Raw genomic sequence first — 69242 nt, 5'->3', positions numbered from 1 at the left:
GCGTAAGTCTATCTCCGCTAGTTTGCGCTCATGTTCATACGCCAGCCTCTTTTCCTCGAGCTCCCTTTGTCTCTGTTTTTCCTCTCTTTCTTCTCGGAGACGCAGGTGCTCTAAGCTTATTTTTTGTTCGGCCAGTTTAAGTTCAACCTCCATTTTGAGCCGGGCCATTTCTAGTTCGTGTAGTCGTGTTTTCTCTCGTTCCTGGATCTCGTCTTGCGAGAGACCCGTTCTTTGCTCCTCGGGTGCCGTGGTGTTTTTTTCTACTGCTGCGATGTTTTGGTCGGTGGTTCCCACGGCCCCGGTTTCTGCCCAGGACTCTAAGGCCTGCTTAAAATCGTCTTTGGTACTTAGACCGGTGGTAGCGATACCTAGTTCGATGCAGAATTGTTTTAGTTCACGATGGCTGTACTCGTTTAATTTCTCCATTTGAAATTTCTCGGTGGATCCGCTTTCTTTGGTTGTCATCGTGATTTCGTCGTGGGGTGAGCTACTCTCTGTACGATTATGCGGTGATTCGGATCCCACCGCTGCCACCAATGTTAGACGGACCGGGAGGGTCGGCCGAGGACAAGGGGAGAGGTCTCCGGGGAGAGCCGTCTCCAGCGATCGTACAGACAAGTAACTCCCCCCCCACAGACGGACACCACACCAGGATAAGGTTCAACGATACTTTATCAGCAATTCTTTAGTTACGGTAAAATTATACAAGGAGGTCTGGACTCAGGGGTCCCCTCGATTCTGGTCTCTGGATTGGGAAAAGGGTAGCGGGACAGTCTTGTTACCAATAGATGAAAATAGCTCTCAATCCTCGAGCTCGGCGTTCTAGATGATCGGGCCGCGGCGGAGCCAGCAGGTCCCGAGATGGATGAAGGAAGCGACGGTCCGCGGCGGAGCCAGCAGGTCCCGATGAAGATGGTGGTTACAAACGGTCCGCGGCCACGCCAGCAGGTCCCGACGACGATGATGATTACGAAGGTTTCGGCAGCGCCAACAGGCAGGACGATGGTTCGCAAGGCAGGGCTACGGCAGCGCCAGTAGTCCGTCAAGGATGAGTTCTTCACTGCGTCTCTCGACTCCAGGATACAACTGCCTTCCTGCTCTGGAGCTGCCCCAGTTATAGGGCTGATCCTCTTTGATGTCCGGACCCTCGCACTTGGAGGTTGGGGGGTCCGGGATGAAGGGGTCCAGACACCCAGCAGGGGGGTGGAGCCAGCGCCCGGGGAGATGGTGGGCGAGCGGCACCTGGCGAGGGAGAACCATCGACACCTCTTTCTCCCATTGACCTGCCAAGTAGTCCGCTCACCTCCTGGGTGGATGGTGGTGCCGGGATGTCTGAGGCCTGGCCAGGCCCAGGGTTGGGGTCGATCGGGGGCCACGCGGCCTCGTGGCGGAGTGTCCAAGATGGCGCCCAGGCTGGGCGCGCGGGCCAGTGATGGATCGGGCCCACGAGGTCGATATGTTCAGAGGCAAGGGTCCCGGAGGGGACGGAAAGCGTGAAGTGGTGGTGTGTGACACTTGAGGGACCGGGCTCGGGCCTGGTCGGGCAGAGGGGGAGCGGCCCTTCACGTGGCCTGTCCAACAGTGGAGCTTAGTGGGTGCATCGGTGGAGCTGTGTGGTGGGTGCATTGGTGGACCTTAGTGGGTCCATTGGTGGAGCTGTGTGGTGGGTGCATTGTTGGAGCTTAGTTGGAGCATCGTTGGAGCTGTGTGGTGGGTGCATCGGTGGAGCTGTGTGGTGGGTCGTTTGGTGGAGCTGTGTGGTGGGTGCATCAGTGGAGCTTTGTGGTGGGTGCATCGGTGGAGCTGTGTAGGTGGAACTGTGTTGTGGGTGCTTCGGTGGAGCTGTATGGTGGGTGCACTGGTGGAGCTGTGTGGTGGGTGCATTGGTGGAGCTGTGTGGTGGGTGCCTTGGTGGAGCTCTGTGGTGGGTGCATCGGTAAAGCTGTGTGTTGGGTGCATCGGTGGAGCTTAGTGGGTCTATTGGTGGAACTGTGTGGTGGGTGCATTGGTGGAGCTTAGTTGGAGCATCGATGGAGCTGTGTGGTGGGTGCATCAGTGGAGCTGTGTGGTGGGTGCATCAGTGGAGCTGTGTGGTGGGTGTATCGGTGGAGCTGTGTGGTGGGTGCATCGGTGGAGCTGTGTAGGTGGAGCTGTGTGGTGGGTGCATTGGTGGAGCTGTGTAGGTGGAGCTGTGTGATGGGTGCATCAGTGGAGCTGGTTGGTGGGTGCATTGGTGGAGCTGTGTGGTGGGGGCATCGGTGGAGCTGTGTGGTGGGTACCTCGGTGGAGCTCTGTGGTGGGTGCATAAGTGAAGCTGTGTGGTGGGTGCATCGGTGGAGCTTAGTGGGTCCATTGGTGGAGCTGTGTGGTGGGTGCATTGATGGAGCTAAGTTGGAGCATCGGTGGAGCTTTGTGGAGGGGGCATCGAATAGAGCTGTGTGGTGGGTGCATCAGTGGAGCTGTGTGGTGGGTGCATCGATGGAGCTGTGTGTTGGGTGCCTTGGTGGAGCTGTATGGTGCGTGCCTCAGTGGAGCTGTGTGCAGGGTTCATCAGTGGAGTTGTGTGGTGGGTGCATCGGTGGAGCTGTGTAGGTGGAGCTGGGTGGTGGGTGGATTGGTGGAGCTGTCTGGTGGGTGCATAGGTGGAGCTGTGTGGTGGGTGCATCTGTTGAGCTGAGTGGTGGGCGCATCAGTGGAGCTGTGTCAGTGGAGCTGTGTGGTGGCTGCATCGGTGGAGCTGTGTGATGGCTGCATCGGTGGAGCTGTGTGGTGGGTGCATCGGTTGAGCTGTGTGGTGGGTCTTTCTGTGGAGCTGTGTGGTGGGTGCCTCGGTGGAGCTGTGTGCTGGGTGCATCAGTGGAGCTGTGTGGTGGGTGCATCGGTGAAGCTGTGTAGTTGGAGCTGTGTGGTGGGTGCATCAGTGGAGCTGTGTGATGGGTGCATTTGTGGAAATGTGTGGTGGGTAAATCGGTGGAGCTGTGTGGTGGGTGCCTCGGTGGAGCTATGTGGCGGGTGCCTCGGTGGAGCTCTGTGGTGGGTGCATCAGTGAAGCTGTGTGGTCGGTGCATCTGTGGACCTTAGTGGGTCCATTGGTGGAGCTGTGTGGTGGGTGCATTGGTGGAGCTTAGTTGGAGCATTTGTGGAGCTGTGTGGTAGGTGCATCGTTGGAGCTGTATGGTGGGTGCATCAGTGGAGCTGTGTGGTGCGTGCATCCATGGAGCTGTGTCTGTGGAGCTGTGTGCTGGGTGCATCGGTGGAGCTGGGTGGTGGGTGGATCAGTGGAGCTGTGTGGTGGGTGCATAGGTGGAGCTGTGTGGTGGGTGCATCTGTTGAGCTGTGTGGTGGGTGCATAGGTGCAGCTGTGTGGTGTGTGCATAGGTGGAGCTGTGTGGTGGGTGCCTTGGTGGAGCTGTGTGGTGGGTGCATTGGTGGAGCTGTGTGGTGGGTGCATCGGTGGAGCTGTGTGGTGGGTGCCTCGGTGGAGCTCTGTGGTGGGTGCATCCATGAAGCTGTGTGGTGGGTGCATCGGTGAAGCTTAGTGGGTCCATTGGTGGAGCTGTGTGGTGGGTGCATTGGTGGAGCTTAGTTGGATCATCGGCGGAGCTGTGTGATGGGTGCATCGGTGGAGCTGTGTGGTGGGTGCATCGGTGGAGCAGTATGGTGGGTGCATCAGTGCAGCTGTGTGGTGGGTGCATCGATGGAGCTGTGTAGTGGGTGCATCGGTGGAGCTGTGTAGGTAGAGCTGTGTGGTGGGTGCATCGGTGGAGCTCTGTGGTGGGTGCATCAGTGAAGCTGTGTGGTGGGTGTAGCAGTGGAGCTGTGTGGTGGGTGCATCAATGGAGCTGTGTGGTGGGTGCAGCGGTGGAGCTGTGTCGGTGGAGCTGTTTGGTGGGTGCCTTGGTGGTGCTGTATGGTGGGTGCCTCAGTGGAGCTGTGTGGTGGGTGCATGGGTGGAGTTGTGTGGTGGGTGCATTGGTGGAGCTGTGTCAGTGGAGCTGGGTGGTGGGTGCATCAGTCAAACTGTGTCGGTGGAGCTGTGTGGTGGCTGCATCAGTGGAGCTGTGTGGTGGGTGCATCAGTGGAGCTGTGTGGTGGGTGCATAAGTGGAGCTGTGTGGTGGGTGCCTCGGTGGAGCTGTGTGGTAGGTGCATCGGTTGAGCTGTGTGGTGGGTGCATCAGTGGAGCTGTGTAGGTGGAGCTGTGTGGTGGGTGCATCGGTGGAGCTGTGTGGTGGGTGCATTGGTGGAGCTGTGTGGTGGGTGCATCGGTGTAGCAGTGTGGTGGGTGCCTTGGTGGAGCTCTGTGGTGGGTGCATCGGTGAAGCTGTGTGGTGGGTGCATCGGTGGAGCTTAGTGGGTCCATTGGTGGAGCTGTGTTGTGGGTGCATTGGTTGAGCTCAGTTGGAGCATCAGTGGAGCTGTGTGATGGGTGCATTGGTGGAGCTGTGTGGTGGGTGCATCAGTGGAGCTGTGTGCTGGGGGCATCAGTGGCGCTGTGTCAGTGGAGCTGTGTGCTGGGTGCATCAGTGGAGCTGGGTGGTGGGTGGATCGGTGGAGCTGTGTGGTGGGTGCATCGGTGGAGCTATGTGGTGGGTGCATCTGTTGAGCTGTGTGGCGGGTGCATAGGTGGAGCTGTGTGGTGGGTGCATAGGTGGAGCTGTGTGGTGGGTGCCTCGGTGGAGCTGTGTGGTGGGTGCATCAGTGGAGCTGTGTCAGTGGAGCTGTGTGGTGGCTGCATCGGTGGAGCTGTGTGATGGCTGCATCGGTGGAGCTGTGTGGTGGGTGCATCGGTTGAGCTGTGTGGTGGGTCTTTCTGTGGAGCTGTGTGGTGGGTGCCTCTGTGGAGCTGTGTGCTGGGTGCATCAGTGGAGCTGTGTGGTGGGTGCATCGGTGAAGCTGTGTAGTTGGAGCTGTGTGGTGGGTGCATCAGTGGAGCTGTGTGATGGGTGCATTTGTGGAAATGTGTGGTGGGTAAATCGGTGGAGCTGTGTGGTGGGTGCCTCGGTGGAGCTATGTGGCGGGTGCCTCGGTGGAGCTCTGTGGTGGGTGCATCAGTGAAGCTGTGTGGTCGGTGCATCTGTGGACCTTAGTGGGTCCATTGGTGGAGCTGTGTGGTGGGTGCATTGGTGGAGCTTAGTTGGAGCATTGGTGGAGCTGTGTGGTAGGTGCATCGGTGGAGCTGTATGGTGGGTGCATCAGTGGAGCTGTGTGGTGCGTGCATCCATGGAGCTGTGTCTGTGGAGCTGTGTGCTGGGTGCATCGGTGGAGCTGGGTGATGGGTGGATCAGTGGAGCTGTGTGGTGGGTGCATAGGTGGAGCTGTGTGGTGGGTGCATCTGTTGAGCTGTGTGGTGGGTGCATAGGTGCAGCTGTGTGGTGTGTGCATAGGTGGAGCTGTGTGGTGGGTGCCTTGGTGGAGCTGTGTGGTGGGTGCATTGGTGGAGCTGTGTGGTGGGTGCATCGGTGGAGCTGTGTGGTGGGTGCCTCGGTGGAGCTCTGTGGTGGGTGCATCCGTGAAGCTGTGTGGTGGGTGCATCGGTGAAGCTTAGTGGGTCCATTGGTGGAGCTGTGTGGTGGGTGCATTGGTGGAGCTTAGTTGGATCATCGGCGGAGCTGTGTGATGGGTGCATCGGTGGAGCTGTGGAGCTGTGTGGTGGGTGCATCGGTGGAGCAGTATGGTGGGTGCATCAGTGCAGCTGTGTGGTGGGTGCATCGATGGAGCTGTGTAGTGGGTGCATCGGTGGAGCTGTGTAGGTAGAGCTGTGTGGTGGGTGCATCGGTGGAGCTCTGTGGTGGGTGCATCAGTGAAGCTGTGTGGTGGGTGTAGCAGTGGAGCTGTGTGGTGGGTGCATCAATGGAGCTGTGTGGTGGGTGCAGCGGTGGAGCTGTGTCGGTGGAGCTGTTTGGTGGGTGCCTTGGTGGTGCTGTATGGTGGGTGCCTCAGTGGAGCTGTGTGGTGGGTGCATGGGTGGAGTTGTGTGGTGGGTGCATTGGTGGAGCTGTGTCAGTGGAGCTGGGTGGTGGGTGCATCAGTCAAACTGTGTCGGTGGAGCTGTGTGGTGGCTGCATCAGTGGAGCTGTGTGGTGGGTGCATCAGTGGAGCTGTGTGGTGGGTGCATAAGTGGAGCTGTGTGGTGGGTGCCTCGGTGGAGCTGTGTGGTAGGTGCATCGGTTGAGCTGTGTGGTGGGTGCATCAGTGGAGCTGTGTAGGTGGAGCTGTGTGGTGGGTGCATCGGTGGAGCTGTGTGGTGGGTGCATTGGTGGAGCTGTGTGGTGGGTGCATCGGTGTAGCAGTGTGGTGGGTGCCTTGGTGGAGCTCTGTGGTGGGTGCATCGGTGAAGCTGTGTGGTGGGTGCATCGGTGGAGCTTAGTGGGTCCATTGGTGGAGCTGTGTTGTGGGTGCATTGGTTGAGCTCAGTTGGAGCATCAGTGGAGCTGTGTGATGGGTGCATTGGTGGAGCTGTGTGGTGGGTGCATCAGTGGAGCTGTGTGCTGGGGGCATCAGTGGCGCTGTGTCAGTGGAGCTGTGTGCTGGGTGCATCAGTGGAGCTGGGTGGTGGGTGGATCGGTGGAGCTGTGTGGTGGGTGCATCGGTGGAGCTGTGTGGTGGGTGCATCTGTTGAGCTGTGTGGCGGGTGCATAGGTGGAGCTGTGTGGTGGGTGCATAGGTGGAGCTGTGTGGTGGGTGCCTCGGTGGAGCTGTGTGGTGGGTGCATCAGTGGAGCTGTGTGGTGGGTGCCTTGGTGGAGCTGTATGGTGGGTGCCGTGGTGGAGCTGTGTGGTGGGTGCATCAGTGGAGCTGCATTTGTGGACCTGTGTGGTGGGTGCATCGGTGGAGCTGTGTGGTGGGTGCATCGGTGGAGCTGTGTGGTGGGTGCATCGGTGGAGCTGTGTAAGTGGAGCTGTGTGGTGGGTGCCTCGGTGGAGCTGTGTGGTGGGTGCATCAGTGGAGCTGTGTGGTGGGTGCCTTCGTGGAGCTGTGTGGTGGGTGCCTCGGTGGAACTGTGTGGTGGGTGCATCTGTAGAGCTGTGTGGTGGGTGCATTGGTGGAGCTGTGTAAGTGGAGCTGTGTGGTGGGTGCCTCGGTGGAGCTGTGTGGTGGGTGCATTGGTGGAGCTGTGGTGGATGTATCGGTGGAGCTGTGTGGTGGGTGCCTCGGGGGAGCTCTGTGGTGGGTGCATCGGTGAAGCTGTGTGGTGGGTGCATCGGTGGAGCTTAGTGGGTCCATTGGTGGAGCTTAGTGGGTCCATTGGTGGAGCTGTGTGGTGGGCGCATCAGTGGAGCTGTGTGCTGGGTGCATCAATGGAGCTGTGTCGGTGGAGCTGTGTGCTGGGTGCATCAGTGGAGCTAGGTGGTGGGTGGATCGGTGGAGCTGTGTGGTGGGTGCATAGGTGGAGCTGTGTGGTGGGTGCATAGGTGGAGCTGTGTGGTGGGTACCTTGGTGGAGCTGTGTGGTGGGTGCCTTGGTGGAGCTGTGTGGTGGGTGCATCGGTGGAGCTGTGTGGTGGGTGCCTTGGTGGAGCTGTGTGGTGGGTGCATCGGTGAAGCTGTGTGGTGGGTGCATTGGTGGAGCTGTGTCAGTGGAGCTGTGTGGTGGGTGCATCGGTGGAGCTCTGTAAGTGGAGCTGTGTGGTGGGTGCCTCGGTGGAGCTGTGTGGTGGGTGCATTGGTGGAGCTGTGGTGGGTGTATCGGTGGAGCTGTGTGGTGGGTGCCTCAGGGGAGCTCTGTGGTGGGTGCATCGGTGAAGCTGTGTGGTGGGTGCATCAGTGGAGCTTAGTGGGTCCATTGGTGGAGCTTAGTGGGTCCATTGGTGGAGCTGTGTGGTGGGTGCATCAGTGGAGCTGTGTGCTGGGTGCATCAATGGTGCTGTGTCGGTGGAGCTGTGTGCTGGGTGCATCAGTGGAGCTGGGTGGTGGGTCGGTCGGTGGAGCTGTGTGGTGGGTGCATAGGTGGAGCTGTGTGGTGGGTGCCTCGGTGGAGCTGTGTGGTGGGTGCATCAGTGGAGCTGTGTGGTGGGTGCCTTGGTGGAGCTGTATGGTGGGTGCCTTGGTGGAGCTGTGTGGTGGGTGCATCAGTGGAGCTGCATTTGTGGAGCTGTGTGGTGGGTGCATAGGTGGAGCTGTGTGGTGGGTACCTTGGTGGAGCTGTGTGGTGGGTGCCTTGGTGGAGCTGTGTGGTGGGTGCATCGGTGGAGCTGTGTGGTGGGTGCCTTGGTGGAGCTGTGTGGTGGGTGCATCGGTGAAGCTGTGTGGTGGGTGCATTGGTGGAGCTGTGTCAGTGGAGCTGTGTGGTGGGTGCATCGGTGGAGCTCTGTAAGTGGAGCTGTGTGGTGGGTGCCTCGGTGGAGCTGTGTGGTGGGTGCATTGGTGGAGCTGTGGTGGGTGTATCGGTGGAGCTGTGTGGTGGGTGCCTCAGGGGAGCTCTGTGGTGGGTGCATCGGTGAAGCTGTGTGGTGGGTGCATCAGTGGAGCTTAGTGGGTCCATTGGTGGAGCTTAGTGGGTCCATTGGTGGAGCTGTGTGGTGGGTGCATCAGTGGAGCTGTGTGCTGGGTGCATCAATGGTGCTGTGTCGGTGGAGCTGTGTGCTGGGTGCATCAGTGGAGCTGGGTGGTGGGTCGGTCGGTGGAGCTGTGTGGTGGGTGCATAGGTGGAGCTGTGTGGTGGGTGCCTCGGTGGAGCTGTGTGGTGGGTGCATCAGTGGAGCTGTGTGGTGGGTGCCTTGGTGGAGCTGTATGGTGGGTGCCTTGGTGGAGCTGTGTGGTGGGTGCATCAGTGGAGCTGCATTTGTGGAGCTGTGTGGTGGGTGCATCGGTGGAGCTGTGTGGTGGGTGCATCGGTGGAGCTGTGTAAGTGGAGCTGTGTGGTGGGTGCCTCTGTGGAGCTGTGTGGTGGGTGCATCAGTGGATCTGTGTGGTGGGTGCCTTCGTGGAGCTGTGTGGTGGGTGCCTCGGTGGAACTGTGTGGTGGGTGCATCCGTAGAGCTGTGTGGTGGGTGCATTGGTGGAGTTGTGTAAGTGGAGCTGTGTGGTGGGTGCCTCAGTGGAGCTGTGTGGTGGGTGCATTGGTGGAGCTGTGGGGGATGTATCAGTGGAGCTGTGTGGTGGGTGCCTCGAGGGAGATCTGTGGTGGGTGCATCGGTGAAGCTGTGTGGTGGGTGCATCGGTGGAGCTTAGTGGGTCCATTGGTGGAGCTTAGTGGGTCCATTGGTGGAGCTGTGTGGTGGGCGCATCAGTGGAGCTGTGTGCTGGGTGCATCAATGGAGCTGTGTCGGTGGAGCTGTGTGCTGGGTGCATCAGTGGAGCTGGGTGGTGGGTGGATCGGTGGAGCTGTGTGGTGGGTGTATAGGTGGAGCTGTGTGGTGGGTGCATAGGTGGAGCTGTGTGGTGGGTGCCTTGGTAGAGCTGTGTGGTGGGTGCCTCGGTGGAGCTGTGTGGTGGGTGCATCGGTGGAGCTGTGTGGTGGGTGCCTTGGTGGAGCTGTGTGGTGGGTGCATCGGTGAAGCTGTGTGGTGGGTGCATTGGTGGAGCTGTGTCAGTGGAGCTGTGTGGTGGGTGCATCGGTGGAGCTGTGTAAGTGGAGCTGTGTGGTGGGTGCATTGGTGGAGCTGTGGTGGGTGTATCGGTGGAGCTGTGTGGTGGGTGCCTCGGGGGAGCTCTGTGGTGGGTGCATCGGTGAAGCTGTGTGGTGGGTGCATCAGTGGAGCTTAGTGGGTCCATTGGTGGAGCTTAGTGGGTCCATTGGTGGAGCTGTGTGGTGGGTGCATCGGTGGAGCTGTGTGGTGGGAGCATCAGTGGAGCTATGTGGTGGGTGCATAAGTGGAGATGTGTCGATGGAGCTGTGTGCTGCGTGCATCGGTGGAGGTGGGTGCATCGGTGGAGCTGTGTGGTGGGTGCATAGGTGGAGCTGTGTGGTGGGTGCATAGGTAGAGCTGTGTGGTGGGTGCATTGAAGGAGCTGTGTGGTGGGTGCATCGGTGGGGCTGTGTGGTGGGTGAATCAGTGGAGCTGTGTGGTGGGTAAATTAGTGGAGCTGTGTAGGCGGGGGCATCAGTGGAGCTGTGTCGGTGGAGCTGTGTGCTGGGTGCTTCGGTGGAGCTGGGTGGTGGGTGGATCGGTGGAGCTGTCTGGTGCGTTCATAGGTGGAGCTGTGTGGTGGGTGCATTTGTTGAGCTGTGTGGCGGGTGCATAGGTGGAGCTGTGTGGTGGGTGCATAGGTGGAGCTGTGTGGTGGGTGCCTCGGTGGAGCTGTGTGGTGGGTGCATCAGTGGAGCTGTGTGGTGGGTGCCTTGCTGGAGCTGTATGGTGGGTGCCTTGGTGGAGCTGTGTGGTGGGTGCATCAGTGGAGCTGCATTTGTGGAGCTGTGTGGTGGGTGCATCGGTGGAGCTGTGTGGTGGGTGCATCGGTGGAGCTGTGTAAGTGGAGCTGTGTGGTGGGTGCCTCTGTGGAGCTGTGTGGTGGGTGCATCAGTGGAGCTGTGTGGTGGGTGCCTTCGTGGAGCTGTGTGGTGGGTGCCTCGGTGGAACTGTGTGGTGGGTGCATCCGTAGAGCTGTGTGGTGGGTGCATTGGTGGAGCTGTGTAAGTGGAGCTGTGTGGTGGGTGCCTCAGTGGAGCTGTGTGGTGGGTGCATTGGTGGAGCTGTGGGGGATGTATCAGTGGAGCTGTGTGGTGGGTGCCTCGAGGGAGCTCTGTGGTGGGTGCATCGGTGAAGCTGTGTGGTGGGTGCATCGGTGGAGCTGTGTCGGTGGAGCTGTGTGCTGGGTGCATCAGTGGAGCTGGGTGGTGGGTGGATCGGTGGAGCTGTGTGGTGGGTGTATAGGTGGAGCTGTGTGGTGGGTGCATAGGTGGAGCTGTGTGGTGGGTGCCTTGGTAGAGCTGTGTGGTGGGTGCCTCGGTGGAGCTGTGTGGTGGGTGCATCGGTGGAGATGTGTGGTGGGTGCCTTGGTGGAGCTGTGTGGTGGGTGCATCGGTGAAGCTGTGTGGTGGGTGCATTGGTGGAGCTGTGTCAGTGGAGCTGTGTGGTGGGTGCATCGGTGGAGCTGTGTAAGTGGAGCTGTGTGGTGGGTGCCTCGGTGGAGCTGTGTGGTGGGTGCATTGGTGGAGCTGTGGTGGGTGTATCGGTGGAGCTGTGTGGTGGGTGCCTCGGGGGAGCTCTGTGGTGGGTGCATCGGTGAAGCTGTGTGGTGGGTGCATCAGTGGAGCTTAGTGGGTCCATTGGTGGAGCTTAGTGGGTCCATTGGTGGAGCTGTGTGGTGGGTGCATCAGTGGAGCTGTGTGCTGGGTGCATCAATGGAGCTGTGTTGGTGGAGCTGTGTGCTGGGTGCATCAGTGGAGCTGGGTGGTGGGTGGATCGGTGGAGCTGTGTGGTGGGTGCATAGGTGGAGCTGTGTGGTGGGTGCATAGGTGGAGCTGTGTGGGTGGTGCCTCGGTGGAGCTGTGTGGTGGGTGCCTCGGTGGAGCTAGGTGGTGGGTGCATCGGTGGAGCTGTGTGGTGGGTGCCTTGGTGGAGCTGTGTGGTGGGTGCATCGGTGAAGCTGTGTGGTGGGTGCATTGGTGGAGCTGTGTCAGTGGAGCTGTGTGGTGGGTGCAACGGTGGAGCTGGGTGGTGGGTGCATCGGTGGAGCGGTGTCGGTGGAGCTGTTTGGTGGCTGCATCGGTGGAGCTGCTTGGTGGGTGCCTTGGTGGAGCTGTGTGGTGGGTGCCTCGGTGGAGCTCTGTGGTGGGTGCATCGGTGAAGCTCTGTGGTGGGTGCATCGGTGGAGCTTAGTGGGTGCATTGGTGGAGCTGTGTGGTGGGTACATTGGTGGAGCTTAGTTGGAGCATCAGTGGAGCTGTATGATGGCTGCATCGGTGGAGCTGTGTGGTGGGTGCATCAGTGGAGCTGTGTGGTGGGTGCATCGGTGAAGCTGGGTGGTGGGTGCATCGGTGGAGCTGTGTGCTGGGTGCATCGGTGAAGCTGGGTGGTGGGTGCATTGGTGGAGCTGTGTGGTGGGTGCATCGGTGGAGCTGTGTAGGTGGAACTGTGTGGTGGGTTCATCTGTTGAGCTGTGTGGTGGGTGCATCTGTTGAGCTGTGTGGTGGGTGCATCTGTGGAGCTGTGTGGTGGGTGCCTCGGTGGAGCTGTGTGGTGGGTGGAGCTGTGTGGTGGGTGCATCCATGGAGCTGTATGGTGGGTGCCTCTGTGGAGCTGTGTGGTGGGTGCATCGATGGAGCTGTGTGGTGGGTGCATCGATGGAGCTGTGTGGTGGGTGCATCGGTGGAGCTGTATGGTGGGTGCCTCGTGGAGCTGTATGGTGGGTGCCTTGGTGGAGCTCTGTGGTGGGTGCATCGGTGATGCTGTGTGGTGGGTGCATCGGTGGAGCTGTGTGGTGGGTGCATCGGTGGAGCTGTGTGGTCGGTGCATCTGTTGAGCTGTGTGGTGGGTGCATAGGTGCAGCTGTGTGGTGGGTGCATAGGTGGAGCTGTGTGGTGGGTGCCTCAGTGGAGCTGTGTGGTGGGTGCATTGGTGAAGCTGTGTGGTGGGTGCATCGGTTGAGCTGTGTGGTGGGTGCCTCGGTGGAGCTCTGTGGTGGGTGCATCGGTGAAGCTGTGTGGTGGGTGCATCGGTGGAGCTAAGTATGGGTCCATTGGTGGAGCTCTGTGGTGGGTGCATTGGTGGAGCTTAGTTGGATGATCAACGGAGCTGTGTGGTGGGTGCATCGGTGGAGCTGTGTGGTGGGTGCATCGGTGGAGCTGTGTGGAGGGTGCATCAGTGGAGCTGTGTTGTGGGTGCATCAGTGGAGCTGTGTGGTGGGTGCATCGGTGGAGCTGTGTAGGTGGAGCTGTGTGGTGGGTGCATCGGTGGAGCTTTGTGGTGGGTGCATCAGTGAAGCTGTGTGGTTGGTGCAGCGGTGGAGCTGTGTGGTGGGTGCATCAGTGGAGCTGTGTCGGTGGAGCTGTGTGTTTGATGCATTGGTGGAGTTGGGTTGGTGGAGCTGAGTGGTGGGGGTGCATCAGTGGAGCTGGGTGGTGGGTGCATCGTTGGAGCTGTGTCGGTGGAGCTGTGTGGTGGCTGCATCGGTGGAGCCGTGTGGTGGGTGCCTCGGTGGAGCTGTGTGATGGGTGCATCGGTGGAGCTGTGTGGTGGGTGCATCGGTGGAGCTGTGTAGGTGGAGCTGTGTGGTAGGTGCATCGGTAGAGCTGTGTGGTGGATGCATTGGTGGAGCTTGGTGGTGGGTGCATCGGTGGAGCTGTGTGGTGGGTGCCTCGGTGGAGCTCTGTGGTGGGTGCATCGGTGAAGCTGTGTGGTGGTTGCATCGGTGGAGCTTAGTGGGTCCATTGGTGGAACTGTGTGGTGGGTGCATAAGTGGAGATGTGTCGATGGAGCTGTGTGCTGCGTGCATCGGTGGAGGTGGGTGGTGGGTGCATCGGTGGAGCTGTGTGGTGGGTGCATAGGTGGAGCTGTGTGGTGGGTGCATAGGTAGAGCTGTGTGGTGGGTGCATAGGTAGAGCTGTGTGGTGGGTGCATTGAAGGAGCTGTGTGGTGGGTGCATCGGTGGGGCTGTGTGGTGGGTGAATCAGTGGAGCTGTGTGGTGGGTGAATCAGTGGAGCTGTGTAGGTGGGGCTGTGTGGTGGGTGCATCGGTGGAGCTGTGTGGTGGGTGAATTGGTAGAGCTGTGTGGTGGGTGGAGCTGTGTGGTGGGTGCCTCTGTGGAGCTCTGTGGTGGGTGCATCGGTGAAGCTGTGTGGTGGGTGCATCGGTGGAGCTTAGTGGGTGCAGTGTTGGAGCTGTGTGGTGGGTTCATTGGTGGAGCTTAGTGGGTCCATTGGTGGAGCTGTGTGGTGGGTGCATCAGTGGAGCTGTGTGCTGGGTGCATTAGTGGAGCTGTGTCAGTGGAGCTGTGTGCTGGGTGCATCAGTAGAGCTGGGTGGTGGGTGGATCGGTGGAGCTGTCTGGTGGGTAGATTGGTGGAGCTGTCTGGTGGGTGCATTGGTGGAGCTGTGTGGTGGGTCCATCTGTTGAGCTGTGTGGTGGGTGCATAGATGGAGCTGTGTGTTGGGTGCATAGGTGGAGCTGTGTGGTGGGTACCTCGGTGGAGCTGTATGGTGGGTGCCTTGGTGGAGCTGTGTGGTGGGTGCCTTGGTGGAGCTGTGTGGTGGGTGCATCAGTGGAGCTGTGTGGTGGGTGCATTGGTGTAGCTGTGTCAGTGGAGCTGAGTGGTGGGTGCAATGGTGGAGCTGGGTAGTGGGTGCATCGGTGGAGCTGTGTTGGTGGAGCTGTTTGGTGGCTGCATCTGTGGAGCTGCTTGGTGGGTGCCTTGGTGGAGCTGTGTGGTGGGTGCCTCGGTGGAGCTCTGTGGTGGGTGCATCGGTGAAGCTCTGTGGTGGGTGCATCGGTGGAGCTTAGTGGGTGCATTGGTGGAGCTGTGTGGTGGGTACATTGGTGGAGCTTAGTTGGAGCATCAGTGGAGCTGTATGATGGCTGCATCGGTGGAGCTGTGTGGTGGGTGCATCAGTGGAGCTGTGTGGTGGGTGCATCGGTGAAGCTGGGTGGTGGGTGCATCGGTGGAGCTGTGTGCTGGGTGCATCGGTGAAGCTGGGTGGTGGGTGCATTGGTGGAGCTGTGTGGTGGGTGCATCGGTGGAGCTGTGTAGGTGGAACTGTGTGGTGGGTTCATCTGTTGAGCTGTGTGGTGGGTGCATCTGTTGAGCTGTGTGGTGGGTGCATCTGTGGAGCTGTGTGGTGGGTGCCTCGGTGGAGCTGTGTGGTGGGTGGAGCTGTGTGGTGGGTGCATCCATGGAGCTGTATGGTGGGTGCCTCTGTGGAGCTGTGTGGTGGGTGCATCGATGGAGCTGTGTGGTGGGTGCATCGATGGAGCTGTGTGGTGGGTGCATCGGTGGAGCTGTATGGTGGGTGCCTCGTGGAGCTGTATGGTGGGTGCCTTGGTGGAGCTCTGTGGTGGGTGCATCGGTGATGCTGTGTGGTGGGTGCATCGGTGGAGCTGTGTGGTGGGTGCATCGGTGGAGCTGTGTGGTCGGTGCATCTGTTGAGCTGTGTGGTGGGTGCATAGGTGCAGCTGTGTGGTGGGTGCATAGGTGGAGCTGTGTGGTGGGTGCCTCAGTGGAGCTGTGTGGTGGGTGCATTGGTGAAGCTGTGTGGTGGGTGCATCGGTTGAGCTGTGTGGTGGGTGCCTCGGTGGAGCTCTGTGGTGGGTGCATCGGTGAAGCTGTGTGGTGGGTGCATCGGTGGAGCTAAGTATGGGTCCATTGGTGGAGCTCTGTGGTGGGTGCATTGGTGGAGCTTAGTTGGATGATCAACGGAGCTGTGTGGTGGGTGCATCGGTGGAGCTGTGTGGTGGGTGCATCGGTGGAGCTGTGTGGAGGGTGCATCAGTGGAGCTGTGTTGTGGGTGCATCAGTGGAGCTGTGTGGTGGGTGCATCGGTGGAGCTGTGTAGGTGGAGCTGTGTGGTGGGTGCATCGGTGGAGCTTTGTGGTGTGAGGTTCCGTGACGGTTCCGTGACGACTTGAACCCGTGTTTTCAAGTTTGTCGGAAATACATAAAATTAGTATCAGCGAACCGCAAATGATCCATTTAGTATATCCTAGTGTTTTCGCTACGCTACGAGCAAGAGCACTCCTTCCACTGACACATTTCTGATATACACACGGCATCCATCTTAGATCGTGGCCGCCATTTTGTGTTTCCTTGCCCTCACATATGCAATAGCCTCTGATCATTTCATTCACTTCACTTTGATTAAGGACACGTAGCCTTAGCCGGAGATTCACCTCTTACATGACACGTGCACCTTAAACCAGATCACGCTGAAGCTGCATGACTCGACAAAGGCTGCCTCCTCTGCCCGAGGCCAGCCCACCTGAACTGGTTTTCCTGTCCATTGTACCTGATCATGATTAGGCGGCCGAAGCCGGTAGCCTTGCCCATTTACAACCCACAAACATCTCTTATCCCGCTTTTCTATCTTCTGCACCTGGCTCTGCTCCTTTCCTTCTGGGCCTTTATTAGGGGGAGGTAACGAACTTTACGATGAGGCGGTCCGGGTCTTGAATGCAATATTGACAAGGGATTGTGATGGACTGGTGGGAACCCCTCTTCGTGATGTTTTGGTATCAGATATTATCGACAGTTCCTGTGTAACGCCAAATATTTATTGTTTAGAGACACAAAGGTTTGGGAATGTACCGACATGTGAAATATTTGCCTAGAGCACAATTTTTAGTATATAAGGAGCAACCCACTTTGTACAAATCGAACAGTCTCCTAGATTCTGCCCGTGTGTAGATTCTGTGACTTCTGTGTCCCTGCAGTAATAAACCTTTGGTCTTTGACGCCACCATCGAGAAGCCCGTGTTTCTGTTCATTTGTGCACCAAGGCAGGTGGGACTCCGGGGTCTTTGGGTGTTGTACCCTGACACCTCTGGACGGAACCAAAAAGTCCAGAACTCCAATTGGCGCCCAACGTGGGGCGACGTCATTCGGTACCGGTCCAAAAGCCTGAAGAGTTCGAGAAGCTTCGTGTGAAGATTCCTGAGGGAGGCGCCCCACTTCATCGATCCCGGCATATCGCAAAAGTGGCCCTGAAGTTCTCTTCCACGAGGGTTCCCGTTCAGGACGGCTGCAGTGGGCCGTTGCCTTGACCGTCGCCCTGTCTTGGACCCGAAGTGGTGCAGTCCTTAGTACGGCGAAACGTGACGGGTTTCTCCTTGGTGACGTCTTCAGTGCCTCAGTTAAGTATTTAGTGATAGCTAGCTGGTTACTTTTGTGAGGATTGTTAAAAATCCTTGATCGGTTCTTGGTTTGGTTTGGTTTTGTAAGATTATCACTAGTTGTTCTGGTTACGATAATCTATTTGGTTCAGTTTTGGGTATCGATACATCAGTTCGTTTTGGTAGGCCTAAGTTCTTGGTTCAAGTGCACAATTTGTTTCGTGTTTTGTTTGTTTTGTGTTCCGGACTGAAAATGGTAAGTCGGAAAATGTTGTCTTGTTTTAGTTGCAACAGTGACTCACAATTAGAGGATTCCTGTCTGGTTCCTCCGATTGGGACTCCCCTATATGACCTATATTGTAAGTATGGTGTGGGTCCTATAACTTATAATGAGATATGGGTCCGTTATTGTAAGAAGGATGGTGTCCTTAGTTGGCCACTGCATGGTAGTTTTGAACAAGAGATTCTCGACAATTTAGAAGAGAAATTGTTTAGGAAGAAAGCCCGGCCGGCAATGTTTGACTCTTTTCGTTATTGGCGGAAAGAATCCAAACAGAGAGAAATGAAAAGGTTGAAAAAAGAGCAAAAAGAACCAGAAGAGTTAACTCTAGAGCAAGCGACTAAGCAGTTGCAGGCTAACGAGTGTGAGAAAGCCATAGATGTAGCCATTAGAGAGCGTAACTTAGCGATTGACAAGTGCTATCCTGCCTTGCCATCGAAAATGGCTAAGATACTGGAGGATTCCGAAAACGATCCTCTGCTATCTTATCTGTTACGGTCGCCTCCACCGTATGCACAAGGTGCTGCGGCTCCACTGATCCCGAATGTTCAATTGCCGGTTGCTGGACAACCTGGTGTTCTTGTTCCTCAGAATCAAGTTCCTATACCTCCTGTGGTGAATGTAAATGTTCCTACAGCTCCTCCTCTTCCTGCACTGCCCGCTCCTATACCTACCACTGTACCTATTGGTCCTCAAACTATTTTCCTCGATACTCCTACTGTTTCGTCATCTATTCCTACCTCTACTGCGTTCTCTATGTCTGCGAGTGTACTAACTCCACTTTCTGTTCGTCGAAGAATTACTGATTCTGTTACTAATATGCTGTCTCCTATATATAAAACCTTGATTAAGACTCCTACTCCTGACTCTGTTCAGAGACGGAGTCAGCTTCCAAGTACTGAGGAACGGGGAGTTTTAGACTCCATGGCTCTCAGATGGATTACAAAAGTTAGAAGATATAGTACGAAAGATGTGTTAGAGACATTTATGCAATGGGGAGAGCCAACACAGCGATACGTCTTCGACGAGATGTGCTCGTTGTTGCGTGAGGAAATAGAAGAAGACGATGTCGAATCAGATTTGGAAGATTTAATTAAGATTCAAAAAGAGTTTGCTGCTGGAATGATAGTGGGCGATAATATAAAGGAAGCGATGGAACTCATTTTGAGTTTTAGGATTGATCCATCTCTTCGTTCGCCGAGAGATTTAGAGAAAGGTAGAATGAAGCTAAGTCGCCAATATCCTATGAGGGAAGTTCCTCCAATTTGGCGCGAAGCAGTACAACGTGATGATAATGCGGGTATTGCAGCTGCTCCAGCACAGTTCCAAAGAGTATGGATACATATTCCGTGGAAGCGAGCAGAAGTGTTAGCAGTGAAACAGGCCTTGCCAGATCCACGTAAGAATCCAGCCGGATATTACAAGGAATTGACACAGACAGTTGAGGCTTGTATAATGAACTTAGCCGACATTGATATGTTGTTTGGTAATGTAGTTCCACAACCAGTGTGGGCTAAAATTCGTAGAGAGGATCATCAGGCTGCTTTAGGTGGTGATTGGGCAGCCATCACTGCAGCAGATGCTCAACAAATAGGTGGTGCGAAACCCGAACCCCTAATTGCTAATCTTCCTGGTAGAATAATAGATTTAATGAAGACTCTGATGCCAGCATTGCGTGTTAATTGGGATAAATTATCCGCATGCAAGCAGAAGAAAGACGAAAGTGTCTCCGACTTCTTCACGAGGTTCGAAGAGACTTTTGTAGACCATAGTGGTCAGGATATGAGCACTGAAGGAGGACAGAGATTGTTTGTCGATAAATTTGTGCATAATTTGTTACCTGAATTATGCAATAAATTGAAAGACTCAGAAAGTGCGTGGGCTGTATCTACGACAGCGCAAATACTTGCGACTGCACAGTACTATGAAAATAGGGATAAAGAGGAAAAGGAGAAATCAGAGAAGAAAACGAAAGATTTAAAGACTAAAGTTCTTTTACAGCAGGCGTATCCGCCTCGCACGAATCAGACTAATATGCAACAGAATTCGTATCAAAAGACAGATTATAATTCGACCAGGCCTCAATACCAGTGGAATCAGTGTGCGTACTGTAAGAAAGAGGGTCACTATAAAAATGATTGTCAGATTTTAGCGCAAAATAATGCGGCAGCAGCTCAGAGAGGTCGTGGTGGTTTTGCACAGAATTCTAGAGGTCGAGGACGAGGTGCTATGCCTCCACAAACTAATGATCGTCCTTCTAATCACTTTGATCAGCGAAATGTACAGTCAGCTCAACAGAATAGATCTCAGCAATATCTTGTTGAGGATTATTGTGAAGTTGAAGAGGGATTTCAACAAAATGGGTACTAGGACAGCCATGGACAGAGAGAGGGAGTAGTATCAGTTCCAGTGGATCAGAGTGGGCCTTATGTCGCAGTAGCAACATCAGGTGTAGTCGAACCGTTTCTGTTGGATACTGGTGCCGCAAAAAGTTCTATCATGCATGCGAAACTCCCTGGCGCACCTTTGTCTGGCTCAACAAATGTTTCCGTAGGTTTTTCAGGCGCCCCTGTGTACAACCCGATATCTGGTCCTTTGTCTATTTCTGTTGGACCGTGTCAATTGAAAGCACCCTTAATTTTGACGACAGGTTGTAATGAAAATCTGCTTGGTTTAGATTTGTTAAAACGACTATATGCGACATTGTACTGTTCTCCGGAAGGAGTACAGCTTACTTTGGGTAAAAGACTCACCTCTCCGATGTACTTGTCAATGGACGCACTCCCGCCGGAGCTACGTTCACTCCCTGATTCTCTTTGGGCGACTGGTCCCAACGATGTAGGTCTACTAGAAATTCCACCGTATGTAGTAACTTTGAAAGCGAATGTGAAATTTCCAAGAATTCCTCAATATAAAATATCGAATGAAGGTGAGCGTGCACTCTTATTGATTGTGCAAGATTTGATTAAAAAAGGTGTGGTTGAAGAAACGCGAGGAAATGTTTGTAATAGTCCTGTATTGCCGATTTTGAAACGAACAGATCCTACAAAGCCTCCAGTCTATAGGTTTGTCATAGACCTTAGAGAAGTTAATAAGATTGTAATTCCGCAGTTTCCTGTAGTGCCAGACATTACTGCTTTGTTAACATTGATTCCTGCTACAGCTACATGGTTCTCAGTCATCGACTTGAAGAATGCCTTTTTCAGCATTCCGATAGCCGAGGAAAGCAGAGATATTTTTGGCTTCTGTTTAGGAGGTCGCAGTTTCAGATTTAAACGCGCTCCACAAGGCTACTGTGAAAGTCCATCTATTTACAGTCAAGCTTTAAAAAGCCAGTTAGATTCTTTTGTCCTTCCTCCAGGTTCTGCCCTAGTACAGTACGTAGATGATCTTTTGGTGGCTGCCGATGACAAGGAAACTTGCAAGGCAGCTACAATTTCACTATTGCATCATTTGTCTAATTTGAATCATAAGGTGTCACCTTCCAAAATGCAATATTGCTGCCAAGAAGTAACCTACTTAGGTCATCTCTTGTCAAAGGAGGGAAGGAAGTTGACCCCAGAAAGAATAAAAGCAATTATGCAAATGAGTGTTCCACGCACACAGAGGGAAGTACGTGCCTTTCTAGGTATTACCTCTTACTGTAGGCAATGGATCCCAAATTTTTCACTTTTAGCAAAGCCGTTGGTAGCTTTGACTGGGAAAAATGTTCCGAGTCCGGTGCCATGGTCTGATGAATGTCAAGAGAGTTTTGCTGAATTACGAAAAGCTTTATGTTCAGCTCCTGTATTGGGTACACCTGATTACAGCAAGCCATTCACGCTCTACGTTCACGAAAGAGAAGGTTGCGCGTTGAGTGTCTTGACACAGAAGTTTGGTGATAAACAACGCCCTTGTGCGTATTTCTCATCAACATTAGATCCGGTAGCTAGAGCATTGCCTAGTTGTTTGAGGGCTACAGCGGCAGCTGCAGCTTCCATTCGACAATCTGCTGGTTTGGTGATGAACAATATGCTAGTGGTCATGGTTCCTCATGCAGTGGACACACTCATGAACCGAACGAAGACACAACACCTTACTAGTGCGAGATTATCTGGTTACGAGCTGACGTTATTAGCGAGTCATATTCAGATCAAAAGATGCAATGTATTGAACCCAGCAACATTGTTGCCGACTGATCAAGAGTCGAGTGATTCTGAGCCACATGACTGTTATTTCAAAACGGAAGAAGAGACAAAAGGTCGTATCGACTTGAGAGATACTCCTCTATCCGACCCAGATGGTACGCTGTATGTGGACGGGTCATGTTTTAAATTGGAAAATGGTGATGTGACTGCTGCCTACGCGGTAACGACTTTGAAGACGATTGTGGAGACTGCAAGAGTGAGTCAGAATTCTGCCCAAGCTGCAGAGTTAATAGCTCTTACGAGAGCGTGTGTTTTAGCTGAGGGAAAGAGAGTGAATGTGTTTACAGATAGTCAGTACGCATTTGGCGTGGCCCATAGTTTTGGCCGGTTGTGGAGAGAAAGGGGTTTCATTACGTCCCATGGGACTAAGATTCAACATGGTCAGCTAGTTAACGACTTGTTAGAATCTCTAACCTTACCGACTGAAGTTGCGATTGTGAAGTGCAGTGCTCATAAAGCAATCACGGATGATGTTGGTCGGGGAAATGCCTTTGCTGATGAAACCGCTAAACAGACAGCTAGAGACATGATGAGTAGAATGTATGTTGCTACGTCTGCAAGATGGATTGCTGAGTCTGGAATGTGTGAGGACACAATGGAAAGTGTGAAAGAGATTCAGAAAGAAGCGACTGAGGAAGAGAAACGCGTATGGAGAGAAAGTACGGGCAAATTGGACTCGAATGGATGTTGGATCGATTTGACAGAACAGCAGCGTTGGATGTTGCCTGATGCGTATGTGCTTGCAGTAGTGACGATGGCGCATGGAGTGGCGCACATAAGTTCTAAAGGGATATGTAAGATGTTAGCTCCGGTTTGGAAGAATGAGGGAATCAGTAAGTGTGCAGAGAGAGTGGTGAAAAATTGTATGGTGTGCTTGATGCATAATCCTGGCAAGGGAACTCCAACTCCAGCTGGTCATTTTGCTCCTCCTTCCTGTCCCTTTGAAGTAATACAGTTAGACTTCATTCACATGGAACGCTGCAACAATTTAAAATACGTCCTGGTGGTGGTTTGTGCTTTTTCCAGGTGGATAGAAGCATACCCACTAAAGGACAACACTGCTTTATCAACTGCCAAAATTCTTCTCAAAGAATTTTTCCCTAGGTTTGGAATGCCACGGATTGTATGGTCAGATAACGGAAGTGAGTTTATAGGGAAAGTTATGCAGAGTGTGTGTGCTGGTCTAGGATTGAAACAAAAATTTCATAGTGCGAACCATCCCCAGTCTGCTGGTTTAGTTGAGGGTTACAATGGCACCCTCAAGCTTAAAATAGCCAAAATTCAAGCATCCACAGGTTTGGCTTGGCCAGACGCACTTCCTTTGGCCTTGTTATCAACGAGAGCAACAGTGCATTCTAGAATAGGGCTTTCTCCATATGAGATTGTATTTGGCCGCCCGGCAAATGTCTGGGGTGTGCCAAGGCCTAAACAATTCTGCTCCATTGAATATCCTATGTTGATAGACTATCTTTACGACTTGACTGCTAAATTAAGTCTTATTCATCAACAGGTCTTTGATGCTTTGCCAAAACCTCCGGAGAGTCCAGGGCATCAGCTGAAACCCGGCGACCACGTGGTGGTCAGAAATTTTGCGAGGACAAAGAATCTTCAGCCTCGCTACACCGGCCCCTTCCAAATCCTGCTGGCGACGAGGACAGCTGTACGTGTTGCTGGTCGCAAGCACTGGATCCACGCTTCTCACGTAAAGCGTGTTCCACTGCCGCTGCCCTACGACGACTGGGTGAAGAAGGGAATTGGTGCCTCCGAATCTGAAACAACTCCGAAATTTGTCCCTTTCAGCGATGCCGATTTGATTTCTGACACTTTGAAACGTGACTCTCCTCTTGAAAAGACTGCTTTGAACATTGAACATTTGTCTCCAGCATCAGAAGAAACTTTGCCATCTGCGAACGTAAACTCTGCAACAGCTGCTAGTGATACACTATTCTCCGATCAAACAGTACCAGCGAAGCAGAAATACAACCTTAGAAGCCATAAAAAGGACAAATAAAGCAGGCAACTGCATATTGTGATTTTGATATTTATATACATTGGACTTTTTTGCTTTTCAGCCAGGAAGTTTGCTATTGTTTATTGTTTTTAATAAATTGCCTTGCCGTCTGGGTAGCCGTAGGGTCGTGGCTGTGTGCCTAGTTTGAATTTGCAGGGGTCTGACACAAGGTCGATCTTTCTGTTAGTACTGGGAACTCCCAGGGCTGACAGAGGCATTTTCATCTACGTACACATCATCAGTGGTCGCGAGCGGATTGTAGAAGATGGAACTTCCTGCGCTGCAACGAGAAAATGTGATTTACGTTCGCAGAAACAGACTAAATAGAATTCTTCATAGCAAATGTTTCTTGATGCAATGTGCCATTACATTTTTGATTGTTTTAGCAACATTGGTGGGTGGAATTGTCTTTAGCATAAATTTGATTTTTGTGCCAGTATCTACAGTACCTCCCCTTGATCCTGCTATTTCTACTGTTTCTTCTATACACTCTTTTCACTCGTTTCCGGAACATGAGCAAGCTCGACGCTCAGAATTCATTAATAATACTTTTGTACAGCTCTTGCACCAACACCAACTGGTAGTTAACACGACAGACTGTTGGGTGTGTGGCTTGATACCCCACACTATGGATAAAGGTATTCCCTATCTGGTTTTGCCTTTCAGCTACAATGGATCATTTCAGGCCCTTCAAACCATCTTTGCTTATGCTCTTGAGACCTACCCTCCACGTCCACCACGTTCCACTAAATATAACTCTGCCAACAAAGCTTTAGTCCAGGGAATTATTGACATGGTCAAAGACGTCAATAATACTCCATCATACCCTAGAGACGAATTGCGAGTATATTTAAGTTGGAATACTTCAGAGTATCGCCTTAGTTTAGGAGAAAGCAAGCGTAAAAGCTCAACTCCAATCTGGGTCGTACCTCACCGAGGTCAGGTCTGTTTGCAAGGTAATGGGAGAAATCCGAGAGCTCAGCTAGGGAGGAGTGAGTGCGTAGAGACTTATGTGTTTCCGGCTAACTCTTCCCCTGCCTTTCTTACTGCTAGGGGTACCTATTTCATTTGTCGAGACAGAGCTTATACATGGTTGCCTGCCGACTTCTCAGGATCATGTTATATTGCTCGATTATTGCCTCCGACATACACTGCTTACCTGATTACCACAGAACAAGAGTAGCGAGAGGTGTCTTCAGCAAGGAAGATACAGCTGGTCAGGAAGCTGGAGACTTCTTCAAAGGCTTCCTTCCGTTCTGGGGGCCTATGGCCAATAGTAGAAACATACGTCAGCTAACACGGGTAGTTGAATCTACTATTACCGAAACTGCTGGTGCCCTTAGCAATCTGACAGCTGAGCTTCAGGCGGATAGGCTCATGACATTGCAGAACCGTATGGTTCTAGATGTTATACTTGCAGATCGAGGTGGGGTATGCAGAATGATCCAATCGAGCTGCTGTGTCTTTATTCCTAATAATGCTCCAACAGTTTACGAGGCGATCTCTAAGTTGCACAAGATTTCGGACTCCATACATGTAGATGAGGGAAACTGGTCCTTTATGGAGTGGGTTTGGACTCTGATCTCAGCGTGGGGATGGAAGGTTCTAATGGTCATTGGTGTCATCCTAGTATTCCTATTCTCATGTTGTCTGATTATCCAGTGTGGTCCTGCTCTGTGTAGTCTTTGTGCTACAACCTGTTTTAGGAAACCACCTGCATTTGGAGAAAAGACACGAGAAAGGATGATGATACAACAGCATGTCACTGACCTGATGAGCATAGAACTAGATTCAGACATAGACTGAGTAATTGCCTATGTAAGGGCAAAAGGAGGGTCTGAGGTTCCGTGACGGTTCCGTGACGACTTGAACCCGTGTTTTCAAGTTTGTCGGAAATACATAAAATTAGTATCAGCGAACCGCAAATGATCCATTTAGTATATCCTAGTGTTTTCGCTACGCTACGAGCAAGAGCACTCCTTCCACTGACACATTTCTGATATACACACGGCATCCATCTTAGATCGTGGCCGCCATTTTGTGTTTCCTTGCCCTCACATATGCAATAGCCTCTGATCATTTCATTCACTTCACTTTGATTAAGGACACGTAGCCTTAGCCGGAGATTCACCTCTTACATGACACGTGCACCTTAAACCAGATCACGCTGAAGCTGCATGACTCGACAAAGGCTGCCTCCTCTGCCCGAGGCCAGCCCACCTGAACTGGTTTTCCTGTCCATTGTACCTGATCATGATTAGGCGGCCGAAGCCGGTAGCCTTGCCCATTTACAACCCACAAACATCTCTTATCCCGCTTTTCTATCTTCTGCACCTGGCTCTGCTCCTTTCCTTCTGGGCCTTTATTAGGGGGAGGTAACGAACTTTACGATGAGGCGGTCCGGGTCTTGAATGCAATATTGACAAGGGATTGTGATGGACTGGTGGGAACCCCTCTTCGTGATGTTTTGGTATCAGATATTATCGACAGTTCCTGTGTAACGCCAAATATTTATTGTTTAGAGACACAAAGGTTTGGGAATGTACCGACATGTGAAATATTTGCCTAGAGCACAATTTTTAGTATATAAGGAGCAACCCACTTTGTACAAATCGAACAGTCTCCTAGATTCTGCCCGTGTGTAGATTCTGTGACTTCTGTGTCCCTGCAGTAATAAACCTTTGGTCTTTGACGCCACCATCGAGAAGCCCGTGTTTCTGTTCATTTGTGCACCAAGGCAGGTGGGACTCCGGGGTCTTTGGGTGTTGTACCCTGACACCTCTGGACGGAACCAAAAAGTCCAGAACTCCAGGTGGGTGCATCAGTGAAGCTGTGTGGTTGGTGCAGCGGTGGAGCTGTGTGGTGGGTGCATCAGTGGAGCTGTGTCGGTGGAGCTGTGTGTTTGATGCATTGGTGGAGTTGGGTTGGTGGAGCTGAGTGGTGGGGGTGCATCAGTGGAGCTGGGTGGTGGGTGCATCGTTGGAGCTGTGTCGGTGGAGCTGTGTGGTGGCTGCATCGGTGGAGCCGTGTGGTGGGTGCCTCGGTGGAGCTGTGTGATGGGTGCATCGGTGGAGCTGTGTGGTGGGTGCATCGGTGGAGCTGTGTAGGTGGAGCTGTGTGGTAGGTGCATCGGTGGAGCTGTGTGGTGGATGCATTGGTGGAGCTTGGTGGTGGGTGCATCGGTGGAGCTGTGTGGTGGGTGCCTCGGTGGAGCTCTGTGGTGGGTGCATCGGTGAAGCTGTGTGGTGGTTGCATCGGTGGAGCTTAGTGGGTCCATTGGTGGAACTGTGTGGTGGGTGTATTGGTGGAGCTTAGTTGGAGCATCGGTGGAGCTGTGTGGTGGGTACATCGGTGGAGCTGTGTGGTGGGTGCATCAGTGGAGCTGTGTGGTGGGTGCATAAGTGGAGATGTGTCGATGGAGCTGTGTGCTGCGTGCATCGGTGGAGGTGGGTGGTGGGTGCATCGGTGGAGCTGTGTGGTGGGTGCATAGGTGGAGCTGTGTGGTGGGTGCATAGGTAGAGCTGTGTGGTGGGTGCATAGGTAGAGCTGTGTGGTGGGTGCATTGAAGGAGCTGTGTGGTGGGTGCATCGGTGGGGCTGTGTGGTGGGTGAATCAGTGGAGCTGTGCGGTGGGTGAATCAGTGGAGCTGTGTAGGTGGGGCTGTGTGGTGGGTGCATCGGTGGAGCTGTGTGGTGGGTGAATTGGTAGAGCTGTGTGGTGGGTGGAGCTGTGTGGTGGGTGCCTCTGTGGAGCTCTGTGGTGGGTGCATCGGTGAAGCTGTGTGGTGGGTGCATCGGTGGAGCTTAGTGGGTGCAGTGTTGGAGCTGTGTGGTGGGTTCATTGGTGGAGCTTAGTGGGTCCATTGGTGGAGCTGTGTGGTGGGTGCATCAGTGGAGCTGTGTGCTGGGTGCATTAGTGGAGCTGTGTCAGTGGAGCTGTGTGCTGGGTGCATCAGTAGAGCTGGGTGGTGGGTGGATCGGTGGAGCTGTCTGGTGGGTAGATTGGTGGAGCTGTCTGGTGGGTGCATCGGTGGAGCTGTGTGGTGGGTCCATCTGTTGAGCTGTGTGGTGGGTGCATAGATGGAGCTGTGTGTTGGGTGCATAGGTGGAGCTGTGTGGTGGGTACCTCGGTGGAGCTGTATGGTGGGTGCCTTGGTGGAGCTGTGTGGTGGGTGCCTTGGTGGAGCTGTGTGGTGGGTGCATCAGTGGAGCTGTGTGGTGGGTGCATTGGTGTAGCTGTGTCAGTGGAGCTGAGTGGTGGGTGCAACGGTGGAGCTGGGTAGTGGGTGCATCGGTGGAGCTGTGTTGGTGGAGCTGTGTGGTGGCTGCATCGGTGGAGCTGTGTGGTGTTTGCATCAGTGGAGCTGTGTGGTGGGTGCATCGGTGGAGCTTAGTGGGTCAATTGGTGGAGCTGTGTGGTGGGTAAATCGGTGGAGCTGTGTGGTGGATACCTCGGTGGAGCTCTGTGGTTTGTGCATCGGTGAAGCTGTGTGGTGGGTGCATCGGTGGACCTTAGTGGATCCATTGGTGGAGCTGTGTGGTGGGTGCATTGGTGGAGCTTATTTGGAGCATTGGTGGAGCTGTGTGGTGGGTGCATCAGTGGAGCTGTATGGTGGGTGTATCAGTGGAGCTGTGTGGTGGGTGCATCAGTGGAGCTGTATGGTGGGTGCATCGGTGGAGCTTAGTGGGTCAATTGGTGGAGCTGTGTGGTGGGTAAATCAGTGGAGCTGTGTGGTGGATACCTCGGTGGAGCTCTGTGGTTTGTGCATCGGTGAAGCTGTGTGGTGGGTGCATCGGTGGACCTTAGTGGATCCATTGGTGGAGCTGTATGGTGGGTGCATTGGTGGAGCTTATTTGGAGCATCGGTGGAGCTGTGTGGTGGGTGCATCGGTGGAGCTGTATGGTGGGTGTATCAGTGGAGCTGTGTGGTGGGTGCATCAGTGGAGCTGTGTCGTCGGAGCTGTGTGCTGGGTGCATCGGTGGAGCTGGGTGGTGGGTGGATCGGTGGAGCTGTGTGGTGGGTGCATAGGTGCAGCTGTGTGGTGGGTGCATGGGTGGAGCTGTGTTGTGGGTGCCTCGGTGGAGCTGTGTGGTGGGTGCATAGGTGGAGCTGTGTGGTGGGTGCATCGGTGGAGCTGTGTGGTGGGTGCCTCGGTGGAGCTCTGTGGTGGGTGCATCGGTGAAGCTGTGTGGTGGGTGCATTGGTGGAGCTAAGTGTGGGTCCATTGGTGGAGCTGTGTGGTGGGTGCATTGGTGGAGCTTAGTTGGATCATTGGCAGAGCTGTGTGGTGGGTGCATCGGTGGAGCTGTGTGGTGGGTGCATCGGTGGAGCTGTGTGGTGGGTGCATCAGTGGAGCTGTGTGGTGGGTGCATCAGTGGAGCTGTGTGGTGGGTGCATCAATGGACCTGTGTAGGTGGAGCTGTGTGGTGGGTGCATTGGTGGAGCTCTGTGCTGGGTGCATCAGTGAAGCTGTGTGGTTGGTGCAGCGATGGAGCTGAATGGTGGGTGCATCAGTGGAGCTGTGTGGTGGGTGTAGCGGTGGAGCTGTGTCGGTGGAGCTGTGTGGTGGGTGCATCAGTGGAGCTGTGTCAGTGGAGATGTGTGGTGAGTGCATCGGTGGAGCTGTGTGGTGAGTGCCTTGGTGGAGCTGAATGGTGGGTGCCTCAGTGGAGCTGTGTGGTGGATGCATCGGTGGAGCTGTGTGGTGGGTGCATCGGTGAAGCTGTGTCGGTGGAGCTATGTGGTGGGTGCATTGGTGGAGCTGGGTGGTGGGTGCATCGGTGGAGCTGTGTGTTGGGTGCATCGGTGAAGCTGTGTGGTGAGTGCATCGGTGGAGCTAAGTGTGGGTCCATTGGTGGAGCTGTGTGGTGCGTGCATTGGTGGAGCTTAGTTGGATCATCGGCGGAGCTGTGTGGTGGGTGCATTGGTGGAGCTGTGTGGTGGGTGCATCGGTGGAGCTGTGTGGTGGGTGCATTAGTGGAGCTGTGTGGTGGGTGCATCAGTGGAGCTGTGTGGTGGGTGCATTGGTGGAGCTGTGTAGGTGAAGCTGTGTGGTGGGTGCATCGGTGGAGCTCTGTGGTGGGTGCATCAGTGAAGCTGTGTGGTGGGTGCAGCGGTGGAGCTGTGTGGTGGGTGCATCAGTGAAGCTGTGTGGTGGGTACAGCGGTGGAGCTGTGTCGGTGGAGCTGTGTGGTGGGTGCATCAGTGGAGCTGTGTCAGTGGAGCTGTGTGGTGGGTGCATCGGTGGAGCTGTGTGGTGGGTGCCTTGGTGGAGCTGTATGGTGGGTGCCTCAGTGGAGCTGTGTGGTAGATGCATCGGTTGAGCTGTGTAGTGGGTGCATCAGTTGAGCTGTGTCAGTGGAGCTGTGTGGTGGGTGCATTGGTGGAGCTGGGTGGTGGGTGCATCAGTCGAGCTGTGTCGGTGGAGCTGTCTGGTGGCTGCATCACTGGAGCTGTGTGGTGGGCGCATCGGTGGAGCTGTGTGGTGGGTGCATCAGTGGAGTTGTGTGGTGGCTGCATCAGTGGAGCTGTGTGGTGGGTGCATCGGTGGAGCTGTGTGGTGGGTCGTTTGGTGGAGCTGTGTGGTGGGTGCCTCGGTGGAGCTGTGTGGTGGCTGCATCAGTGGAGCTGTGTGCTGGGTGCATCAGTGGAGCTGTGTCGGAGGAGCTGTGTGCTGGGTGCATCGGTGGAGCTGGGTGGTGGGTGGATCGGTGGAGCTGTCTGGTGGGTGCATAGGTGGAGCTGTGTGGTTGGTGCATCTGCTGAGCTGTGTGATGGGTGCATAGGTGGAGCTGTGTGGTGAGTGCATAGGTGGAGCTGTGTGGTGGGTGCCTCGGTGGAGCTCTGTGGTGGGTGCATCGGTGGAGCTGTGTGGTGGACGCATCAGTGGAGCTGTGTGGTGGGTGCCTTGGTGGAGCTGTATGGTGGGTACCTTGGTGGAGCTGTGTGGTGGGTGCATCAGTGGAGTTGCATCGGTGGAGCTGTGTGGTGGGTTGTTTGGTGGAGCTGTGTGGTGGGTGCCTCAGTGGAGCTGTGTGGTGGGTGCATCGGTGGAGCTGTGTGGTGGGTGCAGCGTTGGAGCTGTGTAGGTGGAGCTGTGTGGTGGGTGCATTGGTGGAGCTGTGGTGGGTGCATCGATGGAGCTGTGTGGTGGGTGCCTCGGTGCAGCTCTGTGGTGGGTGCATCAGTGAAGCTGTGTGGTGGGTGCATCGGTGAAGCTAAGTGGGTCCATTGGTGGAGCTGTGTGGTGGGTGCATCAGTGGAGCTGTGTGCTGGGTGCATCAGTGGAGCTGTGTCAGTGGAGCTGTGTGCTGGGTGCATCAGTGGAGCTGGGTGGTGGGTGGATCGGTGGAGCTGTCTGGTGGGTGCATCGGTGGAGCTGTGTGGTGGGTCCATCTGTTGAGCTGTGTGGTGGGTGCATAGGTGGAGCCATGTGGTGGGTGCATAGGTGGAGCTGTGTGGTGGGTACCATGGTGGAGCTGTGTGGTGGGTGCATCGGTGGAGCTGTGTTGTGGGTGCATTAGTGGAGCTGTGTCAGTGGAGCTGGGTGGTGGGTGCAACAGTGGAGCTGGGTGGTGGGTGCACCGGTTGAGCTTTATCGGTGGAGCTGTGTGGTAGGTATATTGGTGGAGCTTAGTTGGAGCATCAGTGGAGCTGTGTGGTGGGTGCATCGGTGGAGCTGTGTGGTGGGTGCATCAGTGGAGCTGTGTGGTGGGTGCATCGGTGAAGCTGTGTGGTGGGAGCATCGGTGGAGCTGTATGGTGGGTGCATCGTGGAGCTGTATGGTGGGTGCCTCGTGGAACTGTGAGGTGGGTGCATCGGTGGAACTGTGTGGTGGGTGCATCGGTGGAGCTGTGTCGGTGGAGTTGTGTGGTGGGTGCATCAGTGGAGCTGTGTGGTGGGTGCCTTGGTGGAGCTGTATGGTGGGTGCCTCAGTGGAGCTGTGTGGTGGGTGCATCGGTGGAGCTGTGTGGTGGGTGCATAGGTGGAGCTTTGTCGGTGGAGCTGTGTGGTGGGTGCATCGGTGGAGCTGTGGTGGGTGCATCAGTGAAGCTGTGTGGTGGGTGCATCGGTGGAGCTGGGTGCATCGGTGGAGCTTTGTCGGTGGAGCTGTGTGGTGGGTGCATCGGTGGAGCTGTGTAGGTGGAGCTGTGTGGTGGGTGCCTTGGTGGAGCTGTGTGGTGGGTGTATCGGTGGAGCTGTGTGGTGGGTGCATCGGTGGAGCTGTGTGGTGCGTGCATCAGTGGAGCTGAGTGGTGGGTGCATCAGTGGAGCTGTGTGGTGGGTGCATCTGTGGAGCTGTGTCAGTGGAGCTGAGTGGTGGGTGCATCAGTGGAGCTGTGTGGTGGTACATCGGTGGAGCTGTGTCGGTGGAACTGTGTGTTGGCTGCATCTGTGGAGCTGTGTGGTAGGTGCCTCGGTGGAGCTGTGTGATGGGTGCATCGGAGGAGCTGTGTGGTGGGTGCATCGGTGGAGCTGTGTAGGTGGAGCTGTGTGGTGGGTGCATCGGTGGAGCTGTGTGGTGGGTGCATCGGTGGAGCTTAGTGGGTCAAGTGGTGGAGCTGTGTGGTGGGTGGATTGGTGGAGCTTAGTTGAATTATCAGCGGAGCTCTGTGGTGGGTGCATCGGTGGAGCTGTGTGGTGGGTGCATCAGTGGAGCTGTGTGGGTAGAGCTGTTTGGTGGGTGCATTGGTGGAGCTGTGTGGTGGGTGCATTGGTGGAGCTGTGTGGTGGGTGCATCGGTGAAGCTGTGTGGTGGGTGCCTCGGTGGAGCTCTGTGGTGGGTGCATCGGTGAAGCTGTGTGGTGGGTGCATCAGTGGAGCTTAGTGGGTCCATTGGTGGAGCTGTGTGGTGGGTGGATTGGTGGAGCTTAGTTGAAGCATCGGTGGAGCTGTGTGATGGGTGCATCGGTGGAGCTGTGTGGTGTGTGCATCAGTGGAGCTGGGCGGTGGGTGGATCGGTGGAGCTGTCTGGTGAGTGCATAGGTGGAGCTGTGTGGTGGTTGCATCTGTTGAGCTGTGTGGTGGGTGCATAGGTGGAGCTGTGTGGTGGGTGCTTCGGTGGAGCTGTGTGGTGGGTGCATCAGTGGAGCTGTGTGGTGGGTGCATCGGTGGAGCTGTGTGGTCGGTGCCTTGGTGGAGCTGTATGGTGGGTGCCTTGGTGGAGCTGTGTGGTGGGTGCATCGGTGGAGCTGCATCGGTGGAGCTGTGTGGTGGGTTGTTTGGTGGAACTGTGTTGTGGGTGCCTCGGTGGAGCTGTGTGGTGGGTGCATCGGTGGAGCTGTGTGGTGGGTGCATCTGTGGAGCTGTGTAGGTAGAGCTGTGTGGTAGGTGCATTGGTGGAGCTGTGGTGGGTGCATCGGTGAAGCTGTGTGGTGAGTGCCTCGGTGGAGCTCTGTGGTGGGTACATCAGTGAAGCTGTGTGGTGGGTGCATCGTTGGAGCTTAGTGGGTCCATTGGTGGAGCTGTGTGGTGGGTGCATCAGTGGAGCTGTCGGTGGAGCTGTGTGCTGGGTGCATCAGTGGAGCTGGGTGGTGGGTGGATCGGTGGAGCTGTGTGGTGGGTCCATCTGTTGAGCTGTGTGGTGGGTGCATAGGTGGAGCTGTGTGGTGGGTGCATAGGTGGAGCTGTGTGGTGGGTGCCTCGGTGGAGCTGTGTGGTGGGTGCATCGGTGGAGCTGTGTGGTGGGTGCCTTGGTGGAGCTGTATGGTGGGTGCCTTGGTGGAGCTGTATGGTGGGTGACTTGGTGGAGCTGTGTGGTGGGTGAATTGGGGGAGCTGTGTCAGTGGAGCTGGGTGGTGGGTGCAACAGTGGAGCTAGGTGGTGGGTGCATCGGTAGAACTGTGTCGGTGGAGCTGTGTGGTGGCTGCATCGGTGGAGCTGTGTGGTGGGTGCCTCGGTGGAGCTGTGTGGTGGGTCGTTTGGTGGAGCTGTGTGGTGGGTCTTTTGGTGGAGCTGTGTGGTGTGAGGAAATATGAATTTTTATGGTCAATTGTGTCCCCTATCGTAGACCCCAACGGCTCCATGTACGTGCTTCAAGTACATGTATGTTCCCTCCACTTCCAGCTATGAAGACGCAAATACATTTGCGTCCAACGTTAACATGTCCTCTTTCAGATCCACCATGAATGGGTCAAATATTCTGTTCCTAAGTATGCCTTGCCACCGTCTTTATGTGGTGTACCTTTCACGTTTTTCAGCTCTGGCGAGTTAGGCCCTGATTTCTGCCATCGAGCATTTTCTGCCTTCTGCCTCTGAATGCTACAGCCTGGACCTGCATCTGTATCCCTGACCTTTGTCTTACTCCCTACGCAGCTAGCGGTGCCTGGCTCGGCCTGCTTGCCTGCCAAGACTGTATTTTTGCCTTCAAGTTATCTGTTCCGCTCCTCGAAAATACATTCCTGTCTAGTAGTTTAGGTAAACATCCTTCCAGCTGCAGAGCAAAGGGCCCGGCCTTTCTGTCTCCATGCAAGTAATTCATTGCTCCTGTTACCATGGTAGGCCCATGCCCCCCTTTCACCTCACATCTCACATAGACACGTAGACGCATATGCACGCACTAGCAGTCAGTATAGAATAGCCTCTGCCCGAGAGACCTTTCCTTTCAGATAATAAGGGTTCCTCAGACACAAGATATTAGATATGATTTGGGATTAGGTTGTTCTGACATCCCAGACTTCTGTCTCCTCATGTAAGGCTAAATGTCAAGTTCCCTTCACCCTCCAGTTTCACGTCAATCACACGTCATGCTGCTGCACGCGCATCTCTGCCATGTATTTCTGCTGACACTGCAGGATTCTTCTATGGATCCACCCACTTGTGACACCTCTATGTGACGTTTCCAGTATACGCCCTTGTGCACGCCTTTTGTAACGCCTTTTTCATTACGTATGTGTATTCTTATCTCTTCTCCCAGCTGTTACGCCTTCTGAATCCATCACCACTGTAATGCATTGACTATATATATGATAACCTGTCAATGAAGTATTGTGATTCCCTTCCTGAACCTTCGTGGTGATGGAAAATAATCCCTGGTTCGAACCAATTCCTTTTTAAGGAATAAAACCCCTTTTAAAACCTCAGATATCACGGACTCTGCCTCTTATTTCTTTCTGAGTTATTCTTATTGAACTTTACCGCATAAATTAAGTATAAGTAATTTAAATTTACCACAGGTGGGTGCCTCGGTGGAGCTGTGTGGTGGGTGCCTCGGTGGAGCTGTGTGGTGGGTGCATCGGTGAAGCTGTGTGGTGGGTGCATCGGTGGAGCTGTGTGGTGGGTCCATCTGTTGAGCTGTGTGGTGGGTGCATAGGTGGAGCTGTGTGGTGGGTGCATAGGTGGAGCTGTGTGGTGGGTGCATAGGTGGAGCAGTGTGGTGAGTGCCTCGGTGGAGCTGTGTGGTGGGTGCATCGGTGGAGCTGTGTGGTGGGTGCCTTGGTGGAGCTGTATGGTGGGTGCCTTGGTGGAGCTGTGTGGTGGGTGAATTGGTGGAGCTATGTCAGTGGAGTTGGGTGGTGGGTGCAACAGTGGAGCTAGGTGGTGGGTGCATCGGTAGAGCTGTGTCGGTGGAGCTGTGTGGTGGCTGTGTGGTGGGTGCCTCGGTGGAGCTGTGTGGTGGGTCGTTTGGTGGAGCTGTGTGGTGGGTCGTTTGGTGGAGCTGTGTGGTGGGTGCCTCTGTGGAGCTGTGTGGGGGGTGCCTCGGTGGAGCTGTGTGGTGGGTGCATCGGTGAAGCTGTGTGGTGGGTGCATCGGTGGAGCTTAGTGGGTGCATTGGTGGAGCTGTGTGGTGGGTACATTGGTGGAGCTTAGTTGGAGCATCAGTGGAGCTGTGGTGGGTGCATCGGTGGAGCTGTGTGGTGGGTGCATCAGTGGAGCTGTGTGGTGGGTGCATCAGTGAAGCTGGGTGGTGGGTGCATCGGTGGAGCTGTGTGCTGGGTGCATCGGTGAAGCTGGGTGGTGGGTGCATCGGTGGAGCTGTGTGGTGGGTGCATCGGTGGAGCTGTGTAGGTGGAACTGTGTGGTGGGTGCATCTGTTGAGCTGTGAGGTGGGTGCATCGGTGGAGCTTAGTGGGTGCATTGGTGGAGCTGTGTGGTGGGTGCATCGGTGAAGCTGTGTGGTGGGTGCATCGGTGGAGCTTAGTGGGTGCATTGGTGGAGCTGTGTGGTGGGTACATTGGTGGAGCTTAGTTGGAGCATCAGTGGAGCTGTGGTGGGTGCCTCGGTGGAGCTGTGTGGTGGGTGCATTGGTGGAGCTGTAATGGGTGTATCGGTGGAGCTGTGTGGTGGGTGCCTCGGGGGAGCTCTGTGGTGGGTGCATCGGTGAAGCTGTGTGGTGGGTGCATCAGTGGAGCTTAGTGGGTCCATTGGTGGAGCTTAGTGGGTCCATTGGTGGAGCTGTGTGGTGGGTGCATCAGTGGAGCTGTGTGCTGGGTGCATCAATGGAGCTGTGTCGGTGGAGCTGTGTGCTGGGTGCATCAGTGGAGCTGGGTGGTGGGTGGATCGGTGGAGCTGTGTGGTGGGTGCATAGGTGGAGCTGTGTGGGTGGTGCCTCGGTGGAGCTGTGTGGTGGGTGCCTCGGTGGAGCTGTGTGGTGGGTGCATCGGTGGAGCTGTGTGGTGGGTGCCTTGGTGGAGATGTGTGGTGGGTGCATCGGTGAAGCTGTGTGGTGGGTGCATTGGTGGAGCTGTGTCAGTGGAGCTGTGTGGTGGGTGCAACGGTGGAGCTGGGTGGTGGGTGCATCGGTGGAGCTGTGTCGGTGGAGCTGTTTGGTGGCTGCATCAGTGGAGCTGCTTGGTGGGTGCCTCGGTGGAGCTGTGTGGTGGGTGCCTCAGTGGAGCTCTGTGGTGGGTGCATCGGTGAAGCTCTGTGGTGGGTGCATCGGTGGAGCTTAGTGGGTGCATTGGTGGAGCTGTGTGGTGGGTACATTGGTGGAGCTTAGTTGGAGCATCAGTGGAGCTGTATGATGGCTGCATCGGTGGAGCTGTGTGGTGGGTGCATCAGTGGAGCTGTGTGGTGGGTGCATCGGTGAAGCTGGGTGGTGGGTGCATCGGTGGAGCTGTGTGCTGGGTGCATCGGTGAAGCTGGGTGGTGGGTGCATTGGTGGAGCTGTGTGGTGGGTGCATCGGTGGAGCTGTGTAGGTGGAACTGTGTGGTGGGTTCATCTGTTGAGCTGTGTGGTGGGTGCATCTGTGGAGCTGTGTGGTGGGTGCCTCGGTGGAGCTGTGTGGTGGGTGGAGCTGTGTGGTGGGTGCATCCATGGAGCTGTATGGTGGGTGCCTCTGTGGAGCTGTGTGGTGGGTGCATCGATGGAGCTGTGTGGTGGGTGCATCGATGGAGCTGTGTGGTGGGTGCATCGGTGGAGCTGTATGGTGGGTGCCTCGTGGAGCTGTATGGTGGGTGCCTTGGTGGAGCTCTGTGGTGGGTGCATCGGTGAAGCTGTGTGGTGGGTGCATCGGTGGACCTTAGTGGGTCCATTGGTGGAGCTGTGTGGTGGGTGCATTGGTGGAGCTTATTTGGAGCATCGGTGGAGCTGTATGGTGGGTGTATCAGTGGAGCTGTGTGGTGGGTGCATCAGTGGAGCTGCGTCGGCAGAGCTGTGTGCTGAGTGCATCAGTGGAGCTGGGTGGTGGGTGGATCGGTGGAGCTGTGTGGTGGGTGCATCGGTGGAGCTGTGTGGTCGGTGCATCTGTTGAGCTGTGTGGTGGGTGCATAGGCGCAGCTGTGTGGTGGGTGCATAGGTGGAGCTGTGTGGTGGGTGCCTCAGTGGAGCTGTGTGGTGGGTGCATTGGTGAAGCTGTGTGGTGGGTGCATCGGTTGAGCTGTGTGGTGGGTGCCTCGGTGGAGCTCTGTGGTGGGTGCATCGGTGAAGCTGTGTGGTCGGTGCATCGGTGGAGCTAAGTATGGGTCCATTGGTGGAGCTGTGTGGTGGGTGCATCGGTGGAGCTGTGTGGTGGGTGCATCGGTGGAGCTGTGTGGAGGGTGCATCAGTGGAGCTGTGTTGTGGGTGCATCAGTGGAGCTGTGTGGTGGGTGCATCGGTGGAGCTGTGTAGGTGGAGCTGTGTGGTGGGTGCATCGGTGGAGCTTCGTGGTGGGTGCATCAGTGAAGCTGTGTGGTTGGTGCAGCGGTGGAGCTGTGTGGTGGGTGCATCAGTGGAGCTGTGTCGGTGGAGCTGTGTGTTTGATGCATTGGTGGAGCTGGGTTGGTGGAGCTGAGTGGTGGGGGTGCATCAGTGGAGCTGGGTGGTGGGTGCATCGTTGGAGCTGTGTCGGTGGAGCTGTGTGGTGGCTGCATCGGTGGAGCCGTGTGGTGGGTGCCTTGGTGGAGCTGTGTGATGGGTGCATCGGTGGAGCTGTGTGGTGGGTGCATCGGTGGAGCTGTGTAGGTGGAGCTGTGTGGTAGGTGCATCGGTGGAGCTGTGTGGTGGATGCATTGGTGGAGCTTGGTGGTGGGTGCATCGGTGGAGCTGTGTGGTGGGTGCCTCGGTGGAGCTCTGTGGTGGGTGCATCGGTGAAGCTGTGTGGTGGTTGCATCGGTGGAGCTTAGTGGGTCCATTGGTGGAACTGTTTTGTGGGTGTATTGGTGGAGCTTAGTTGGAGCATCGGTGGAGCTGTGTGGTGGGTGCATCGGTGGAGCTGTGTGGTGGGTGCATCAGTGGAGCTGTGTGGTGGGTGCATAAGTGGAGATGTGTCGATGGAGCTGTGTGCTGCGTGCATCGGTGGAGGTGGGTGGTGGGTGCATCGGTGGAGCTGTGTGGTGGGTGCATAGGTGGAGCTGTGTGGTGGGTGCATAGGTAGAGCTGTGTGGTGGGTACATTGAAGGAGCTGTGCGGTGGGTGCATCGGTGGGGCTGTGTGGTGGGTGAATCAGTGGAGCTGTGTGGTGGGTGAATCAGTGGAGCTGTGTAGGTGGGGCTGTGTGGTGGGTGCATCGGTGGAGCTGTGTGGTGGGTGAATTGGTAGAGCTGTGTGGTGGGTGGAGCTGTGTGGTGGGTGCCTCTGTGGAGCTCTGTGGTGGGTGCATCGGTGAAGCTGTGTGGTGGGTGCATCGGTGGAGCTTAGTGGGTGCAGTGTTGGAGCTGTGTGGTGTGTTCATTGGTGGAGCTTAGTGGGTCCATTGGTGGAGCTGTGTGGTGGGTGCATCAGTGGAGCTGTGTGCTGGGTGCATTAGTGGAGCTGTGTCAGTGGAGCTGTGTGCTGGGTGCATCAGTAGAGCTGGGTCGTGGGTGGATCGGTGGAGCTGTCTGGTGGGTAGATTGGTGGAGCTGTCTGGTGGGTGCATCGGTGGAGCTGTGTGGTGGGTCCATCTGTTGAGCTGTGTGGTGGGTGCATATATGGAGCTGTGTGTTGGGTGCATAGGTGGAGCCGTGTGGTGGGTACCTCGGTGGAGCTGTATGGTGGGTGCCTTGGTGGAGCTGTGTGGTGGGTGCCCTGGTGGAGCTGTGTGGTGGGTGCATCAGTGGAGCTGTGTGGTGGGTGCATTGGTGTAGCTGTGTCAGTGGAGCTGGGTGGTGGGTGCAACGGTGGAGCTGGGTAGTGGGTGCATCGGTGGAGCTGTGTTGGTGGAGCTGTGTGGTGGCTGCATCGGTGGAGCTGTGTGGTGTTTGCATCAGTGGAGCTGTGTGGTGGTTGCATCGGTGGAGCTTAGTGGGTCAATTGGTGGAGCTGTGTGGTGGGTAAATCGGTGGAGCTGTGTGGTGGATACCTCGGTGGAGCTCTGTGGTTTGTGCATCGGTGAAGCTGTGTGGTGGGTGCATCGGTGGACCTTAGTGGATCCATTGGTGGAGCTGTGTGGTGGGTGCATTGGTGGAGCTTATTTGGAGCATCGGTGGAGCTGTGTGGTGGGTGCATCGGTGGAGCTGTATGGTGGGTGTATCAGTGGAGCTGTGTGGTGGGTGCATCAGTGGAGCTGTGTCGTCGGAGCTGTGTGCTGGGTGCATCGGTGGAGCTGGGTGGTGGGTGGATCGGTGGAGCTGTGTGGTGGGTGCATAGGTGCAGCTGTGTGGTGGGTGCATAGGTGGAGCTGTGTGGTGGGTGCCTCGGTGGAGCTGTGTGGTGGGTGCATAGGTGGAGCTGTGTGGTGGGTGCATCGGTGGAGCTGTGTGGTGGGTGCCTCGGTGGAGCTCTGTGGTGGGTGCATCGGTGAAGCTGTGTGGTGGGTGCATCGGTGGAGCTAAGTGTGGGTCCATTGGTGGAGCTGTGTGGTGGGTGCATTGGTGGAGCTTAGTTGGATCATTGGCAGAGCTGTGTGGTGGGTGCATCGGTGGAGCTGTGTGGTGGGTGCATCAGTGGAGCTGTGTGGTGGGTGCATCAGTGGAGCTGTGTGGTGGGTGCATCGATGGAGCTGTGTAGGTGGAGCTGTGTGGTGGGTGCATTGGTGGAGCTCTGTGCTGGGTGCATCAGTGAAGCTGTGTGGTTGGTGCAGCGATGGAGCTGAATGGTGGGTGCATCAGTGGAGCTGTGTGGTGGGTGTAGCGGTGGAGCTGTGTCGGTGGAGCTGTGTGGTGGGTGCATCAGTGGAGCTGTGTCGGTGGAGCTGTGTGGTGAGTGCATCGGTGGAGCTGTGTGGTGAGTGCCTTGGTGGAGCTGAATGGTGGGTGCCTCAGTGGAGCTGTGTGGTGGATGCATCGGTGGAGCTGTGTGGTGGGTGCATCGGTGAAGCTGTGTCGGTGGAGCTGTGTGGTGGGTGCATTGGTGGAGCTGGGTGGTGGGTGCATCGGTCGAGCTGTGTCGGTGGAGCTGTGTGGTGGCTGCATCAGTGGAGCTGTATGGTGGGTGCATCGGTGGAGCTGTGTGGTGGGTGCATCGGTGAAGCTGTGTGGTGAGTGCATCGGTGGAGCTAAGTGTGGGTCCATTGGTGGAGCTGTGTGGTGCGTGCATTGGTGGAGCTTAGTTGGATCATCGGCGGAGCTGTGTGGTGGGTGCATCGGTGGAGCTGTGTGGTGGGTGCATCGGTGGAGCTGTGTGGTGGGTGCATTAGTGGAGCTGTGTGGTGGGTGCATCAGTGGAGCTGTGTGGTGGGTGCATTGGTGGAGCTGTGTAGGTAGAGCTGTGTGGTGGGTGCATCGGTGGAGCTCTGTTGTTGGACAGGCCACATGAAGGGCCGCTCTCCCCCGGCCCGACCAGGCCCGAGCCCGGTCACACAAGTACCACCCACCACCATTGCACACCCTCCGTCCCCTCAGGGACCTCTGCCTTCGAACATATCGACCTCGTGGGCCCGATCCACTGCCCCTCCCGGTCCGTCTAACATCTGTGGTGGGTGCATCAGTGAAGCTGTGTGGTGGGTGCAGCGGTGGAGCTGTGTGGTGGGTGCATCAGTGGAGCTGTGTGGTGGGTGCAGCGGTGGAGCTGTGTCGGTGGAGCTGTGTGGTGGGAGCATCAGTGGAGCTGTGTCAGTGGAGCTGTGTGGTGGGTGCATCGGTGGAGCTGTGTGGTGGGTGCCTTGGTGGAGCTGTATGGTGGGTGCCTGTAATGGCTGGATTTTCTGTTTAGATGGGATCAGCCCCCAGGGGCCCCTGTGACCCAGCCAAAACGTACTCACCTTCCCTCCTCAGATCGTATTCACAATGAGTAGATATACAGATAAATATACAGGTCACACCTAAGGATGGGGAATGACAATATATGTATGTACGGATTTTCTACAATATCTTATTCACATCAGTTGGTCTCGCTGCCACCCCGACCCAGACCGTTCTACCCTAGGGCAGATCTGACACACAATCCGGTGTGTCTACACATGGGCCTGCAGAACCCAATGCTCCCTTTTCCAAACTGTTCGCAATCTGGCGAAACTAAGCGCCAGTATCCTCCCTGGCGTTCTCACTTATTCAAGCCACAATCCAGTGGGTATCTACGTTGGTCTCCCCCCCAACGCTCTCACTAACGCCGCATATCAACGACGACCACATTCCTATGAACAATTATTGGGATGATATCTCAGCGATCTACTCGGGACAAAACTACAATACTAACTTTGAATATAGTTCCAGATTGTATAGTGTACTCCCTGCTCTTGGCATCAAAGGTCCACTCACTCCCTCTTTATTCAATCACCATTTACCTGATCGGGATTTCTCATCCGTTCACTTAAACAGCTTTCGACTAGGAATGCAGTTTACCAAGATTGAACATAAGCACCAGGTACACAATAATTCTATATGAATTAGGGTATTTATTAACAATAGACACAAATCACATTACTATGCAGCATAACTTTTGCAAGAAAAAGGTAAAGATTAGAGAGCACATCCTAGTTAAGTTAGACAGATATCACCTTGTTAGTGGGAAGTCTGGACTCGGCAGTCATCTAGGTTCCCTTCTCGTCTCTGTATCCTGGCTCGCCTTGCAGTCACCCTCAGCCGTCACAAGTACATGTCTGCACCGCTAGGCTCAACCTCGTCTGCTTCCCCTCAGGACACCGGAACCTTGCTGATTATTAGCTACCGTCTCTCTCTCTCTCTGTATCAGTGCGCTCCGCGCTACTTCTCGTTCAGTCTTTCTCAGAGAGTTTCGGTCTTAAATCTTTCTCCGACTTCAAAGATGGCGACTTGTCCACCATGAAAATGAATAATGGCAGAGATGCTAACGGCTAGATGCCGCCTACGGACTAACTGACAAACTGACTAACACCTTCGCTAATATCAAAGCCCGTTCCTTCATGGAAATTCACGGCCAGTAACCTACCGCCCACCAAATTCTTGTACCTCCCCGTACCAAGGACACTTTCCCAGCCGGCCGGCCTGAAGTTGTGTCTTCGGAGTGGAGAAAAATACATTCCTTCGATAAGGGTCAGCCTGAACCGGTTCTCTCCAAGCGAACAACAGCTTAAAACTAAAACATTACACTTCACCTAGAAAGCCTTCTCGGGCTACCGGGCAGAAAGAAAGCAAAATGGAGTCTGTCTCGTTTAAGGCCTACGGAGCCCACAATATGCATAGCTCCATGGAAAATAGCCCAGCATGTTAGCAAATGAGCGAATCATGACTAATACTTATATATCTATCCCCTAACTTAAATTCATAAGCCTTACTCTAAGGAAAATAGTACGAAAATGCCCTAATATATGTAAGACAGGGTCCCTGTCTATCGGCCTAATCCCTATGCTATGGGGGTGATAGGCTGGAGTCACTCTCCATCATTCTCCTTCTCCAAAGAGCTAGCAAAAAGGCAGCCATAACAGTGCCTCAGTGGAGCTGTGTGGTAGATGCATCGGTTGAGCTGTGTAGTGGGTGCATCAGTTGAGCTGTGTCAGTGGAGCTGTGTGGTGGGTGCATTGGTGGAGCTGGGTGGTGGGTGCATCAGTCGAGCTGTGTCGGTGGAGCTGTCTGGTGGCTGCATCAGTGGAGCTGTGTGGTGGGTGCATCGGTGGAGCTGTGTGGTGGGCGCATCGGTGGAGCTGTGTGGTGGGTGCATCAGTGGAGTTGTGTGGTGGCTGCATCAGTGGAGCTGTGTGGTGGGTGCATCGGTGGAGCTGTGTGGTGGGTCGTTTGGTGGAGCTGCGTGGTGGGTGCCTCGGTGGAGCTGTGTGGTGGCTGCATCAGTGGAGCTGTGTGCTGGGTTCATCAGTGGAGCTGTGTCGGAGGAGCTGTGTGCTGGGTGCATCGGTGGAGCTGGGTGGTGGGTGGATCGGTGGAGCTGTCTGGTGGGTGCATAGGTGGAGCTGTGTGGTTGGTGCATCTGCTGAGCTGTGTGGTGGGTGCATAGGTGGAGCTGTGTGGTGAGTGCATAGGTGGAGCTGTGTGGTGGGTGCCTCGGTGGAGCTGTGTGGTGGGTGCATCGGTGGAGCTGTGTGGTGGACGCATCAGTGGAGCTGTGTGGTGGGTGCCTTGGTGGAGCTGTATGGTGGGTACCTTGGTGGAGCTGTGTGGTGGGTGCATCGGTGGAGTTGCATCGGTGGAGCTGTGTGGTGGGTTGTTTGGTGGAGCTGTGTGGTGGGTGCCTCAGTGGAGCTGTGTGGTGGGTGCATCGGTGGAGCTGTGTGGTGGGTGCAGCGTTGGAGCTGTGTAGGTGGAGCTGTGTGGTGGGTGCATTGGTGGAGCTGTGGTGGGTGCATCGATGGAGCTGTGTGGTGGGTGCCTCGGTGCAGCTCTGTTGTGGGTGCATCAGTGAAGCTGTGTGGTGGGTGCATCGGTGAAGCTAAGTGGGTCCATTGGTGGAGCTGTGTGGTGGGTGCATCAGTGGAGCTGTGTGCTGGGTGCATCAGTGGAGCTGTGTCAGTGGAGCTGTGTGCTGGGTGCATCAGTGGAGCTGGGTGGTGGGTGGATCGGTGGAGCTGTCTGGTGGGTGCATCGGTGGAGCTGTGTGGTGGGTCCATCTGTTGAGCTGTGTGGTGGGTGCATAGGTGGAGCCATGTGGTGGGTGCATAGGTGGAGCTGTGTGGTGGGTACCTTGGTGGAGCTGTGTGGTGGGTGCATCGGTGGAGCTGTGTTGTGGGTGCATTAGTGGAGCTGTGTCAGTGGAGCTGGGTGGTGGGTGCAACAGTGGAGCTGGGTGGTGGGTGCACCGGTTGAGCTTTATCGGTGGAGCTGTGTGGTAGGTATATTGGTGGAGCTTAGTTGGAGCATCAGTGGAGCTGTGTGGTGGGTGCATCGGTGGAGCTGTGTGGTGGGTGCATCAGTGGAGCTGTGTGGTGGGTGCATCGGTGAAGCTGTGTGGTGGGAGCATCGGTGAAGCTGTGTGGTGGGAGCATCGGTGGAGCTGTATGGTGGGTGCATCGTGGAGCTGTATGGTGGGTGCCTCGTGGAACTGTGAGGTGGGTGCATCGGTGGAACTGTGTGGTGGGTGCATCGGTGGAGCTGTGTCGGTGGAGTTGTGTGGTGGGTGCATCAGTGGAGCTGTGTGGTGGGTGCCTTGGTGGAGCTGTATGGTGGGTGCCTCAGTGGAGCTGTGTGGTGGGTGCATCGGTGGAGCTGTGTGGTGGGTGCATCGGTGGAGCTTTGTCGGTGGAGCTGTGTGGTGGGTGCATCGGTGGAGCTGTGGTGGGTGCATCAGTGAAGCTGTGTGGTGGGTGCATCGGTGGAGCTGGGTGCATCGGTGGAGCTTTGTCGGTGGAGCTGTGTGGTGGGTGCATCGGTGGAGCTGTGTAGGTGGAGCTGTGTTGTGGGTGCCTTGGTGGAGCTGTGTGGTGGGTGTATCAGTGGAGCTGTGTGGTGGGTGCATCGGTGGAGCTGTGTGGTGCGTGCATCAGTGGAGCTGTGTGGTGGGTGCATCAGTGGAGCTGTGTGGTGGGTGCATCGGTGGAGCTGTGTCAGTGGAGCTGAGTGGTGGGTGCATCTGTGGAGCTGTGTAGTGGGTGCCTCGGTGGAGCTGTGTGATGGGTGCATCGGAGGAGCTGTGTGGTGGGTGCATCGGTGGAGCTGTGTAGGTGGAGCTGTGTGGTGGGTGCATCGGTGGAGCTGTGTGGTGGGTGCATCAGTGGAGCTGTGTGGGTAGAGCTGTGTGGTGGGTGCATTGGTGGAGCTGTGTGGTGGGTGCATTGGTGGAGTTGTGTGGTGGGTGCATCGGTGAAGCTGTGTGGTGGGTGCCTCGGTGGAGCTCTGTGGTGGGTGCATCGGTGAAGCTGTGTGGTGGGTGCATCAGTGGAGCTTAGTGGGTCCATTGGTGGAGCTGTGTGGTGGGTGGATTGGTGGAGCTTAGTTGAAGCATCGGTGGAGCTGTGTGATGGGTGCATCGGTGGAGCTGTGTGGTGGGTGCATCAGTGGAGCTGGGCGGTGGGTGGATCGGTGGAGCTGTCTGGTGGGTGCATAGGTGGAGCTGTGTGGTAGTTGCATCTGTTGATCTGTGTGGTGGGTGCATAGGTGGAGCTGTGTGGTGGGTGCCTCGGTGGAGCTGTGTGGTGGGTGCCTTGGTGGAGCTGTGTGGTGGGTGCATCGGTGGAGCTGCATCGGTGGAGCTGTGTGGTGGGTTGTTTGGTGGAGCTGTGTTGTGGGTGCCTCGGTGGAGCTGTGTGGTGGGTGCATCGGTGGAGCTGTGTGGTGGGTGCATCTGTGGAGCTGTGTAGGTAGAGCTGTGTGGTAGGTGCATTGGTGGAGCTGTGGTGGGTGCATCGGTGAAGCTGTGTGGTGGGTGCCTCGGTGGAGCTCTGTGGTGGGTACATCAGTGAAGCTGTGTGGTGGGTGCATCGTTGGAGCTTAGTGGGTCCATTGGTGGAGCTGTGTGGTGGGTGCATCAGTGGAGCTGTGTGCTGGGTGCATCAGTGGAGCTGTCGGTGGAGCTGTGTGCTGGGTGCATCAGTGGAGCTGGGTGGTGGGTGGATCGGTGGAGCTGTGTGGTGGGTCCATCTGTTGAGCTGTGTGGTGGGTGCATAGGTGGAGGTGTGTGGTGGGTGCATAGGTGGAGCTGTGTGGTGGGTGCCTCGGTGGAGCTGTGTGGTGGGTGCATCGGTGGAGCTGTGTGGTGGGTGCCTTGATGGAGCTGTATGGTGGGTGCCTTGGTGGAGCTGTATGGTGGGTGACTTGGTGGAGCTGTGTGGTGGGTGAATTGGGGGAGCTGTGTCAGTGGAGCTGGGTGTTGGGTGCAACAGTGGAGCTAGGTGGTGGGTGCATCGGTAGAACTGTGTCGGTGGAGCTGTGTGGTGGCTGCATCGGTGGAGCTGTGTGGTGGGTGCCTCGGTGGAGCTGTGTGGTGGGTCGTTTGGTGGAGCTGTGTGGTGGGTCTTTTGGTGGAGCTGTGTGGTGTGAGGAAATATGAATTTTTATGGTCAATTGTGTCCCCTATCGTAGACCCCAACGGCTCCATGTACGTGATTGATACACTAGGAGGGTTTGAAGTATTCCAGAATTAGGACAGGCGCACTCCCTAGTAACCGCACAGTATCGTGCCACAAAGTGTCAGACTCCAGGCAAAGGGGCGGGCGGTAATCCCTCGTAACCGCTCAAACGTGGATTACAAATCCACACAAATTTGTACAAAAACAACAATTGCCCCTGCTCTAGGAACATATCATAAAGGCTTTGTAAGTCATGGTAGTGATACAGTAGTAAACCGTGCACATCAAATGTGTATCAGAATCAAAAGCAAGAAAGTTCAAAGAGGTGGAATCCTTGTTATGGAATATAAATTTAGAGAAGAGTTAAAGGCTGTTGCGCCAGAAAGACAGGTCTGCAGGCGGGTACACCTGGACAAGTTCGTTCTCCCTCCTGTGGTTCCCGGTGCCGTCGTTCGAAAACGGTCCTTTAACTCTTCTCCTCCCGGGAAAGGTTTTTCCATTAAAATTATTCAAGGAATCTCCTGACTACGCTTTTTAGCGCATTACCAATACTCGTGGCCTTTTCACTACTTCCGGCTTCTCTCTCGAAAGGCCCTGAAGATTCGCAGTCTGTTTCCCTGCGATGAAACACGTGTTGGCCAGAACAAGAGGAACAATAAATTTATATTCCATAACAAGGATTCCACCTCTTTGAACTTTCTTGCTTTTGATTCTGATACACATTTGATGTGCACGGTTTACTACTGTATCACTACCATGACTTACAAAGCCTTTATGATATGTTCCTAGAGCAGGGGCAATTGTTGTTTTTGGCTCCATGTACGTGCTTCAAGTACATGTATGTTCCCTCCACTTCCAGCTATGAAGACGCAAATACATTTGCGTCCAACGTTAACATGTCCTCTTTCAGATCCACCATGAATGGGTCGAATATTCCATTCCTAAGTATGCCTTGCCACCGTCTTTATGTGGTGTACCTTTCACGTTTTTCAGCTCTGGCGAGTTAGGCCCTGATTTCTGCCATCAAGCCTTTTCTGCCTTCTGCCTCTGAATGCTACAGCCTGGACCTGCATCCGTATCCCTGACCTTTGTCTTACTCCCTACGCGGCTAGCGGTGCCTGGCTCGGCCTGCTTGCCTGCCAAGACTGTATTTTTGCCTTCAAGTTATCTGTTCCGCTCCTCGAAAATACATTCCTGTCTAGTAGTTTAGGTAAACATCCTTCCAGCTGCAGAGCAAAGGGCCCGGCCTTTCTGTCTCCATGCAAGTAATTCATTGCTCCTGTTACCATGGTAGGCCCATGCCCCCCTTTCACCTCACATCTCACATAGACACGTAGACGCATATGCACGCACTAGCAGTCAGTATAGAATAGCCTCTGCCCGAGAGACCTTTCCTTTCAGATAATACAGTTCCTCAGACACAAGATATTAGATATGATTTGGGATTAGGTTGTTCTGACATTCCAGACTTCTGTCTCCTCATGTAAGGCTAAATGTCAAGTTCCCTTCACCCTCCAGTTTCACGTCAATCACACGTCATGCTGCTGCGCGCGCATCTCTGCCATGTATTTCTGCTGACACTGCAGGATTCTTCTATGGATCCACCCCCTTGTGACACCTCTATGTGACGTTTCCAGTATACGCCCTTGTGCACGCCTTTTGTAACGCCTTTTTCATTACGTATGTGTATTCTTATCTCTTCTCTCAGCTGTTACGCCTTCTGAATCCATCACCACTGTAATGCATTGACTATATATATGATAACCTGTCAATAAAGTATTGTGATTCCCTTCCTGAACCTTCGTGGTGATGGAATATAATCCCTGGTTCGAACCAATTCCTTTTTAAGGAATAAAACCCCTTTTAAAACCTCAGATATCACGGACTCTGCCTCTTATTTCTTTCTGAGTTATTCTTATTGAAATTTACCGCATAAATTAAGTATAAGTAATTTAAATTTACCACAGGTGGGTGCCTCGGTGGAGCTGTGTGGTGGGTGCCTCGGTGGAGCTGTGTGGTGGGTGCATCGGTGAAGCTGTGTGGTGGGTGCATCGGTGGAGCTGTGTGGTGGGTCCATCTGTTGAGCTGTGTGGTGGGTGCATAGGTGGAGCTGTGTGGTGGGTGCATAGGTGGAGCTGTGTGGTGGGTGCATAGGTGGAGCTGTGTGGTGAGTGCCTCGGTGGAGCTGTGTGGTGGGTGCATCGGTGGAGCTGTGTGGTGGGTGCCTTGGTGGAGCTGTATGGTGGGTGCCTTGGTGGAGCTGTGTGGTGGGTGAATTGGTGGAGCTATGTCAGTGGAGTTGGGTGGTGGGTGCAACAGTGGAGCTAGGTGGTGGGTGCATCGGTAGAGCTGTGTCGGTGGAGCTGTGTGGTGGCTGTGTGGTGGGTGCCTCGGTGGATCTGTGTGGTGGGTCGTTTGGTGGAGCTGTGTGGTGGGTCGTTTGGTGGAGCTGTGTGGTGGGTGCCTCTGTGGAGCTGTGTGGTGGGTGCCTCGGTGGAGCTGTGTGGTGGGTGCATCGGTGGAGCTTAGTGGGTGCATTGGTGGAGCTGTGTGGTGGGTACATTGGTGGAGCTTAGTTGGAGCATCAGTGGAGCTGTGGTGGGTGCATCGGTGGAGCTGTGTGGTGGGTGCATCAGTGGAGCTGTGTGGTGGGTGCATCGGTGAAGCTGGGTGGTGGGTGCATCGGTGGAGCTGTGTGCTGGGTGCATCGGTGAAGCTGGGTGGTGGGTGCATCGGTGGAGCTGTGTGGTGGGTGCATCGGTGGAGCTGTGTAGGTGGAACTGTGTGGTGGGTGCATCTGTTGAGCTGTGAGGTGGGTGCATCGGTGGAGCTTAGTGGGTGCATTGGTGGAGCTGTGTGGTGGGTGCATCCATGGAGCTGTATGGTGGGTGTTGGACTTGGACCTTAGGGCAGGTTCACCCCTAGACTTTTTGCTTGTTTGTGACCCGGTGATGGTGATTTTTGGGTTCTGCACACTTTCACTGTGTCCCAGTGGAAAGTGCGTGCGCACTCTGAGTGCATGTAATGAGATAGGCCTGCCCTCCCATAGGAATGCATAGGGAATGTATGTGTCCCTGGTAGTTTCTGATGCGTGGGGTGTACAGGTTCGAATTTGATATGTGCGCACTCGTGAGAGTGAATGCTTCGCAATGGTGTGTGTTGCATGAGTGTGTCATATGTAGAAGTGCCACTTCTGGGAGTTGGCATATTAGAGTAAAATATGCCTGCCGTGTGATTGGCTGGAGCTGGCTGGTGAGCCTGGCTCCAGGAAGGCTGTATGGGTCTGCCCGGTGGTGAGTGTGAGATTAGCATGAGTGATGTGTGGGAGGAGTGTACCTGTGTCCTGGATGGGCTGGGTTTTCCCCACACAATGCTGGCTCCGCCCCCCTGTGGTGTGTCTAATGTCCCTAGCCCTGCCAGTGAATGAAATGGGTGGTTGAGCAATCAAGAGTGCTCCAAAACCAGCTGCGACTGGTTTCTCCCCCACCCTGCATCCTTAGACAAAGGAATGAGGTGTATAAAAATGGGGCTGTGTCCCCACAGAAATTGTTCTCTGCCAGGATCCTACTTGAGGGGGCTGTTGCTGCTGCTGGGCCAGAGGACCGCCACTTGGACTGTCTCCCTGCCTGGAGACCCAGTGTGCTGGCTATGGGCCCAGCCTTGCCCCCCTACATTCCACAAGGAACTTCCTGGGACCCTGCCCTGCTGAGGGCACCTGGAAGCGCTGGGATTATTGCTAGCGCTAGGAGCACTGTGGATTTCCCTCCGAGCGCCTGGGAGCGCTTCCCTTGATTTGCGACGCTAGATTAGCCCCCTAGCGCTTGAGAGCGCTTTTATTTGTGGTCCTAGTGCTGGGAAGCGCTTGTGTGCAGAGCCGGTGTCCACCCGGCATTTGCCTGCTTTAAAGTGCCGATTTTTGGTTGAGCGAGTGCCCACCTCACTTTATATTTTAATCGGAAGCCGGTGCCCACCCGGCATTGCCCCGGTTTATGTAATCATCGCAAACGAGCCGGTGCCCACCCGGCATTTGTTTTCTTTGTCCCCCCGCCGGGCCGCCGCGCTGCCTGCGACGACCCAGAAGTGATTGTCAGGCCAGCCAATCGCTGCGCGGCCCAGGAGGAAGGACCGTAAGTCCCGCCCCACCGCAGCCGCGAGACGAGGAAGGAAGCTGACTGCTGGTTCCCCCGGGGCTCCCGAGTGTAGGGAGATCCCCGGAAGTTCTGCTGCTCTCCAGGGAGGCCGGGAGCCCATCCCGCCTCCCAGGACACCCCCGCCGCAGAGGAGACGACTCGAGGGAGGCACCGCAGCTCCGGAGAGCCCGAGGAGCAGGAGCTCTCCCCCTGCTGACAGCCGGTGAGTGGAGCTGACCGGGAGGATGGGGTGTGAGGCCGAAGTCCCGTGGTAGTGTGTGGCAAGAGAGGGAGGGCGTCGGGACACATTGCCGGTGACCGCCAAACACCCCCCCCCCAGTAGCCTGATCTTCGCCCCTGGGGCATTCTCGTGTGACGAGCCCCGAGAGGCTGAAAGGGGACATTGGTATTTCGAGCCCACAAGAGGCTCAGGCGGTCCATGTGGTTATTTAAAGCCCACGAGGGCAAAAGGGGCATTTCCTTGTTCTCGAGTCCGTGGAGGACTCCCCCGCCTACATTTGTGTTTAGAGCCTGAGAGGCTCGGGGAAGCGCCATAATTCTTTTAAGAGCCTTGCAAGGCTCAAGGGGGCATTCATTTACCCAGAGCCCTGAGAGAGGCTCCCAGCCCCCATTTGTGTTGGTGTGCCCCCAAGAGCCTCTCTGGCTACAATTTGTTTCACGAGCCCAGAGAGGTTCAGGAGACACTCAGATGGGCAGAGCCTAGAGAGGCTCCCACGTTGGCCCCATCAATTGCACCAGTGGCCCAGCACTTTGTGGGCAACTGCCACGTTTAGGCCCCCTGACATTGGACACAGGGCGTCCTAGCCCCAACAAGGCCAGTCACAGGTGGTGACTTACGTGAGTTTGGCGCAATTGTTCATTTTCTGCACCTCTGAATGTGTTTTTATGCGTCATGTGCTTTGTCCTTTTACACCACTGTTGGACAGGCCACATGAAGGGCCGCTCTCCCCCGGCCCGACCAGGCCCGAGCCCGGTCACGCAAGTACCACACACCACCATTGCACGTCCTCCGTCCCCTCAGGGACCCCTGCCTTCGAACATATCGACCTCGTGGGCCCGATCCACTGCTGGCCCGCGCGCCCATCCGGGACGCCATCTTGGACACTCCACCACGAGGCCGCCTGGCCCCCGATCGACCTCAACCCTGGGCCTAGCCAGGCCCCAGACATCCCGGCACCACCATCCACTCAGGAGGTGAGCGGGCTACTTGGCAAGTCAATGGGAGAAAGAGGTGTCGATGGCTCTCCCCCGCCAAGTGCCGCTCGGCCATCGCCTCCCCGGGCGCTGGCTCCACCCCCCTGCTGGGTGTCGGGACACCCTCATCCCGGACCTCCCGACCTCCAGGTGCGAGGGTCCGGACATCAAAGAACATCAGCCCTATAACTAGGGCAGCCCAGAGCAGGAGGGCAGTTGTATCTTGGAGTCGAGAGACGCAAAGAAGAACTCATCCTTGACGGACTACTGGCGCTGCCGTAGCTCTGCCTCGTGCACCTTCGTCTTGCCTGCCGGCGCTGCCGCAACCTTCGTAACCTTCCGATCCTTCATCGTCGTCGGGACCTGCTGGCGTGGCCGCGGACCGTTTGCAACCTTCATCTCATCGGGACCTGCTGGCTCCGCCGCGGACCGTCGTTTCCTTCGTCCATCTCGGGACCTGCTGGCTCCGCCGCGGCCCGATCATCTAGAACGCCGAGCTCGAGGATTGAGAGCTATTTCCACCTTTTGGTAACAAGACTGTCCCGCTACCCTTTTCCCAAACCAGAGACAAGAATCGAGGGGACCCCTGAGTCCAGACCTCCTTGTACCATTCCATCGTACTTAAAGAATTGCCTATAAAGTATCATTGAACTTTACCCTTGTGTGGTGTCCGTCTGTGGGGGGGAAGTTACTTGTCTGTACGATCGCTGGAGACGGCTCTCCCCGGAGACCTCTCCCCTTATCCTCGGCCGACCCTCCCGGTCCGTCTAACATTGGTGGCCAGCGGCGCGATCCGAATCACCGCATAATCGTACAGAGAGTAGCTCACCCCACGACGAAATCACGATGACGACTAAAGAAAGCGGAGCAACCGAGAAATTCCAGATGGAGAAATTGGACGAGTACAGCCATCGTGAACTAAAACAATTCTGCATCGAACTAGGTATCGCTACCACCGGACTAAGTACCAAAGACGATTTTAAGCATGCCCTAGAATCTTGGGCAGAAACCGGGGCTGCCGGAACCCCTGATCAAAGCATCGCAGCAAAGACCACCACGGCCCCTGAAGAGCAAAGAACGGGTCTCTCGCAAGACGAGATCCAGGAACGAGAAAAAACCCGACTACACGAGCTAGAAATGGCCCGACTCAAAATGGACATTGAACTTAAGTTGGCCGAACAAAAAATCAACTTAGAGCACCTGCGTCTCCGAGAAGAAAGAGAGGAGAAACAGAGACAAAGGGAGCTCGAGGAAAAGAGACTGGCATATGAACACGAGCGAAAACTAGCAGAGATCGACCTACGCAAGCAGAATAAAGAAGTAGGGGTGTCCGAGCAACCCTACACCCCAGGGGCAACAGAGAAAAAGGTACACATCCCCAAAGATGTCGTTCGAGAATACTTCCGAGAGGACGACATCCAGCAATGGTTTAAGGCCTATGAAATCGCTATGACTGCCCACCGGATCGATAGAAGCGATTGGGGAGCCGGTCTATGGGGGAGATTCCTCAATGAGGGCCGCGACGCCCTGCTACAGCTCCCGGACCACCAGATGACATCCTATGACCATATGAAAGCTGCACTCCTCACTCGCTATGGCCTCACACCCGAGATGTACCGTCAGAGGTTCCGAGACTGCACCCGCATCCCGGGTACAACTTGGGTGGACTATGTAAACTACTTTAGCCGAGCCTTCGAGGGCTGGATCAAAGGAAGCAAGGTCACAACCTACGAACAACTGTTCAATCTGATGGTATGGGAGCACCTATCAAACAATTGCTTTATTGAACTCCGCCAGCACCTCCTCGACAGCAAGTTAACCGATCCCCGGCAGCTCGCAGCCGAAGCTGACCGATGGGAGATCACCAGAGTGGGCCGGAATGGGTCCTACGAACAGAACCGGAACCACAACGGTCAGCACCGTCCCCGAGGAGGAGGAGGGGGCCAAGGACGAGGAAGAGACAACGCCCCGGTCGCCCCCGCTACCAGCACCACCCCCCCGGCCAACCGGGGCAGCACCCCGGCGCGACCGGGATACCGAGCCAATGTTACGTGCCATCGATGCCAACGAGTCGGCCACTATGCCAACGACCCAAATTGCCCACAATACCAGAGCCCAAGACCCCGCCAGGTGGCTGCTGCTGCCCTGGGGGAAGAACAGATCTCCGAGGAGCAAGAAGAATATGAGCAAGAGCATCAGGAATGGGAGCCAGCCGCCATGGCCCTAGCCTGCCTAGGGGGGAAGGACATGGTCCCGCGGGTCCCCCTACCCGCTAACACCCAGAAGTACAGCCAATGGGTGAGCATCAATGGACGCCGGGCCGAAGCCCTTCGTGACACTGGGGCCAGTGTAACAGCCGTCCGCTGTCACCTGGTGACCCCAGAACAGTATCTACCGAACATTCTCTGCCCTGTACGTTCAGCCGATAACTCAGAAAGCCTGTGTCGGATGGCCTGCGTCCCCTTCGAGTGGGGAGGGGTCTCCGGCATGTTGAAGGTAACGGTCCGAGACGATGCCCCCGTAGACTGCCTCCTGGGGAATGACCTCGAAAGCTCTCCGTGGGCAGCCGTAGAACGAAGAGAACACCTGGGGATGTTAGGCGTCCCGGACTGGGCGTGTGTCACCACCCGGTCCATGGCCGCCCGTGCCAACCCCCGCCCAGAGGAACCCGAATGGCCGGCGCCGCCGCCTCCGGTCGCCCCGGCCGAAACCACCGACCGTGACGTCCCCCCAGAACCAGCTCAATCTCCAGACCTCGCTAACCTCGACCAGTGGCCTCAAGAGGGGGGGCCCACGCAAGAACAATTTCGCCAAGAACAGAAGACCTGTCCCTCCCTCGAGGGACTCCGCCAGCAAGCGCTCGCCCAAAGCGCAGGGGATACCTCCGGAACACACTGGATCTACTGGGACAATGATCTGCTTTACAGTGAGCAAAGAATCGCGGAGCTGGGGGCCAGCCGAGTACTAGTGGTGCCCCTCCGTTTTAGAGACTTTCTGCTAAACCTGGCCCACGATGTCCCCCTGGCGGGACACCTGGGTCAAGATAAAACCTACAATCGTCTGGTGACCCACTTCTTCTGGCCAAAAATGAGGAACGATGTACACCAGCATTGCCGATCTTGCCCCACATGCCAAGCCAGTGGAAAGAGCGGCCGCAAACTAAAAGCCCCCCTGCAACCTTTTCCCGTGGTCACCACCCCGTTTGAGAGGGTCGGGATCGACATCGTGGGGCCCCTGGACCCGCGTACAAAACAAGGCCATCGATTCATCCTGGTGCTAGTGGACCACGCCACCCGCTACCCCGAGGCTGTTCCCCTGCGAACTGTGACAGCCCCGGTAGTCGGCCGGGCCCTAATGGGGATCTTCTCCCGTGTGGGCTTCCCCCGAGAAGTCGTCAGCGACAGAGGCACGAACTTTATTTCTAAATATATGAAGTCCCTCTGGCAACAGTGCGGGGTTACCTACCGATTCACGACCCCCTATCACCCTCAAGGAAACGGACTCGTTGAGCGGTTCAACCGCACGCTCAAAGGGATGATCGGGGGGTTGGAAGAGCCCCTCCGTCGCCAGTGGGATGTGCTGCTGCCGTGCCTCCTCTTCGCATATCGAGAGGTCCCCCAGAAGTCCCTGGGCTTCAGCCCGTTTGAACTGCTGTATGGACACCCAGTACGGGGGCCGCTCAGCCTAGTCAAGGAAGGCTGGGAGATGCCCCCTCTCAAGAACCCACCAGATGTCTTCCGGTACCTCCTAACCCTCCGCAACCAGACCCGGCGGTTCAGAGAGCTGGCAAAAGCCAACCTAGAGGCCAGTCAAGAGGACATGAAAAAGTGGTATGACCGGAATGCCTCCTCCATCGAATTTGAACCTGGGCAACAGGTATGGGTGATGTCCCCCACCGAACCCTGCGCCCTGCAAGACAAGTGGACGGGGCCCTTCAAAGTAGTCGAGCGCAAGGGTCCTGCCACCTATCTCATCGACATGGAATCTTCCCGGAACCCCCTCCGGGTCCTCCACGCTAACAGACTGAAGCCCCACTTTGTGCGTTCCGAACTCAGCCTCCTGATGGCCACAGACAATGGGGCCGAAGAAGACTCCGAGCCCCTCCCTGACCTCCTGCGGACTCGGGAGAAAGACGGCTCCGTGGACGGGGTCCGACTCTCAGAGGCCCTCACCCAAGAGCAACGCCAGGAGTGTCGGGCCCTCCTATCACAGTTCGCCAGCCTGTTCTCCCTCACCCCAGGTGTCACTTCCTGGTGTGTGCACGATGTGGACACGGGGGACAGCCCCCCTATCCGCCACCGGGCCTACCGTGTGCCAGATCGGGTACGAGCCTGCGTCCAGGAAGAGGTAGCAAAAATGCTCACGCTCGGGGTCATCGAGCCCTCAGACAGCCCCTGGGCCAGCCCTGTAGTACTGGTCCCCAAAGCGGCTGCCCCAGGCACCACACCGGAACTCCGGTTCTGCGTTGACTACCGGGGCTTGAATGCGGTCACCCGAACAGACGCACATCCCATCCCCCGGGCAGATGAACTAATTGACCGCATGGGAGCTGCCCGCTACCTCAGTATTTTCGACCTGACGGCGGGCTACTGGCAAATCGGCCTCACACCCCGGGCCCAAGAACGTTCTGCCTTTTCCACCCCCGATGGCCATTACCATTTCAAGGTCATGCCCTTCGGCATGAAGAATGCCCCCGCAACATTTCAGCGGCTCGTCAATCAGGTCCTGGCGGGGCTCGAAGGGTTCAGCGCCGCCTACCTAGACGACATCGCTGTATACAGCCACCATTGGCCCGAGCACCTCCACCACCTCCGAGCAGTGCTACAAGCCCTTCAGCAGGCTGGCCTCACGATCAAGGCCAGCAAATGTCAAATTGGTCAAGGGTCTGTAACCTACCTCGGACACCAGGTGGGAAGCGGCCTGGTGGCCCCTCTGCAGCTCAAAATTGCCGCCATTCAGTCCTGGCAGCCCCCCATCACCCAGACCGAGGTACGAGCCTTCCTGGGCCTCACGGGCTATTACCGAAGGTTTGTGAAAGACTATGGTACTATAGTGGGGCCCCTCACAGAACTTACGTCCAAAAATCAACCCAAGAAAGTCAACTGGACCGCAGATTGTCAAACAGCATTCGAGCAATTGAAAGCCGCCATGTGTTCCGCCCCTGTACTCCAGGCCCCCGACTACAGCAGGGAGTTCGTCGTCCAGACGGATGCCTCCGACCATGGCATTGGGGCAGTCCTGTCTCAAGTAAACACCGAGGGCCTTGATCAGCCAGTGGCCTTCATCAGCAGACGACTCCTACCACGAGAACAACGCTGGAGCACCATAGAGAGGGAGGCCTTCGCGGTGGTATGGGCCCTCAAGAAGCTCCGGCCCTACCTCTTTGGCACACACTTTCGGGTGCAGACCGACCACCGACCCCTGCAGTGGCTGATGCAGATGCGGGGGGAAAACCCGAAGTTACTACGTTGGTCCATCTCCCTACAAGGGATGGACTTCACCGTTGAACACCGGCCTGGGCCAGATCACGCCAACGCAGATGGCCTGTCCCGGTTTTTCCGCCTCGACGAGGAGAGTCCCCAAGAGGATGGGTAACTCTCCCCGCCTTCAGCTGGGGGGGACGCATGTTGGACAGGCCACATGAAGGGCCGCTCTCCCCCGGCCCGACCAGGCCCGAGCCCGGTCACGCAAGTACCACACACCACCATTGCACGTCCTCCGTCCCCTCAGGGACCCCTGCCTTCGAACATATCGACCTCGTGGGCCCGATCCACTGCTGGCCCGCGCGCCCATCCGGGACGCCATCTTGGACACTCCACCACGAGGCCGCCTGGCCCCCGATCGACCTCAACCCTGGGCCTAGCCAGGCCCCAGACATCCCGGCACCACCATCCACTCAGGAGGTGAGCGGGCTACTTGGCAAGTCAATGGGAGAAAGAGGTGTCGATGGCTCTCCCCCGCCAAGTGCCGCTCGGCCATCGCCTCCCCGGGCGCTGGCTCCACCCCCCTGCTGGGTGTCGGGACACCCTCATCCCGGACCTCCCGACCTCCAGGTGCGAGGGTCCGGACATCAAAGAACATCAGCCCTATAACTAGGGCAGCCCAGAGCAGGAGGGCAGTTGTATCTTGGAGTCGAGAGACGCAAGGAAGAACTCATCCTTGACGGACTACTGGCGCTGCCGTAGCTCTGCCTCGTGCACCTTCGTCTTGCCTGCCGGCGCTGCCGCAACCTTCGTAACCTTCCGATCCTTCATCGTCGTCGGGACCTGCTGGCGTGGCCGCGGACCGTTTGCAACCTTCATCTCATCGGGACCTGCTGGCTCCGCCGCGGACCGTCGTTTCCTTCGTCCATCTCGGGACCTGCTGGCTCCGCCGCGGCCCGATCATCTAGAACGCCGAGCTCGAGGATTGAGAGCTATTTCCACCTTTTGGTAACAAGACTGTCCCGCTACCCTTTTCCCAAACCAGAGACCAGAATCGAGGGGACCCTTGAGTCCAGACCTCCTTGTATCATTCCATCGTACTTAAAGAATTGCCTATAAAGTCTCGTTGAACTTTACCCTTGTGTGGTGTCCGTCTGTGGGGGGGAAGTTACTTGTCTGTACGATCGCTGGAGACGGCTCTCCCCGGAGACCTCTCCCCTTATCCTCGGCCGACCCTCCCGGTCCGTCTAACAACCACTGAATGTATTGTGATGCATCATGTGTTTCCTTCCTTAAGACCCCTACAGGTATAGCGATACTTAGGTGGTTTCCTTTTTGCTAGTACAGGTGGTACTAGCGAAGCCCAGGTCCCTAGTGTAATCTCCTAGGATAGTGAGGATTGCATAGGTGGTGCTCACCTGGTACCAGTAGTGACTGGTTGTGTGCTATATGTTATTTTTGTACTACAGTTTTAATTCTATGTGCTAAAAGTGCTAACTTCTAAAAGTGCTGATTCCTGACAGTGGTCCAGGTGGCCCTGTCTTGTAAATATCCCCTGTAAATTCTGCCCGTGCCCCTGGCACATTGTAAAGTGTGTGTTTTATCTAATGTGTTTGGTGTAATACAAAGGCTATTTTTATATATAACCTTGTGTGGAGTTTCCTTTGTGGTGGGCCTTGGGTGTTGTTGCTGGGGTGCGTGCGCAAATACTTAACTCATATCGCCTCCAAGTTTAGCCTTGCTGCTCGCGCCACGTTACCTAGAGGGTGAGCTGGGGTTATCTTGGCGTGTAACTCCCTTGCCCTGACTTAGGAGTGGTGGTCTCTGACTGACTTTGGCGAAAGCCCTGGCCAGTCAGGGATCCCATTTCTAACATTGGCAGCAGCGAGAGGATAAGGATTTGTGTTTGCGTTGTACCACAGTGGCGACAGGCCACACTACAAAACTCTGCATTTTAGATGACCACATTTTAGGGGATTATTGTTTTTGAAGTTCCATTATTTTCTTCTCCTGAAGGTATCATTGTGCAATTGTGTCCAGTACATTTATTCCCCTGCCCCGCGCCCAGAGTTTGGTACCTGTGTCACGTGTGGTCAGGTTGAGGAATCAGGGGTGGTAGAAACTGCCTTACCAGTCCGAGGGGGGGGTTGTGTGTGGATGAATGGTGTGTGGCACTAGACAAGTGAGTGTGAGTTCTCTGGGGTAGAGAGCTTGCTAAACCTTTGTGAATTGTGTACTCCTGTTTAAGCTCAGACCCTTAGGTTCCCTGTGTGATCTTGTCTCTAGAACGTCTGCCAGAATGGAGCTTGTTTTTGATTTCAGTGATCTAGATACCTACAGTACGTGGGAGCTGGTAAGGTTCTGTGACGAGAGAGACATAGGGAGGGGTGAGTCAAACCTGTACGAACTTAGGGACCGCCTGGTCAGATGGCAAGAGGGTCAATGGGATCTTGAGCGCAGTGAGGAAAGGGCCTGGGCCTCACACCATGAGGGTGGTGGGTCTGTAGGGAGCCCTGAAGATTCAGAAGAGGAGGAAGAAAATGATAGCACAGGGACGCCAGCAGATAGTGAGGACCCCATAGATAGGGAGTCCCTTGCTGGGTCCAGCGCAGGAGGCAGCGCCTCATCCCTTTCCCTGTCCCCAGAGGAGCTGGAAGATAGGAGGAAAGAAAGGGAGCACCAGCTGGCCTTAGAGAAGCTCAGGTTAGAGCATGCCCAGGCTATGGCGCAGCTGGAGGTTAAGAAGCAACAGCTAGAGACTGAGAGGGTCTTAGAGCAGGAAAGGATAGAGGAGGCTGAGAGGGCCTCCACCAGAGGCAAAGTAGCTCTGGAGGGTAGACTATCCCCTGCGCGCAGTGTTGATTGTCTGGATTCCCCAGGGAGGGTTGAGTCCAGTGGTGGCAGCTATATAGACTTCAGTGCAGGAAGTCCCCTTCCCCGTGCCCAACGTATGGTCCCTTGTTCCCAAGAGGAGGAGTTAAGGTTGAAGTTCAGGGGCAGTAGGAGACTGCCTCACCAGAGTTGGGGCTTTTTTGTGGATGACTGTTCTGATGCAATGCTGGCGGCTAGCTCGGATGATGAGAGAGACGGAGTACTGAATATGTTTCTCAAAGAGCAGTTGCTCAGTGTTGTTGGTCCAGAGTTGCGCCAGCACCTGTTGAAGTCTGAATCCCTTAGTCCTTGGGCGCTTGCTGAGGAAGCAGAGCGCTGGGAAAGTGCTAGAGGTTCTCTAGAGTCATTGGTGAGTGACTCCAAAAGTAGTGGTTCAGGTATCCTCCAGCCCAGCGTGGTGGAGGAGGCTCAGTGTAGCCCAGCTAGGTCCCAGGATAGCAAGGAGAGTGTAGGGGCTCACTGCCTGGCTCAGTGGAGCAGGAGTGAGGGGGAGACCGAGGTTCCCCAGACGCCCGAAGCCCTGCCTCAGGACTTGGATGGTTTCTGTAGGGAACACCAGGTTGGGGACCTAGGATGTCCTGTTAGTCCATTTGAGGAAGACCTCCTAGTGAGTAGAGGACCTGGAGCGTCTGTAACCAGAGCTCCTGTGGTTCTAGAGTCTGGCAGTACCGCTTCGGTAGGGAGGGTACAGGAGTCCATCGTGAGGAGTGATTGGGGGAGTTCCCCAGTGGAAGAACCAGTGGGTCAGGAACTACCCAGTTGGGCTAGGATCCCGTGTAGTGACCATGGTGACACCACTTCTGTGCTGGGGGATCTTTGCGCACTGTCAGGTGGACAGGAGGCGGGAGATCTGCGCCAGGCAGACAGTCGCACAACATATGTGTCATTTGTTAGCCTCAGGGGGATGGTGTGTGAATCCCCAGAAGTCCTGGAGTGCCAGGCATTTGTTCCACCGAAGGTTTTAGACGAGAGGTTGGAAGGCCAGGTTCAGGATCAGCCTGACCTGAAGGGTAGGACGACTGTAACCAGTGTCCTGACCGGTTCTTCTTCCAGAGGAACTTCTCCAGTTGGGAGAGGGCAGACCTCTAGAAGGGGGTGCAGAGGGTGGGAGAGCCCACCTCTGACCCCGGTGCAACCTGAGTGGATAAGCCCTGGGTTGGAGTGGCGTTGTAAGGGTACCCCTCACAGGAGGAGGAGGAACCCTAGAAGAAGAGGTAGGGGGGGGAGAGCCTTCCCTGAGACTCCTGGTCCGCCTGAGGTTGTAGGCCCTAGGCTGGAGAACCAGTGGCAGTCTAGTCCTGTCTTGCAGACAGGGAGAGTGGAGAATGGCTACTATGTACCAGGGGTTACTACCTCCCACTCTGTGAATAGGCAAGGACCGGTGGCACCTGGGTGGCCCAGGGCCTGGTCCTGGCTGCGGACAGCTCGGGAGTACCAGTGGGGTAGCCCAGTTGGTCCAGACAGTGTTTTGAGAAGGAACCCTAGGGGTTCACCGTGGCATAGAACAGGAGGGTGTCCCGGCAGTGGCGGGCATGCGTCCGTGTTCTATCGCCCCAAGCAGGGAAGTCCATCATGGTGGTGATTGTTCTCCCCTGCGTTTTGGCTGGAAGGGGGTTGTGTTGGACTTGGCCCTTAGGGCAGGTTCACCCCTAGACTTTTTGCTTGTTTGTGACCTGGTGATGGTGATTTTTGGGTTCTGCACACTTTCACTGTGTCCCAGTGGAAAGTGCGTGCGCACTCTGAGTGCATGTAATGAGATAGGCCTGCCCTCCCATAGGAATGCATGGGGTATGTATGTGTCCCTGCTAGTTCCTGATGCGTGGGGTGTACAGGTTTGAATTTGATATGTGCACACTCGTGATAGTGAATGGTGGAGCTGTGTGGTGGGTGCATCAGTGAAGCTGTGTGGTGGGTGCATCGTTGGAGCTTAGTGGGTCCATTGGTGGAGCTGTGTGGTGGGTGCATCAGTGGAGCTGTGTGCTGGGTGCATCAGTGGAGCTGTCGGTGGAGCTGTGTGCTGGGTGCATCAGTGGAGCTGTGTGGTGGGTGCATCGGTGGAGCTGTGTGGTGGGTGCATCAGTGGAGCTGTGTGGTGGGTGCATCAGTGGAGCTGTGTGGTGGGTACATCGGTGGAGCTGTGTCAGTGGAGCTGAGTGGTGGGTGCATCAGTGGAGCTGTGTGGTGGTGCATCGGTGGAGCTGTGTCGGTGGAACTGTGTGGTGGCTGCATCGGTGGAGCTGTGTGGTGGGTGCCTCGGTGGAGCTGTGTGATGGGTGCATCGGTGGAGCTGTGTGGTGGGTGCATCGGTGGAGCTGTGTAGGTGGAGCTGTGTGGTGGGTGCATCGGTGGAGCTGTGTGGTGGGTGCATCGGTGGAGCTTAGTGGGTCAAGTGGTGGAGCTGTGTGGTGGGTGGAGCTTAGTTGGATTATCAGCGGAGCTGTGTGGTGGGTGCATCGGTGGAGCTGTGTGGTGGGTGCATCAGTGGAGCTGTGTAGGTAGAGCTGTGTGGTGGGTGCATTGGTGGAGCTGTGTGGTGGGTGCATTGGTGGAGCTGTGTGGTGGGTGCATCGGTGGAGCTGTGTGGTGGGTGCCTCGGTGGAGCTCTGTGGTGGGTGCATCGGTGAAGCTGTGTGGTGGGTGCATCAGTGGAGCTTAGTGGGTCCATTGGTGGCGCTGTGTGGTGGGTGGATTGGTGGAGCTTAGTTGGAGCATCGGTGGAGCTGTGTGATGGGTGCATCGGTGGAGCTGTGTGGTGGGTGCATCAGTGGAGCTATGTGCTGGGTGCATCAGTGGAGCTGTGTTGGTGGAGCTGTGTGCTGGGTGCATCAGTGGAGCTGGGTGGTGGGTGGATCGGTGGAGCTGTCTGGTGGGTGCATAGGTGGAGCTGTGTGGTGGGTGCATCTGTTGAACTGTGTGCTGGGCGCATAGGTGGAGCTGTGTGGTGGGTGCATAGGTGGAACTGTGTAGGTGGAGCTCTGTGGTGGGTGCATCGGTGGAGCTGTGTGGTGGGTGCATAGGTGGAGCTGTGTGGTGGGTGCCTCGGTGGAGCTGTGTGGTGGGTACATCGGTATAGCTTTGTCGGTGGAGCTGTGTGGTGGGTGCATCGGTGGAGCTGTGTAGGTGGAGCTCTGTGGTGGGTGCATCGGTGGAGCTGTGTGGTGGGTGCATAGGTGGAGCTGTGTGGTGGGTGCCTTGGTGGAGCTGTGTGGTGGGTGCATCAGTGGAGCTGTGTGGTGGGTGCATCGGTGGAGCTGTGTGGTCGGTGCCTTGGTGGAGCTGTATGGTGGGTGTCTTGGTGGAGTTGTGTGGTGGGTGCATCGGTGGAGCTGCATTGGTGGAGCTGTGTGGTGGGTTGTTTGGTGGATCTGTGTTGTGGGTGCCTCGGTGGAGCTGTGTGGTGGGTGCATCGGTGGAGCTGTGTGGTGGGTGCATCGGTGGAGCTGTGTAGGTAAAGTTGTGTGGTAGGTGCATTGGTGGAGCTGTGGTGGGTGCATCGGTGAAGCTGTGTGGTGGGTGCCTCGGTGGAGCTCTGTGGTGGGTGCATCAGTGAAGCTGTGTGGTGGGTGCATTGTTGGAGCTTAGTGGGTCCATTGGTGGAGCTGTGTGGTGGGTGCATCAGTGGAGCAGTGTGCTGGGTGCATCAGTGGAGCTGTCGGTGGAGCTGTGTGCTGGCTGCATCAGTGGAGCTGGGTGGTGGGTGAATCGGTGGAGCTGTCTGTTGGGTGCATCGGTGGAGCTGTGTGGTGGGTCCATCTGTTGAGCTGTGTGGTGGGTGCATAGGTGGAGCTGTGTGGTGGGTGCCTCGGTGGAGCTGTGTGGTGGGTGCATCGGTGGAGCTGTTTGGTGGGTGCCTTAGTGGAGCTGTATGGTGGGTGCCTTGGTGGAGCTGTGTGGTGGGTGCATCGGTGGAGCTGTGTGGTGGGTGAATTGGTGGAGCTGTGTCAGTGGAGCTGGGTGGTGGGTGCATCGGTAGAGCTGTGTCGGTGGAGCTGTGTGGTGGCTGCATCGGTGGAGCTGTGTGGTGGGTGCCTTGGTGAAGCTGAGTGGTGGTCGTTTGGTGGAGCTGTGTGGTGGGTGCCTCGGTGGAGCTGTGTGGTGGGTGCCTCGGTGGAGCTGTGTGGTGGGTGCATCGGTGAAGCTGTGTGGTGGTTGCATCGGTGGAGCTTAGTGGGTGCATTGGTGGAGCTGTGTGGTGGGTACATTGGTCGAGCTTAGTTGGAGCATCAATGGAGCTGTGTGGTGGGTGCATCAGTGGAGCTGTGTGGTGGGTGCATCAGTGGAGCTGTGTGGTGGGTGCATCGGTGAAGCTGGGTGGTGGTTGCATCAGTGGAGCTGTGTGCTGGGTGCATCGGTGAAGCTGGGTGGTGGGTGCATCGGTGGAGCTGTGTAGGTGGAACTGTGTGGTGGGTGCATCTGATGAGCTGTGTGGTGGGTGCCTCAGTGGAGCTGTATGGTGGGTGCATCGGTGGAGCTGTGTGGTGGGTGCATCCATGGAGCTGTATGGTGGGTGCCTCGGTGGAGCTGTGTGGTGGGTGCATCGATGGAGCTGTGTGGTGGGTGCATCGGTGGAGCTGTATGGTGGGTGCCTCGTGGAGCTGTATGGTGGGTGCCTCGGTGGAGCTGTGTGGTGGGTGCATTGGTGGAGCTGTGTGGTGGGTGCATCGGTGGAGCTGTGTAAGTGGAGTTGTGTGGTGGGTGCATCAGTGGAGCTGTGTGGTGGGTGCCTTGGTGGAGCTGTATGGTGGGTGCCTCAGTGGAGCTGTGTGGTGGGTGCATCGGTGGAGCTGTGTGGTGGGTACATCGGTATAGCTTTGTCGGTGGAGCTGTATGGTGGGTGCATCGGTGGAGCTGTGTAGGTGGAGCTCTGTGGTGGGTGCATCGGTGGAGCTGTGTGGTGGGTGCATCGGTGGAGCTGTGGTGGGTGCATCAGTGAAGCTGTGTGGTGGGTGCATCGGTGGTGGTGGGTGCATCGGTGGAGTTGTGTAGGTGGAGCTGTGTGGTGGGTGCCTCAGTGGAGCTCTGTGGTGGGTGCATTGGTGAAGCTGTGTGGTGGGTGCATCGGTGGAGCTGGGTGGTGGGTGCATCGGTGGAGCTGTGTCGGTAGAGCTGTGTGGTGGCTGCATCGGTGGAGCTGTGTGGTGGCTGCATCGGTGGAGCTTTGTGGTGGGTGCATCAGTGGAGCTGTGTGGTGGGTCGTTCAGTGGAGCTGTGTGGTGGGTGCCTCGGTGGAGCTGTGTGGTGGGTGCCTCAGTGGAGCTGTGTGGTGGGTGCATCGGTGGAGCTGTGTGGTGGGTGCCTCGGTGGAGCTGGGTGGTGGGTGTATCGGTGGAGCTGTGTGGTGGGTGCATCGGTGGAGCTGTGTGGTGGGTGCATCAGTGGAGCTGTGTGGTGGGTGCATCAGTGGAGCTGTGTGGTGGGTGCATCGGTGGAGCTGTGTCGGTGGAGCTGTGTGGTGGCTGCATTGTTGGAGCTGTGTGGTGGGTGCCTCGGTGGGGCTGTGTAGGTGGAGCTGTGTGGTGGGTGCATCGGTGGAGCTTAGTGGGTCCATTGGTGGAGCAGTGTGGTGGGTGCATTGGTGGAGCTTAGTTGGATCATCAGCAGAGATGTGTGGTGGGTGCATCGGTGGAGCTGTGTCGGAGGAGCTGAGTGGTCGGTGCATCAGTGGAGCTGGGTGGTGGGTGCATCGGTGGAGCTGTGTGGTGGGTACATTGGTGGAGCTTAGTTGGAGCATCGGTGGAGCTGTGTGGTGGCTGCATTGGTGGAGCTGTGTGGTGGCTGCATCGGTGGAGCTGTGTGGTAGGTGCATCAGTGGAGCTGTGTGGTGGGTCATTCAGTGGAGCTGTGTGGTGGGTGCCTCGGTGGAGCAGTGTGGTGGGTGCATCGGTGGAGATGTGTGGTGGGTGCATCAATTGAGCTGTGCAGGTGGAGCTGAGTAATGGGTGCATCAGTGGAGCTGGGTGGTGGGTGCATTGGTAGAGCTGTGTGGTGGGTGCATCGGTGGAGCTGTGTGGTGTGTGCCTCAGTGGAGCTGGGTGGTGGGTGCATCGGTGGAGCTGTGTGGTGGGTGCATCGGTGGAGCTGTGTGGTGGGTGCATCAGTGGAGCTGTGTGGTGGGTGCATCAGTGGAGCTGTGCGGTGGGTACATCGGTGGAGCTGTGTCGGTGGAGCTGTGTGGTGGCTGCATTGGTGGAGCTGTGTGGTGGGTGCCTCAGTGGGGCTGTGTAGGTGGAGCTGTGTGGTGGGTGCATCGGTGGAGCTGTGTGGTGGGTGCATCGGTGGAGCTTAGTGGGTCCATTGGTGGAGCAGTGTGGTGGGTGCATTGGTGGAGCTTAGTTGGATCATCGGCAGAGATGTGTGGTGGGTGCATCGGTGGAGCTGTGTGGTGGGTGCATCAGTGGAGCTGTGTCGGTGGAGCTGAGTGGTGGGTGCATCAGTGGAGCTGGGTGGTGGGTGCATCGGTGGAGCTGTGTGGTGGGTGCCTCGGTGGAGCTGTGTGATGGGTGCATCGGTGGAGCTGTGTGGTGGGTGCCTCGGTGGAGCTGTGTGATGGGTGCATCGGTGGAGCTGTGTGGTGGGTGCATCGGTGGAGCTGTGTAGGTGGAGCTGTGTGGTAGGTGCATCGGTGGAGCTGTGTGGTGGGTGCATTGGTGGAGCTGTGTGGTGGGTGCATCAGTGGAGCTGTGTGGTGGGTGCCTCGGTGGAGCTCTGCGGTGGGTGCATCGGTGAAGCTGTGTGGTGGGTTCATCGGTGGAGCTTAGTGGGTCCATTGTTGGAGCTGTGTGGTGGGTGCATTGGTGGAGCTTAGTTGGAGCATCGGTGGAGCTGTGTGGTGGCTGCATCAGTGGAGCTGTGTGGTGGGTGCATCAGTGGAGCTGTGTGGTGTGTCGTTCAGTGGAGCTGTGTGGTGGGTGCCTCGGTGGAGCTGTGTGGTGGGTGCCTCGGTGGAGCTATGTGGTGGGTGCATCGGTGGAGCTGTGTGGTGGGTGCTTCGGTGGAGCTGTGTGGTGGGTGCATCAATGGAGCTGTGTAGGTGGGGCTGTGTGGTGGGTGCATTGGTAGAGCTCTGTGGTGGGTGCATTGGTGGAGCTGTGTGGTGGGTGCATTGGTGGAGCTGTGTGGTGGGTGCCTCGGTGGAGCTAGGTGGTGGGTGCATCGGTGGAGCTGTGTGGTGGGTGCATCGGTGGAGCTGTGTGATGGGTGCATCAGTGGAGCTGTGTGGTGGGTGCATTGGTGGAGCTGTGTGGTGGGTGCATCGGTGGAGCTGTGTCAGTGGAGCTGAGTGGTGGGTGCATCAGTGGAGCTGTGTGGTGGGTGCATCAGTGGAGCTGTGTCTGTGGAGCTGTGTGGTGGGTGCATTGGTAGAGCTCTGTGGTGGTTGCATCGGTGGAGCTGTGTGGTGGGTGCCTCGGTAGAGCTAGTTGATGGGTGCATCGGTGGAGCTGTGTTGTGGGTGCATCGGTGGAGCTGTGTAGGTGGAGCTGTGTGGTGGGTGCATCGGTGGAGCTGTGTGGTGGGTGCATAGGTGGAGCTTAGTGCATCCATTGCTGGAGCTTAGTGGGTCCTTTGGTGGAGCTGTGTGGTGGGTGCATTGGTGGAGCTTAGTTGGATCATCGGCAGAGATGTGTGGTGGGTGCATCAGTGGAGCTGGGTGGTGGGTGCATCGGTGGAGCTGTGTGGTGGCTGCCTCGGTGGAGCTGTGTGGTGGGTGCCTCGGTGGAGCTGTGTGATGGGTGCATCGGTGGAGCTGTGTGGTAGGTGCATCGGTGGAGCTGTGCAGTGGGTGCATTGGTGGAGCTGTGTGGTGGGTGCATCGGTGGAGCTGTGTGGTGGGTGCATCGGTGGAGCTGTGTTGTGGGTGCATCGGTGGAGCTGTGTAGGTGGAGCTGTGTGGTGGGTGCATCGGTGGAGCTGTGTGGTGGGTGCCTCGGTGGAGCTGTGTGGTGGGTGCCTCAGTGGAGCTGTGTGGTGGGTGCATCGGTGGAGCTGTGTGGTGGGTGCCTCGGTGGAGCTGGGTGGTGGGTGTATCGGTGGAGCTGTGTGGTGGGTGCATCGGTGGAGCTGTGTGGTGGGTGCATCAGTGGAGCTGTGTGGTGGGTGCATCAGTGGAGCTGTGTGGTGGGTGCATCGGTGGAGCTGTGTCGGTGGAGCTGTGTGGTGGCTGCATCGGTGGAGCTGTGTGGTGGGTGCCTCGGTGGGGCTGTGTAGGTGGAGCTGTGTGGTGGGTGCATCGGTGGAGCTTAGTGGGTCCATTGGTGGAGCAGTGTGGTGGGTGCATTGGTGGAGCTTAGTTGGATCATCAGCAGAGATGTGTGGTGGGTGCATCGGTGGAGCTGTGTCGGAGGAGCTGAGTGGTGGGTGCATCAGTGGAGCTGGGTGGTGGGTGCATCGGTGGAGCTGTGTGGTGGGTACATTGGTGGAGCTTAGTTGGAGCATCGGTGGAGCTGTGTGGTGGCTGCATTGGTGGAGCTGTGTGGTGGCTGCATCGGTGGAGCTGTGTGGTGGGTGCATCAGTGGAGCTGTGTGGTGGGTCATTCAGTGGAACTGTGTGGTGGGTGCCTCGGTGGAGCAGTGTGGTGGGTGCATCGGTGGAGCTGTGTGGTGGGTGCATCAATTGAGCTGTGCAGGTGGAGCTGAGTATTGGGTGCATCAGTGGAGCTGGGTGGTGGGTGCATTGGTAGAGCTGTGTGGTGGGTGCATCGGTGTAGCTGTGTGGTGGGTGCCTCAGTGGAGCTGGGTGGTGGGTGCATCGGTGGAGCTGTGTGGTGGGTGCATCAGTGGAGCTGTGTGGTGGGTGCATCAGTGGAGCTGTGTGGTGGGTGCATCAGTGGAGCTGTGCGGTGGGTACATCGGTGGAGCTGTGTCGGTGGAGCTGTGTGGTGGCTGCATTGGTGGAGCTGTGTGGTGGGTGCCTCAGTGGGGCTGTGTAGGTGGAGCTGTGTGGTGGGTGCATCGGTGGAGCTGTGTGGTGGGTGCATCGGTGGAGCTTAGTGGGTCCATTGGTAGAGCAGTGTGGTGGGTGCATTGGTGAAGCTTAGTTGGATCATCGGCAGAGATGTGTGGTGGGTGCATCGGTGGAGCTGTGTGGTGGGTGCATCAGTGGAGCTGTGTGTCGGTGGAGCTGAGTGGTGGGTGCATCAGTGGAGCTGGGTTGTGGGTGCATCGGTGGAGCTGTGTGGTGGGTGCCTCGGTGGAGCTGTGTGATGGGTGCATCGGTGGAGCTGTGTGGTGGGTGCCTCGGTGGAGCTGTGTGATGGGTGCATCGGTGGAGCTGTGTGGTGGGTGCATCGGTGGAGCTGTGTAGGTGGAGCTGTGTGGTAGGTGCATCGGTGGAGCTGTGTGGTGGGTGCATTGGTGGAGCTGTGTGGTGGGTGCATCAGTGGAGCTGTGTGGTGGGTGCCTCGGTGGAGCTCTGTGGTGGGTGCATCGGTGAAGCTGTGTGGTGGGTGCATCGTTGGAGCTTAGTGGGTCCATTGTTGGAGCTGTGTGGTGGGTGCATTGGTGGAGCTTAGTTGGAGCATCGGTGGAGCTGTGTGGTGGCTGCATCAGTGGAGCTGTGTGGTGGGTGCATCAGTGGAGCTGTGTGGTGTGTCGTTCAGTGGAGCTGTGTGGTGGGTGCCTCGGTGGAGCTGTGTGGTGGGTGCCTCGGTGGAGCTATGTGGTGGGTGCATCGGTGGAGCTGTGTGGTGGGTGCT

This window comes from Lissotriton vulgaris, chromosome 10, assembly GCF_964263255.1.
Source record: "Lissotriton vulgaris chromosome 10, aLisVul1.2, whole genome shotgun sequence".
Taxonomy (NCBI): Eukaryota; Metazoa; Chordata; class Amphibia; order Caudata; family Salamandridae; genus Lissotriton; species Lissotriton vulgaris.
The sequence above is the reverse complement of the archived record's forward strand: the minus strand, read 5'-3'. Positions refer to the sequence as shown.